General features: G+C 47.2%; 5 protein-coding genes and 2 long non-coding RNA genes across 9 annotated transcripts; 2 read left to right on the forward strand and 5 right to left on the reverse strand.

Annotated features, from left to right (window-relative positions):
• The first annotated feature begins 3,429 nt into the window (after positions 1-3,429).
• On the forward strand, positions 3,430-8,061 carry LOC115545030 (uncharacterized). The gene is made up of 2 exons (XR_003977051.1): positions 3,430-3,709; positions 7,529-8,061. It is a non-coding gene; the product is annotated as an uncharacterized LOC115545030 (long non-coding RNA).
• A 1,995-nt stretch (positions 8,062-10,056) lies between these two features.
• On the reverse strand, positions 10,057-13,185 carry LOC115545028 (uncharacterized). 2 transcript variants are annotated; one of them, XM_030357752.1, is made up of 2 exons: positions 13,094-13,185; positions 10,057-11,345 (listed from the first exon to the last, which is right to left on the reverse strand). In XM_030357752.1, exon 2 carries the CDS (start codon positions 11,269-11,271, stop codon positions 10,102-10,104), a length of 1,170 nt encoding a protein of 389 aa, XP_030213612.1. In that variant the 5' UTR covers positions 11,272-11,345; positions 13,094-13,185; the 3' UTR covers positions 10,057-10,101. The 2 variants fall into 2 exon arrangements, with proteins under 2 accessions (XP_030213612.1, XP_030213614.1); XM_030357754.1 differs by having other exon boundaries at positions 10,057-11,352; positions 13,094-13,164.
• A 3,127-nt stretch (positions 13,186-16,312) lies between these two features.
• On the reverse strand, positions 16,313-30,754 carry LOC115545029 (uncharacterized). Its single transcript, XM_030357755.1, has 2 exons — positions 30,653-30,754; positions 16,313-17,601 (listed from the first exon to the last, which is right to left on the reverse strand). Exon 2 carries the CDS (start codon positions 17,525-17,527, stop codon positions 16,358-16,360), a length of 1,170 nt encoding a protein of 389 aa, XP_030213615.1. The 5' UTR covers positions 17,528-17,601; positions 30,653-30,754; the 3' UTR covers positions 16,313-16,357.
• LOC115545031 (uncharacterized) lies at positions 21,570-30,046 on the forward strand. Its single transcript, XR_003977052.1, has 2 exons — positions 21,570-23,964; positions 29,532-30,046. It is a non-coding gene; the product is annotated as an uncharacterized LOC115545031 (long non-coding RNA).
• Positions 30,755-34,097: 3,343 nt separating the features above from the next.
• LOC115545705 (uncharacterized) lies at positions 34,098-43,421 on the reverse strand. Its single transcript, XM_030359110.1, has 9 exons — positions 42,683-43,421; positions 41,962-42,183; positions 40,977-41,076; positions 38,227-38,308; positions 37,442-37,658; positions 36,143-37,134; positions 35,984-36,053; positions 35,456-35,621; positions 34,098-35,245 (listed from the first exon to the last, which is right to left on the reverse strand). Exons 1-9 carry the CDS (start codon positions 43,140-43,142, stop codon positions 35,125-35,127), a joined length of 2,430 nt encoding a protein of 809 aa, XP_030214970.1. The 5' UTR covers positions 43,143-43,421; the 3' UTR covers positions 34,098-35,124.
• A 10,257-nt stretch (positions 43,422-53,678) lies between these two features.
• il21r.1 (interleukin 21 receptor, tandem duplicate 1) lies at positions 53,679-63,572 on the reverse strand. The gene is made up of 10 exons (XM_030359280.1): positions 63,432-63,572; positions 63,150-63,217; positions 62,518-62,620; positions 61,891-61,996; positions 60,694-60,956; positions 60,056-60,180; positions 58,769-58,928; positions 57,915-58,008; positions 55,627-55,720; positions 53,679-54,446 (listed from the first exon to the last, which is right to left on the reverse strand). Exons 3-10 carry the CDS (start codon positions 62,579-62,581, stop codon positions 53,766-53,768), a joined length of 1,587 nt encoding a protein of 528 aa, XP_030215140.1. The 5' UTR covers positions 62,582-62,620; positions 63,150-63,217; positions 63,432-63,572; the 3' UTR covers positions 53,679-53,765.
• Positions 63,339-67,754, reverse strand: LOC115545833 (serine/arginine repetitive matrix protein 1). Of its 2 annotated transcripts, none has more exons than XM_030359281.1 (4): positions 67,035-67,754; positions 66,022-66,402; positions 65,239-65,335; positions 63,339-64,308 (listed from the first exon to the last, which is right to left on the reverse strand). In XM_030359281.1, the coding sequence occupies exons 1-4, from the start codon at positions 67,588-67,590 to the stop codon at positions 64,050-64,052; spliced, it is 1,293 nt and encodes a 430-aa protein (XP_030215141.1). In that variant the 5' UTR covers positions 67,591-67,754; the 3' UTR covers positions 63,339-64,049. The 2 variants fall into 2 exon arrangements, with proteins under 2 accessions (XP_030215141.1, XP_030215142.1); XM_030359282.1 differs by having other exon boundaries at positions 63,742-64,308; positions 66,022-66,324; positions 67,035-67,739.
• Positions 67,755-70,000: the final 2,246 nt, after the last annotated feature.

Raw genomic sequence — 70,000 nt, forward strand, 5'->3', positions numbered from 1 at the left:
CACCCTCACCCTAAGACCACTAATGGACAAGGAAAACCTCTTCCTGAACCTTGAGAAGAAACACAGAGGAGGGATCCCTTCGCCCAGGGACAGTTAGCAGTTAGGACCACAAAAGATGGCCAAATGGGAAGACACAAAATGGCAGCACAAATAAAAGGAAAACTGAAGTTCAGTAATGAGTTCCTAGTTCAATGAATGAAGGTGACCAGTCTGTTTATCTGGCAAGCAAGCGCTGCGTCTCCAGAGCTGTCCCACTACAGTTCAGTGCTCAGCTGGTGTTGTCTGTTCATGACTCATCTGGAATGCCAAGGAGTTTCCACCCCCACCATACCCTCACACTCACACACACGACACAGACACAGACACAGACACACACACACACACACACACACACACACAGCACGGTGACAGACAGAGCTGTGCGTGAGGCTTTGGGGCCGACTGGGGGTACTCAGAGACGGGAAAGTACTTTCCCTAGGTGGGAAAGGGAAGTTGGGAATTTCCGTCATAGAAGTGTTGATGGTTAAGGAACCCAAAATAGGATGCGTCCTCTCACTGTGATCACATGTACCGTCTTACTGCCTTATCGACATATCATTAAAGCGGAAATGAAACACGAGATGTAGTAATCAGAATTTACACGATATTTCCCAACTCGATAACTCCTAAAAGTTGAAACACTGTCAGGGAAAAAGTATTCTAAACAATGTTTTCCAAACTAGTGTAGCGCCATCTTGTCCTAGCGTGGCGTGTGACACCTCAAGGCTGGTTGTCTTGGGGGTGATGCATGGGGGTTCAATTTAGTCTTGCCGCTGGATGCAGCAATGATTCATATGCAGAGTCCAAAAACCAAGATCGGTTTCCACTTTCACGCTTTGTCTCTCAAGCGGCAAATGGTTCTTTGGCGTTGGCCAGCGGCACTGAAACAGCAGAACCCTCCAGCTAGCTGTGAGGTGTAGTGAAGTGAGCACTACGTAAACGGCGCCTCTGTGGGGGAGAGGGGTTGTGAGGAGAGGAGGGTTCGCGGGACCAGCAAGCTGAAGTCTGCGGCTGCTCACTGTGTTATGGACTTTTCCTCGTACAAGGCTGGGTGTACCGACCTTCCATCCGTGTCTGCTAGCAGTTCAATAGGTGTGCGCCGGGAGGAAATTGCACAACGGCACGCCCATCTGACAGCCAGAGAGGTCGTTACCTACCGATGAGTCACCTATAATTAGTGACTCAATGAGAGATTCATACCGACGTTTTAAACATTGAAACGTTATTTAGCCTGCACAACACCGTCGTACAGGCTAAATAGCTATAGTTTCTGGGATAGCTAACCCAGAAACTAGGTTAGCTAAGGTAGCTAAACGACCGTTATTGGATGGGCCGCTCCAGGGTCTCTGCTCAGACTTCTCGAAGGGAGAGCAATGAGCATGGACACTGCCAATACATCCCTTTCATAGCAGGTCTGGTAAATACGGGCCGGGCCAACTACTGAAGCAAGTGGTCTACGCAAGCCTCCTGACAGCGGATCGAAGCGCGAGCGGTCGGTCTTTAAGTGCAGAGACCACACGAGCAGCAGGTGGTGTGGTCAACCCCATCCGCAACGAGGGGAACGGATGGCTCTGCTTTGTCCTCTGTACAAACGTGAGTCTGAGGCTCATCTTCCCCTCCTCACTGGCTCAACTGTGTAAGCCACTGGTTGTCTCCTCCAAATAACTTTGGAGGAGTCTTCGGCCATGTGCACTCTGAATGTGAGAGGTTGTAGCGTGAAGGTCTTCTTCCTGGGCTGACTTTCCAACTTACCAACCTCACGACTCAGTCAGTGACGCAGCTGCGGTGCGGCGGCAAGCCGGTGAGAGCATAAATTATCGACAACGGCAAATCTCTTCGAATTTAACGTGTAAACGTTTTACATCAAAAACATCCTCGGGAAATACTCCAACAGACTTAATTCTGTACAATACCCGTCAACACTAGGCCGTTTCATGCCCGCTTTTAGTGTGCACTTTACTCAATTACCGCTTAAAATGATAGTAAATGTAGCTATTAATGTGACTACATTTGTGTTGAGATGCGGACTCTGAGGTGCGTGGCTCCAAACACGAGGACGCTGGGTGTTGGTGTTGGAAGACAGTTTATCGTGCGGTTTGCAGCTAATGATACATGGCGCGAGTTAATGTGATTTCGATTGGTGTTTCTTAACGCTACTGCATTGTCTGAACACGTGGATGAGGAATCAGGGAAACATCTTGGTCAATTGCTCCCACTCCGCCCAAAAGCCATCTGGCACCACAACACTCGAACCAGGTCTAATGTCTCGCCACTACCACAAGTGAACCCTGACCCTTTTCCGTCCCAGGCCACACATCTGTATGCAGCGCAGCCCGACAGCGACAACGGGTCGATGCCCGCACAGCATCGGAGGATCTGAGGAAACAGATAAGGGTTTACAACCTCGGGGAGGGCAGCGTATTGATCGGAGATGCAGCTCAGAGTCAATCAATGCTCGTGCTACAAACCCAGCCAAACCTCAATGGAAGAGGGGACCGCTGCCCGGATTCAGGTTAATAAATAATACGTCATACTGTACGTCGTTATTATATTTCATCTTGTTTGACTCTGTTCCGTTTCTTCATAAAATGGGTTAGATAAAAATCGATTTCTTTAATTTGATGTACTATTGTCCTCCTCTACAGCTTTTAGTTATCCAACGCGGTTCATCAATATTCATGCAGTGGAAATGGGGACTTACCTTCCAAGTCATTGCTTGAGGTTCCTTCTTTATTTTCTCCAGACGAAGCAGCTGCGGACCACATGTTGGCCCTTGACCCGCTACCAACCTCACAGACACTCTTTTCCACGTGTATTCCACGTGGTCCATTTTCTTGATGACCTCATTGTGAGGCCAACATGATTTTCTTAGAGTTGAGTTTTACAAAACAAACTAAATCATTTTAAATTATTCAAACAAATCCAAGGAATAGAGAGGCCTCTAAAACCATCCAGATACAAGGTGGAGATTGCTTTGAAACAAATCAGCACAAGCTTTGTTAAATAAGAGGACATATAAGAAAAGAGAGAGGAATACAGGAGGAGAGAGAGAGCGGCAGAGAGATACAGAGAGAGAGAGAAAGGAAGAGTGGCCTGATAGATTGCATGTTCAGCAGATCAGACCAATACATTGATTACAAGTTCAATGCTTTAATGGTTTTATAGAGTGACTTTCTATTATTAGTCTGAGAGTAGACCAACCACTGGATTGGATTGACTGGTCGATTATGAACAGGCTCTAAATTTACTGTAAGCAGAGATGGCGTCTGTTTATCTGTACGACTCTGAGCGTAGTTTTTGATCCACCCCAAAAACTTAAGATATTTAATCGATTTAACAAAAGTATTCATACTCTCCTTCTTCTAGTTACAGACTCGTACAAGGACTCCGGGAGGAAGGGTGCTCTGAATGATGTGACTAGAGAGGGGGAGAGTCCTGAGAGCCTGACTGGCTGCCTCAGTTATGGGAGTGGTTCTCAAAGGGGCTGCATGGTATAACTGTTCAAACTTGTCCGATCCCCAAAGAAATGATTTGGGATTCAGCAAACACTGCAATCCAATGTTGAGACGGCTGAGAACCATCAAACCATGGAATCAATATTGGAGCAACTGGAATAGTATCCAACACAATCAGAGAATATGGGAATAGGATAACTGCAGGAATGAGATAGGTGAGTGTCTTCTACGTTTTTGCATTTTATTAGCCATGTGATTCATCTCGATCACATTCTGTTATTCTCAGGAGACTCTGTTGAAAGCCTTGACCCAAACGTTGACCAATCAGCATTCCGGGGAGGGGGTCTCAGTTCATGAAGAACAATTGGTATCACATAAAATTTCACAATGGCTGCACCCAAGGAATATGTAACAATCAAAGGAGTTTTATCCAAGTAACAATGATAAAAGATTGATAGAAATCTGAAGGGAAGGCTTTTCTCAGATAATATGTTTGTTGATTAACCTCCAACCGGATTCTTCAAGTTGATGAGCGTCAGTCAGTAGTAAAACCGAGGCCGTATTTCATAATCAATGGCTGCCCAGCTATAGCCAAACTGATATCATTGTTAAACGTAACTGTGATTATCAGGATGGTCACAGGAGGCTGGCATTATATCAATATTTTTTGTAAGTCCAAATTCTAAATATTAATACAACCCTAAATTGAACTAACCCTGACCATCATTTATAACTGTAAGCCATAACCCTTCCCCGTCCCTGACAACCAACAATTTACCCTGAATAAATTCACCTCTAACCTTACCCCAACATCTCATTCTCTAATCTCATCCTTACACCTAACCCTACCTGTACCCTGACATAACCATAGGACTACAATCTAATCATAACACCTAAACCTTTCCTTTGCTCTAGTCTAACCCCTGTACCAACAAGCTAACCTCCCCCTAAAACCCTCAAACCCAACCATAACATAGCACCTAAAGCTCACTCTAACCTATCACCCCTACCCCAACCCCTAACAACCTAGCTTTAGCATCGCGTCTCACTCTTACCCTATCACTCTTACTCCAACCCCTAACACTGCAGCTGTACCGTAGCGTCTCACTTTTACCCAATCACCCCTACCCAACCCCTCACACCGTAGCTGTAGCGTAGCGTCTCACTCTTACCCTATCACTCCTACCCAACCACTCACACCGTAGCTTTAGCGTAGCGTCTCACTCTTACCCTATCACCCCTACCCCAACCCCTCACACCGTAGCTGTAGCGTAGCGTGGGACCCCTCCCTCTCACACGTGCATCTCTCTGGGGGGCGTTCAGCTCAGAAGGAGAACGATGTCTTCCTTTGGGTGTGCTCGAGGCGACACCTCTCCCCGGGGACATCTCCTCTCATTACCCGCTCTCCTCATTTCCTCTTTCTCACGCTTTTTTCTCCCTCTAACTCGATCGCCCCTCCCTGCCCTCCCTCCCTAATGCTATCTGGACCCCTCCACGGTCGGGTTAAATAATGTCTCCCTCTCTCCCTCCCTCCCCCTCCCTCTCTCTCTTCTGCGCTAAACATCCTCGCACGCCCACATCTCTCTGCTCAGTTATCAGATCTTACAGAGGATTATCTCGACCAAAGACTCAGGAGCTAAAACCAGATCACACTTTCTAAGACTTTTCAAGATCGATGTGATACTGTTTTCTTGTTGTTGCATATTCCGGACCGTAGGATAGTTGACGTGTTTATGAAGATGTATATGCAAAATATAGATAATTATTATTGTGTGTGTGTGTGTGTGTGTGTTTGCATAGGTGTGTATGTGTGTGTGTGTGTGTGTGCGTGCGTGTGTGTGTTTATATATGATTATGTGTGTGTATGTTTGTTTGTGTCTTAGTCATCTTGGGATTGTGTGTTAGCCCAGTGACTTCGAGATGCTTCAGAAGGGGGTTATATCTGTTTTGTTTTCAGTACATAATTATACTTCCCCTCCAAACACAGAAGAGCTACGTGATGATGTCATGGCTTCATCTGTGGCCCCAGATGTATTTCTGCCGTCTCACTCTCTCCCCCTCACCACTCTCTCTCTCTCCCTCTCCATAAATGTCTCTCAATCTCTTCTTGTCTCAATCCGTCACCCACCCAACCGACTTTAAGATATGTTTAGCCAGCCAGTCATGAGGTAGATACAGTCACTATGAAGGAATCCTGACGACCTCTACATGGGAGAGAGCTCACCTCCCCTGAGATGAACCAGAGCAATGTGCAATAGATAGACACTCTCCTTCTTACCCTGTGCCACACATTTGCAACCCAATTAGAATCGTGCATTTTATCTCACACTTACTGCTCCTACCGCTTTGATTTGTTTGAGGGTTTGTTTTCTACCCGATTTCGACCTTTGACATATCTCTTTGTCATGTCGATCATACTCAGCTGCAAAGTGAGTTTGCCTTGCGGTAAAAATAAAATACGAACTGAACTGTCTGCCTCTCTCCCTCTCCCTCTGCCTCCTCCCCCTCTCTCCCTTCCTCCCGTCTGTCTCCCCCCCTCCCACTCTCTACCAGTAACTCAGGTTTATTAGTAACCTTTGATAGAGGGACAAGGTGACTGCTTTTCAGGACGACATGAGATAGAAGCATCATGCTGACCCACGCACACACGCACACACACTATGAGAAACACACCCACACACACGCACTCAAACACACACACACACTCAGATAGATAGACACACACACACGCACACGCACACACACACACAACACACTAACACACACCCACACCCATACACACTCTCACACACATTGTCGTCTTCAGTGATGGCGTCGTCCACTGTAGGGCTCCATGGATCAAATGAGTGTGTTCATGCAGGTGTGAGCGTGTGTGCTTCAGGCAAGGACATGACACCCGTTTATCACAGTTGTCCCGCCCTTGACCCTGAAAGGGCCCCCGAGTATAATGTAACGACGTGTGTGTGTGTGTGTGTGTGTGTGTGTGTGTGTGTGTGTGTGTGTGTGTGTGTGTGTGTGTGTGTGTGTGTGTGTGTGTGTAGGCCTATGTCTGGTGATGTTGTGTAATATGGTGTGGAGGTGGAGGAGGCATTGTTGGGTTGGTGGGGTCTGGTTATGGACGGAGGTGGTGATAGGTGTGTGTGGTGGGGTTGGCTGTGTGTGGTGGTGTTGTGTAGAGGTGGTGGTGTTGTGTAGAGGTGGTGGTGTTGTGTAGAGGTGCTGGTGTTGTGTAGAGGGGTGGTGTTGTGTAGAGGTGGTGGTGTTGTGTAGAGGTGGTGGTGTTGTGTAGAGGTGGTGGTGTTGTGTAGCGGTGGTGGTGTTGTGTAGAGGTGCTGGTGTTGTGTAGAGGTGGTGGTGTTGTGTAGCGGTGGTGGTGTTGTGTAGAGGTGCTGGTGTTGTGTAGAGGTGGTGGTGTTGTGTAGAGATGGTGGTGTTGTGTAGAGGTGGTGGTGTTGTGAAGCGGTGCTGGTGTTGTGTAGAGGTGCTGGTGTTGTGTAGAGGTGCTGGTGTTGTGTAGAGGTGGTGTTGTGTAGAGGTGGTGTTGTGTAGAGGGGGTGGTGTTGTGTAGAGGTGCTGGTGTTGTGTAGAGGTGGTGGTGTTGTGTAGAGGTGCTGGTGTTCTGTAGAGGTGCTGGTGTTGTGTAGAGGTGCTGGTGTTGTGTAGAGGTGGTGGTGTTGTGTAGAGGTGCTGTTGTGTAGAGGTGGTGGTGTTGTGTAGCGGTGCTGGTGTTGTGTAGAGGTGCTGGTGTTGTGTAGAGGCGGTGTTGTGTAGAGGTGGTGGTGTTGTGTAAAGGTGCTGGTGTTGTGTAGCGGTGCTGGTGTTGTGTAGAGGTGCTGGTGTTGTGTAGAGGCGGTGTTGTGTAGAGGTGGTGGTGTTGTGTAGCGGAGCTGGTGTTGTGTAGAGGTGGTGTTGTGTAGAGGGGGTGGTGTTGGGTGGTGTTAACACCCCAGGCGCTGTGAGGACCGAGGTGTCTCAGGGCTCTGCTGGACTGCAGCCGGTGTGTCGCTGAACAAATGTTTTCCTCTGTTCCTCAGATCCGTCCTCAGAGAGCAGCACAGGTCGATGGCCGCCCGATGCTAACAGCATTACCCTGGGCTGCGATTGGCCGACACCAGCGGAGGCTCTGATTGATCCGGCAGCTCTCTGCCACGCTGGATCAGCTCTCCTTCATTTGTGGAGGAAATATTGATATTGGCCGATATCTGCTGTCGGAAACCAGCTTTATAGTTTTATAATCGCGGGGTATTTTTAGTGCTTGCGTGCAGTTTTTTTTGGGGGGGTAGAGAATTGATACTTAATGACGTTTCCATATTTTTTTTTTGTTTGAGTCAGCACCAGAATTTCCAACAGGTCCTAATTTCCTCCCTTCCATCTGGAGATGAGAGTCGGAGGCAAACGGATCAATACACCGTTTGACTCTGCTATTAGGCCTATGAGTTGTCACAATGTAAACTACAGATAGCTGCATATATGCTTATACTTTGCGAATAATAAATAACACCAAATAAATAACCGTGTAAGCTTCATAATAAATCATGAAACATTAAAAATGGCTTTGATAAATTGATCTGTCAAGCCTGTCCACTATTACGTTTCATTTTCACACAGACATCTTGAAGCGCACGATCAAAATAAATTAGTGGGGAATAAAGCCAGAGACTCTCGTTACAATGTGAGGACAGCGACCTCTGGTGGTGAACACCCTGCAGTGCCTTCCCTTCTGGGACGTCAATTAAGAACGGAGACCACCTGATCTAATTTAGAGGTTATCGATTTACAAAGCACCTTAAAAGCAAAACAAAGTGTGGACTAAAGTGCTGTACAAGCAAAAATCGAACCAATTAACTGCCTGCCATTGTTGTGGAGTAACCAATAATACAAAAAAGAAAATGTAAAAGAACGAATAACCTATGGAAACAAACCGAAAAAGTAACAATAAACAAAAGTCAGGTATAAAATAATTCAAACAAAAAAACGAAAATATGGCAATCTCCGGTCCGGTACCATTTGATCACAGAATTATTTATCCAACTGTATAAGTCAGTCAGACAGAGAAACCGCATTAGATTCACGTTAAAGCAACAAAACCTCCTCCTACACCGACAGATGGAGACCAATGCGGAGGAAGGACTTGGATCAATACTGTTTACCTACCCAGTAGGGAAAGCACCTAACAGCCGCTTGGAGGTCCGCTGGTCTCCTCCTCAAGCCGCTTAGATGTCCACTGGTTTCCTCCACAAGCCGCTTAGAAGTCCACTGTCCACTACAAGCCTCAGAAGTCCACTGGTTCCAACCTCAAGCCTCCTGCCTGAGCGCCTCCGTCCACACACGATGGACGAGCCGACCCAACGATAGTCCTGTCTGCGTGTGGTCGCCATGGTTTCTTGGTACTTGGCAAACCCAAGAGAGCCCCACAACGTTAAAACTATTCCAGAAAACGCATTTATCACGATGACAATATTTTTTCAAGGCCCGACGGCTGAACTTCACCTGGCAATTTGTTGCTTTTAGCTACATAAAAATATGTATTTCGAAATATCATTTTCTGTAATCCAGCGATCTCTGTTGGATTCTTAGCGGAATGACACACCATCACCCCCAAGTTTGGCTTCAAATCCTCCATCATTGCATCGGAAGATCACAGCAGGTTATGATGAACATATAATCTTACATTCGGGGGGCACAGATCCCCCAGAGTCCAACTGGGGTACAACACTGCCACTTAACTAGAGTTATTACACGGGTCTTTTCAACGTTCCGTTCACTTGCATGGGCACTTCACAACTTCCGGCGGTCAATTATTTTTGGAAAATTGACCGTTGCCAATGAATAATGACCGCTGTCAAGGTGAACAAAATGACTTTTTGCCTTTGGTATCACTCCGCACGTAGTCCGGTAACTTGTCAATGTAATAAGTGGGATATCACTATCAACCCAAGCGCTGTCGGTTGCTAAGCGACGACGTCAACGTCTTGGGCGGACTATTTCTCTGCTGATCAACACCATGAATGTTGGTAACAAGTACATTGTTAATAAATTGTTTCGTTTTGGGAAGTAGCCGTGTAATAAGCGGGATAATGTATAGAACTTCGCCGGTCATTATCGAAATACAAGCCCTTCATGGCGAAGCAAGACACCTCCGCTGCGCGTCGGTGTCCTGTTCGCCCTGTCGGGGCTTATTTTCTCGATAATGACCGGCGTTCTATACATTATCCCTTACTTAAACCTTGAGCCAAAGAAAGATAATCACCGACACATTCAATGTTTTACATTTATTGCAATGAAAATAAAACAGATAGTTATATAGTATCTCTTGATTTTGGCAGATGAAATTGATCCCCCTTTATTCGTTATTTTGTTTATAGGTGCAAAGGACATATTGACAAAGAGTTGCATGTGTTCAAAGCTACATATTAATACCCCAAAGATTGGCCTACAAAAAAATAACTGACATAAATCTCCTATCCCAGAGAAGGCAAATTTTCCACACCATCGACGTTTGAATAAAGGCACCCATTGTACAAAAAAATAATGAATAATTGAATTTGAAGCTTTTCTTTTCTCAAGACAAATTGGCAGCGAGAGACCCCGCGGGCCAGGTGTGAAGCTACAGGGGGTGAATGCAGATGTAGGCACTTTTGTGTTTGACAAAGTAGTAGCACTCAGGCTTGAAGTTGTTGACCTCCTCCACATCCTTCCAAGGGTGGACGGCGTGCACCAGACAGTCCGGAACCTTCCCGCTCAGAGTGGCGGCCACGTCCACCATGTTTCTCTTCATCCTCCGGCCCTCGATGGCCTTCCGGATGTGGGTCTGGTCGAGGTCCACCGGCTCCACGCAGAAGGACACCTCCACCATGAACTTGTTCTTGGTCGACGCCTCGAAATAGTTCTCCCCTCCGGCCCAGCCGCTGAACTTCTTGCCCACCACCCAGCTGTACAGGAACCACTCCTCGGCCCGCAGCACGCGGACGGACCAGCTCACCCAGTCGTACTTCTTCACCAGGGACGCCAGGATGGGCTTGATGAAGTCCCCGCTCAGGCTGCCCGTCTTGTCCCGGAGCTCGCGCTCCGTGTCGGCTTTGGCCTGCTCGGCAAAGTTCTGGGTGCAGTCGTCCACGGCCGCCTTCATCAGGACCTCCACCCTCTCCATGCGGTCCTGCCACTTCTTCACCATCTCCTGGTCGATCTCGCCCTCCTTCAGGGCGGCGTGGCCCATGACGGCAAGGATCCCAACGACAAAGAGCTTCTTGAGGCTCGCGCAGAATCCCTCCACTGCCCGCCGGCCTCTGGCCTCGACGTAGACCACCTTCTCCAGCATGGGGATCTCCGTGTTGTCCTCGCCTATGACGGCGTTGTAGAGGGCGTCCAGGTGGAGGTCCCCGTTGCTGATCTTGTATTGGCTTAGGAACTTCTCCTTCTTCAACGCTTTGTACTCGGGCTTGGCTTTGATGAAGTCCTGGAACTTCTCGTACTGGCTGAGCATCTGGGCCTCGCGGTCGAAGCTCTGCTTGTTCATGGATGATCTCACGTGCTCGCGGGCGATCTGCTCCTCGGCCTGCAGCACCTTCAGCTTCAGGTTGAGCTGCTCAAACTGCTCCGTCAGGTAGCGGGCCTCCTTGCCCTCGGGGTTGCCAAGGATCTCGGCGGAGGTCATGAACACGGCCTCCAGGATGGGGTGGAGCTGGCCCACGGTGGAGGCCAGGACCTCACAACCCTTGCCCATCATCGCCACCGCTCGCTCAAACGCGTCCTTGTTCTTCAACAGCCAATCAGTCATCCTGGGAGCCTCAGTCGCAAGACAATCTACTCCTGAATCACACTGGTTCTTCTCCGCAGCAGCCAGAGACAACGCTGGAGCATACAGGGGGAGGGAACACACAATCAAATCAAATCTCAAAGCTCATCGTCATCATGTTGATTGATTGATGTCATTGTTGTTATGTGTCTGGGGTTCAGGTCAGAGTCCCGCCGTTCAAAACAACAACAACAACAACAACAACAACAGCAGCAGCAACAACAGCCCCGTGCCTCCAGTGCTTAGTGCCAGACATTTTCACATGACAGTTAACTCTCAAACACAACTCCCTGACAGATTGAGCCGTGTCTGAACTTGCACTTCTACAGTTACAGCGTCCCAGGGCCACACCCTGGGACGCTCATTGTCCGTGACACACAGACTCCCAGCCGAGTGTCCCTGCGCTCCTCCGACGCTCGCAGTCCGCCCCAGGTAGACGCACCCGCCGGCACGACCGACCTTTGCGTCAGGAACAATTAAAGCAAACATCAAACCGGCTTCGATGTGTGCGCTCTGGGCTTCGACAAACATGTTTAGGGGGATATGGGTCATTCACACTGATGATGTCTATTGTATCACACTCAAAAGGCCAAAACACACACCACAGTGATGATAGCACACGGATATCCTTCCATGAGGATCCGTCTGCCAGTTCAGGGAGAGGAGGAACGCCACACCCATATCTGGGTGGAGGCCACCGCCGCCGCCACCACCACCACCACCACCACCACCACCCCCTCCCCCAACACCACCACCAGCGCTACACTTGTTCTGGAATAGGAAACATACTCCCTCTGTCATTATAGGCACCAGCCCACCCGTCTATCATCAAATTCACGATGCGAGTTGGCAGACACAACTTGGTGTTTAGTTGTGCGTAGCGTAACAATACCGATGTGTTAGAAGGCCCCTTTTTTTGCTTCACTACTGGTATGTCTTAATGGGTGGACCAGTAATTGGTGCAGTGTGAGGAAATCAATGGTGTCGTTTTACATGACTGCATGAGGGCTGATCACTGATCAGATCCGGCTTGTTCGATCACAAAACTACTACACTGTATTTTCTTTCACAATCTTGCATAAGCCGGGCGATTGGAACGAGACGAGGCAAAGTGATCTTAAAATGGAGGATAGACTTTTACAGCAGAACACATTTTTGGCCGCTTTTGGAGGTTGGCATTGTAATTGGAAAAATGAAATAAAAACACAATAATACAAAATACAATACTTTAAAAATTATCTTGGTTTTGTCTTGGAAATATCTTCCCTGGGCCAAATAACGGTTGTTCTTCGCCGTTTGACCAGATTAAAGAGGTCCTCAAGTGAGAAAGATAAAGGCGAGTCCCTTCATGGCACTTGCTCAACTACGCATGTAAGAAAACCTGGACTTTGCTGTTCAAATTCCTCAAATTACAAATTCACAACTTTCACCAAAAGCAGCCGGCTTTACCGTGTACTCTAATGACTAATTATTGACCACATTAAAGTAGAAAACAACCTTTAGAGCACTCCCAGACAACAGCAGACAACCCTGAGCTACAGAACATCTACTCTCCATATCCCTGCTTTATGTTGGCCTCAAACAGTCCTCATTGTGCTATGTCACCAAGTTAACAGTAGATAGGCAACCATTATTCAAATGAGAGTCTCACATTTCCCCGAGCATAGGCAGTTCCCACGCAAGGCCATCAAAAAAACAGGAGAAAAGAACCCTCATAAATCCAAGAGAATCCTAGAAAAAAAAAATAATTGAATAATTTAGGGAAATTGACAAGCGTAAATAGTAGAATCAGGTACAAACTCACCGGCTTTCTGGCAATGGAGTTGAGTCCAGCAGCCAGTAGTCCAGCTGTGTGTTAGAGCACCAGGCTCTTTGGGATGTATATATACTCTCCCCCCCCCCCCCCCCCCCCCCCCCCTTTTCCCACACTCTCTCTAGCTCTCTCTCTCTCTGGTGCTGTCTCTCGCTCCCTCTGTCGTCACTCCCCCTTTTGGAACTCCTCCATCTTCGGGGAGCATTCCACTGAGCCCACTCCAGGGATGGGGGGGGTGGGGGGGGCACGAGACAGATAACATCCTACACCCCCCATACAGGGGCACCGGGCTTTCTCTCTCTCCCCCTCTCTCTCTACTTTAGTAAGACCTCTAGCTCTCTCTCTCTCCCTCCCTCCCTCCCTCTCACTCTCCTTCTTCTTACCTCTTCATCTCTCTCTCTCTTTGTTCCTCTGTCTCTCTTTATCTCTCTCTCCCTCTCTCCAGCTCTGTATCCCTCCCTCTCTCTCTCTGTTTTTCTCTCTCTCTCTCTCTCTCTCTCTCTCTCTCTCTCTCTCTCTCTCTCTCTCTCTCTCTCTCTCTCTCTCTCTCTCTCTCTCTCTCTCTCTCTCTGCAAGTGTGAGCCGATAAAGACAGACAGAGGAACATGATAGAGAGACAGAGGGATTGTCAGGGAAAGTGGAGAGAGAGAGAGAGAGAGAGAGAGAGAGAGAGAGAGAGAGAGAGAGAGAGAGAGAGAGAGAGAGAGAGTGAGAGAGAGACCACAGAGTGTCAGGAACAGAGTGAGAGAGAGAGAGAGAGAGAGAGAGAGAGAGAGAGAGAGAGAGAGAGAGAGAGAGAGAGAGAGAGAGAGAGTGAGTGAGAGAAAGACCACAGAGTGTCAGGAACAGAGAGAGAGAGAGAGAGAGAGGGAGGGAGAGAGAGAGAGAGAGAGAGAGAGAGAGAGAGAGAGAGAGAGAGAGAGAGAGAGAGAGAGAGAGAGAGAGAGAGTGAGTGAGAGAGAGACCACAGAGTGTCAGGAACAGAGAGAGAGAGAGAGAGAGAGAGACAGAGAGAGAGAGAGAGAGAGAGGGGATAATGGCACGCACTGACACTGAGGGCAGCGACCCCCGCTCAGTGGAACCGAAGTCTAAAGGAGAACCTGTGTTCTGGGATCATACCATGACAGTGAGGGCCTCGTAACACACACACACACACACACACACACACACACACACACACACACATGCACACGCACGTGGCACAAGCACGCACCGACAGACAGACAGAAAGACAGACACATGCACACATACATACACACACACGCGCGCTCGCACACACACACACACACACACACACACACACACACACACACAGACACAGACACACACACACACGCACACAGACACACACACACACACACATGCACACCTGCACACACACACCACACACAGACAGACACATGCACACACACACACACACAAACACACACGCACGCACACAGATACACACATACAAACACACACACACACGCACACACATAGAGACAAAAACACGCACACACACACACACACACACACACACACACACACACACACACACAAACTAACCATCTAACTAACTAGACATCTAACTTACTAGCTCATTCGGTAACTTGTTAACTTGCTAACTAACTAGCGAGCTCACATTCAGCAAGCCGCTCAGGGTCAGCTGATCCAAAGACGTAGAATGACCAGAGTGCTCCAACGTTACTCATTGTTACATCCTGGCTGCCCCATGGTGGGGTGGGTACACATCTTCTTATTCTTTAACCAAACCCTGGCAGGGAGGGGGGGGGGGGGGGGGGGGGTAGGTAACTGACTCAGCCGTTTCTTTTGCTTAGTCTCGTCTCTGGGATCTGAAGGCGCAGCATGGTAAAGCGGTGGTCTAACATCTGGAATAATCACCTCCAGCTGTGGAGGCTGTCTCCCTCTGCTCTCAGTCCTCAGACCCACTCACCATTACTGATTTCAGTTATTGTTAATGAATACTATTTTATGAAAGGTGGCCTGAGGTCTTATAATGTTGGATGTTTTGGTGGAGACCGAATATGAAACTAATCAGGCACGAATCAGGTAGAACTCACCTGTTCTCTGAGCAAATATCCATTGGAGTGGAGGTGGATGCCGTGTGATTTCATTACACATCATGCCGGGTTATCTTCCTCACACTGTGTTTTAAGAAAAAACATTGATGAACAGAAATATAACACTAAGTTGGACCAGTTTGAGCTGGCTTCAGTAGCTGTCATGGAGGGGTTTCCCTCAGTAACTGTCAGTGGTGACTCCCATCTGAGGATCCGGTCCTGAGGTCGGAATACCAGCTCAACTGCCGGTAAAGAAACATGCTTTGCTCAATGCATTGGAAACTGAAATGTGGTCATAAAAAATGAGAGTGCAAATTTTTATTGTGATTTCGAAATTGAGGTTGTTTTTGTCCTAATTGCCAAGTGCTATAAGTTTTATTGGAAACAGTTGCATTCGTCAAACTAAAGATACACTCTCAAGTCAAGAGGAGTCGATTTGAACACATGACTACGCCTTAAACAGTAAAAAAAAACATCCACTACTGACACCGAATCTAACACTGATTCAGACTCATCCTCTGGATACTTATGATTTGAATTTGACACCGGGCACCACACTGGCAGAGTGTGTTTGTTCAAGGAAAAACCTGTTCCAGAGGTAAACACGGCCGCACAACTAACAAGCACACGACAAAGTCAACACAACATCTTTCGGGTCTGATGGTTTTCAAACCAAACCGGATATTAAGTCTTCTAACAGCCTTCCCTTCTCCCTTCGGGCCTGAGGATTATCAAGGGCCTGTGTTACACAATACACCCTCACCCTAAGACCACTAATGGACAAGGAAAACCTCTTCCTGAACCCTGAGAAGAAACACAGAGGAGGGATCCCTTCACCCAGGGACAGTTAGCAGTTAGGACCACAAAAGATGGCCAAATGGGTAGACACAAAATGGCAGCACAAATAAAAGGAAAACTGAAGTTCAGTAATGAGTTCCAAGTTCAATGAATGAGGTGAACAAGTCTGTTTATCTGGCAAGCAAGCGCTGCGTCTCCAGAGCTGTCCCACTACAGTTCAGTGCTCAGCTGGTGTTGTCTGTTCATTACTCACCCAGAGAAGGCAAATTTTCCACACCATCGACGTTTGAATAAAGGCACCCATTGTACAAAAAAATAATGAATAATTGAATTTGAAGCTTTTCTTTTCTCAAGACAAATTGGCAGCGAGAGACCCCGCGGGCCTGGTGTGAAGCTACAGGGGGTGAATGCAGATATAGGCACTTTTGTGTTTGACAAAGTAGTAGCACTCAGGCTTGAAGTTGTTGACCTCCTCCACATCCTTCCAAGGGTGGACGGCGTGCACCAGACAGTCCGGAACGTTCCCGCTCAGAGTGGCGGCCACGTCCACCATGTTTCTCTTCATCCTCTGGCCCTCGATGGCCTTCCGGATGTGGGTCTGGTCGAGGACCACCGGCTCCACGCAGAAGGACACCTCCACCATGAACTTGTTCTTGGTCGACGCCTCGAAATAGTTCTCGCCTCCGGCCCAGCCGCTGAACTTCTTGCCCACCACCCAGCTGTACAGGAACCACTCCTCGGCCCGCAGCACGCGGACGGACCAGCTCACCCAGTCGTACTTCTTCACCAGGGACGCCAGGATGGGCTTGATGAAGTCCCCGCTCAGGCTGCCCGTCTTGTCCAGGAGCTCGTGCTCCGTGTCGGCTTTGGCCTGCTCGGCAAAGTTCTGGGTGCAGTCGTCCACGGCCGCCTTCATCAGGATCTCCACCGTCTCCATGCGGTCCTGCCACTTCTTCACCATCTCCTGGTCGATCTCGCCCTCCTTCAGGGCGGCGTGGCCCATGACGGCAAGGATCCCAACGACAAAGAGCTTCTTGAGGCTCGCGCAGAATCCCTCCACCGCCCACCGGCCTCTGGCCTCAACGGAGACCACGTTCTCCAGCATGGGGGTCCCCGTGATGTCCTTGCCTATGACGGCGTTGTAGAGGGCGTCCAGGTTGAGGTCCCCGTCGGTGTTCTCGTAGTGGCTTAGGAACTTCTCCTTCTTCTTGGCTTTGAACTTGGGCTTGGCGTTGATGAACTCCTGGAACTTCTCGTACTGGCTGAGCATCTGGGCCTCGCGATCGAAGCTCTGCTTGTTCATGGATGATCTCACGCGCTCGCGTGCGATCTGCTCCTCGGCCTGCAGCACCTCCAGCTTCAGGTTGAGCTGCTCAAACTGCTCCGTCAGGTAGCGGGCCTCCTTGCCCTCGGGGTTGCCAAGGATCTCGGCGGAGGTCATGAACACGGCCTCCAGGATGGGGTGGAGCTGGCCCACGGTGGAGGCCAGGACCTCACAACCCTTGCCCATCATCGCCACCGCTCGCTCAAACGCGTCCTTGTTCTTCAACAGCCAATCAGTCATCCTGGGAGCCTCAGTCGCAAGACAATCTACTCCTGAATCACACTGGTTCTTCTCCGCAGCAGCCAGAGACAACGCTGGAGCATACAGGGGGAGGGAACACACAATCAAATCAAATCTCAAAGCTCATCGTCATCATGTTGATTGATTGATGTCATTGTTGTTATGTGTCTGGGGTTCAGGTCAGAGTCCCGCCGTTCAAAACAACAACAACAACAACAACAACAACAGCGGCAGCAACAACAGCCCCGTGCCTCCAGTGCTTAGTGCCAGACATTTTCACATGACAGTTAACTCTCAAACACAACTCCCTGACAGATTGAGCCGTGTCTGAACTTGCACTTCTACAGTTACAGGCCACGCCCTGGGACGCTCATTGTCCGTGACACACAGACTCCCAGCCGAGTGTCCCTGCGCTCCTCCGACGCTCGCAGTCCGCCCCAGGTAGACGCACCCGCCGGCACGACCGACCTTTGCGTCAGGAACAATTAAAGCAAACATCAAACCGGCTTCGATGTGTGCGCTCTGGGCTTCGACAAACATGTTTAGGGGGATATGGGTCATTCACACTGATGATGTCTATTGTATCACACTCAAAAGGCCAAAACACACACCACAGTGATGATAGCACACGGATATCCTTCCATGAGGATCCGTCTGCCAGTTCAGGGAGAGGAGGAACGCCACACCCATATCTGGGTGGAGGCCACCACCGCCGCCACCACCACCACCACCACCACCACCACCCCCTCCCCCAACACCACCACCAGCGCTACACTTGTTCTGGAATAGGAAACATACTCCCTCTGTCATTATAGGCACCAGCCCACCCGTCTATCATCAAATTCACGATGCGAGTTGGCAGACACAACTTGGTGTTTAGTTGTGCGTAGCGTAACAATACCGATGTGTTAGAAGGCCCCTTTTTTTGCTTCACTACTGGTATGTCTTAATGGGTGGACCATTAATTGGTGCAGTGTGAGGAAATCAATGGTGTCGTTTTACATGACTGCATGAGGGCTGATCACTGATCAGATCCGGCTTGTTCGATCACAAAACTACTACACTGTATTTTCTTTCACAATCTTGCATAAGCCGGGTGATTGGAACGAGACGCGGCAGGTGATCTTAAAATGGAGGATAGACTTTTACAGCAGAACACATTTTTGGCCGCTTTTGGAGGTGGGCATTGTAATTGGAAAAATGAAATAAAAACACAATAATACAAAATACAATACTTTAAAAATTATCTTGGTTTTGTCTTGGAAATATCTTCCCTGGGCCAAATAACGGTTGTTCTTCGCCGTTTGACCAGATTAAAGAGGTCCTCAAGTGAGAAAGAAAAAGGCGAGTCCCTTCATGGCACTTGCTCAACTACGCATGTAAGAAAACCTGGACTTTGCTGTTCAAATTCCTCAAATTACAAATGCACAACTTTCACCAAAAGCAGCCGGCTTTACCGTGTACTCTAATGACTAATTATTGACCACATTAAAGTAGAAAACAACCTTTAGAGCACTCCCAGACAACAGCAGACAACCCTGAGCTACAGAACATCTACTCTCCATATCCCTGCTTTATGTTTGCCTCAAACAGTCCTCATTGTGCTATGTCACCAAGTTAACAGTAGATAGGCAACCATTATTCAAATGAGAGTCTCATATTTCCCCGAGCATAGGCAGTTCCCACGCAAGGCCATCAAAAAAACAGGGTAGGTAACTGACTCAGCCGTTTCTTTTGCTTAGTCTCGTCTCTGGGATCTGAAGGCGCAGCATGGTAAAGCGGTGGTCTAACATCTGGAATAATCACCTCCAGCTGTGGAGGCTGCCTCCCTCTGCTCTCAGTCCTCAGACCCACTCACCATTACTGATTTCAGTTATTGTTAATGAATACTATTTTATGAAAGGTGGCCTGAGGTCTTATAATGTTGGATGTTTTGGTGGAGACCGAATATGAAACTAATCAGGCACGAATCAGGTAGAACTCAACTGTTCTCTGAGCAAATATCCAATGGAGTGGAGGTGGATGCCGTGTGATTTCATAACACATCATGCCGGGTTATCTTCCTCACACTGTGTTTTAAGAAAAAACATTGATGAACAGAAATATAACACTAAGTTGGACCAGTTTGAGCTGGCTTCAGTAGCTGTCATGGAGGGGTTTCCCTCAGTAACTGTCAGTGGTGACTCCCATCTGAGGATCCGGTCCTGAGGTCGGAATACCAGCTCAACTGCCGGTAAAAAAACATGCTTTGCTCAATGCATTGGAAACTGAAATGTGGTCATAAAAAATGAGAGTGCAAATTTTTATTGTGATTTCGAAATTGAGGTTGTTTTTGTCCTAATTGCCAAGTGCTATAAGTTTAATTGGAAACAGTTGCATTCGTCAAACTAAAGATACACTCTCAAGTCAAGAGGAGTCGATTTGAACACATGACTACGCCTTAAACAGTAAAAAAAAACATCCACTACTGACACCGAATCTAACACTGATTCAGACTCATCCTCTGGATACTTATGATTTGAATTTGACACCGGGCACCACACTGGCAGAGTGTGTTTGTTCAAGGAAAAACCTGTTCCAGAGGTAAACACGGCCGCACAACTAACAAGCACACGACAAAGTCAACACAACATCGTTCGGGTCTAATGGTTTTCAAACCAAACCGGATATTAAGTCTTCTAACAGCCTTCCCTTCTCCCTTCGGGCCTGAGGATTATCAAGGGCCTGTGTTACACAATACACCATAACCCTAAGACCACTTATGGAAGGAAAACCTCTTCCTGAACCTTGAGAAGAAACACAGAGGAGGGATCCCTTCACCCAGGGACAGTTAGCAGTTAGGACCACAAAAGATGGCCAAATGGGAAGACACAAAATGGCAGCACAAATAAAAGGAAAACTGAAGTTCAGTAATGAGTTCCAAGTTCAATGAATGAAGGTGAACAAGTCTGTTTATCTGGCAAGCAAGCGCTGCGTCTCCAGAGCTGTCCCACTACAGTTCAGTGCTCAGCTGGTGTTGTCTGTTCATGACTCATCTGGAATGCCAAGGAGTTTCCACCCCCACCATACCCTCACACTCACACACACGACACAGACACACACACACACACACACACACACACAGCACGGTGACAGACAGAGCTGTGCGTGAGGCTTTGGGGCCGACTGGGGGTACTCAGAGACGGAAAAGTACTTTCCCTAGGTGGGACAGGGAAGTTGGGAATTTCCGTCATAGAAGTGTTGATGGTTAAGGAACCCAAAATAGGATGCGTCCTCTCACTGTGATCACATGTACCGTCTTACTGCCTTATCGACATATCATTAAAGCGGAAATGAAACACGAGATGTAGTAATCAGAATTTACACGATATTTCCCAACTCGATAACTCCTAAAAGTTGAAACACTGTCAGGGAAAAAGTATTCTAAACAATGTTTTCCAAACTAGTGTAGCGCCATCTTGTCCTAGCGTGGCGTGTGACACCTCAAGGCTGGTTGTCTTGGGGGTGATGCATGGGGGTTCAATTTAGTTTTTCCGCTGGATGCAGCAATGATTCATATGCAGAGTCCAAAAACCAAGATCGGTTTCCACTTTCACGCTTTGTCTCTCAAGCGGCAAATGAATCTTCGACGTTGGCCAGCGGCACTGAAACAGCAGAACCCTCCAGCTAGCTGTGAGGTGTAGTGAAGTGAGCACTACGTAAAGGGCGCCTCTGTGGGGGAGAGGGGTTGTGAGGAGAGGAGGGTTCGCGGGACCAGCAAGCTGAAGTCTGCGGCTGCTCACTGTGTTATGGACTTTTCCTCGTACAAGGCTGGGTGTACCGACCTTCCATCCGTGTCTGCTAGCAGTTCAATAGGTGTGCACCGGGAGGAAATTGCACAACGGCACGCCCATCTGACAGCCAGAGAGGTCGTTACCTACCGATGAGTCACCTATAATTAGTGACTCAATGAGAGATTCATACCGACGTTTTAAACATTGAAACGTTATTTAGCCTGTACAACACCGTCGTACAGGCTAAATAGCTATAGTTTCTGGGATAGCTAACCCAGAAACTAGGTTAGCTAAGGTAGCTAAACGACCGTTATTGGATGGGCCGCTCCAGGGTCTCTGCTCAGACTTCTCGAAGGGAGAGCAATGAGCATGGACACTGCCAATACATCCCTTTCATAGCAGGTCTGGTAAATACGGGCCGGGCCAACTACTGAAGCAAGTGGTCTACGCAAGCCTCCTGACAGCGGATCGAAGCGCGAGCGGTCGGTCTTTAAGTGCAGAGACCACACGAGCAGCAGGTGGTGTGGTCAACCCCATCCGCAACGAGGGGAACGGATGGCTCTGCTTTGTCCTCTGTACAAACGTGAGTTTGAGGCTCATCTTCCCCTCCTCACTGGCTCAACTGTGTAAGCCACTGGTTGTCTCCTCCAAATAACTTTGGAGGAGTCTTCGGCCATGTGCACTCTGAATGTGAGAGGTTGTAGCGTGAAGGTCTTCTTCCTGGGCTGACTTTCCAACTTACCAACCTCACGACTCAGTCAGTGACGCAGCAGCGGTGCGGCGGCAAGCCGGCGAGAGCATAAATTATCGACAACGGCAAATCTCTTCGAATTTAACGTGCAAACGTTTTACATCAAAAACATCCTCGGGAAATACTCCAACAGACTTAATTCTGTACAATACCCGTCAACACTAGGCCGTTTCATGCCCGCTTTAAGTGTGCACTGTACTCAATTACCGCTTAAAATGAACTGATAGTAAATGTAGCTATTAATGTGACTACATTTGTGTTGAGATGCGGACTCTGAGGTGCGTGGCTCGAAACACGAGGACGCTGGGTGTTGGTGTTGGAAGACAGTTTATTGTACGGTTTGCAGCTAATGATACATGGCGCGAGTTAATGTGATTTCGATTGGTGTTTCTTAACGCTACTGCATTGTCTGAACACGTGGATGAGGAATCAGGGAAACATCTTGGTCAATTGCTCCCACTCCGCCCAAAAGCCATCTGGCACCACAACACTCGAACCAGGTCTAATGTCTCGCCACTACCACAAGTGAACCCTGACCCTTTTCCGTCCCAGGCCACACATCTGTATGCAGCGCAGCCCGACAGCGACAACGGGTCAATGCCCGCACAGCATCGGAGGATCTGAGGAAACAGATAAGGGTTTACAACCTCGGGGAGGGCAGCGTATTGATCGGAGATGCAGCTCAGAGTCAATCATTGCTGGTACTACAAACCCAGCCAAACCTCAATGGAAGAGGGGACCGCTGCCCGGATTCAGGTTAATAAATAATACGTCATACTGTACGTCGTTATTATGTTTCATCTTGTTTGACTCTGTTCCGTTTCTTCATAAAATGGGTTAGATAAAAATCGATTTCTTTAATTTGATGTACTATTGTCCTCCTCTACAGCTTTTAGTTATCCAACGCGGTTCATCAATATTCATGCAGTGGAAATGGGGACTTACCTTCCAAGTCATTGCTTGAGGTTCCTTCTTTATTTTCTCCAGACGAAGCAGCTGCGGACCACATGTTGGCCCTTGACCCGCTACCAACCTCACAGACACTCTTTTCCACGTGTATTCCACGTGGTCCATTTTCTTGATGACCTCATTGTGAGGCCAACATGATTTTCTTAGAGTTGAGTTTTACAAAACAAACTAAATCATTTTAAATTATTCAAACAAATCCAAGGAATAGAGAGGCCTCTAAAACCATCCAGATACAAGGTGGAGATTGCTTTGAAACAAATCAGCACAAGCTTTGTTAAATAAGAGGACATATAAGAAAAGAGAGAGGAATACAGGAGGAGAGAGAGAGCGGCAGAGAGATACAGAGAGAGAGAAAGGAAGAGTGGCCTGATAGATTGCATGTTCAGCAGATCAGACCAATACATTGATTACAAGTTCAATGCTTTAATGGTTTTACAGAGTGACTTTCTATTATTAGTCTGAGAGTAGACCAACCACTGGATTGGATTGACTGGTCGATTATGAACAGGCTCTAAATTTACTGTAAGCAGTGATGGCATCTGTTTATCTGTACGACTCTGAGCGTAGTTTTTGATCCACCCCAAAAACTTAAGATAGTTAATCGTTTTTAACAAAAGTATTCATACTCTCCTTCTTCTAGTTACAGACTCGTACAAGGACTCCGGGAGGAAGGGTGCTCTGAATGATGTGACTAGAGAGGGGGAGAGTCCTGAGAGCCTGACTGGCTGCCTCAGTTATGGGAGTGGTTCTCAAAGGGGCTGCATGGTATAACTGTTCAAACTTGTCCGATCCCCAAAGAAATGATTTGGGATTCAGCAAACACTGTAATCCAATGTTGAGACGGCTGAGAACCATCAAACCATGGAATCAATATTGGAGCAACTGGAATAGTATCCAACACAATCAGAGAATATGGGAATAGGATAACTGCAGGAATGAGATAGGTGAGTGTCTTCTACGTTTTTGCATTTTATTAGCCATGTGATTCATCTCGATCACATTCTGTTATTCTCAGGAGACTCTGTTGAAAGCCTTGACCCAAACGTTGACCAATCAGCATTCCGGGGAGGGGGTCTCAGTTCATGAAGAACAATTGGTATCACATAAAATTTCACAATGGCTGCACCCAAGGAATATGTAACAATCAAAGGAGTTTTATCCGAGTAACAATGATAAAAGATTGATAGAAATCTGAAGGGAAGGCTTTTCTCAGATAATATGTTTGTTGATTAACCTCCAACCGGATTCTTCAAGTTGATGAGCGTCAGTCAGTAGTAAAACCGAGGCCGTATTTCATAATCAATGGCTGCCCAGCTGTAGCCAAACTGATATCATTGTTAAACGTAACTGTGATTATCAGGATGGTCACAGGAGGCTGGCATTATATCAATATTTTTTGTAAGTCCAAATTCTAAATATTAATACAACCCTAAATTGAACTAACCCTGACCATCATTTATAACTGTAAGCCATAACCCTTCCCCGTCCCTGACAACCAACAATTTACCCTGAATAAATTCACCTCTAACCTTACCCCAACATCTCAATCTCTAATCTCATCCTTACACCTAACCCTACCTGTACCCTGACATAACCATAGGACTACAATCTAATCATAACACCTAAACCTTTCCTTTGCTCTAGTCTAACCCCTGTACCAACAAGCTAACCTCCCCCTAAAACCCTCAAACCCAACCATAACATAGCACCTAAAGCTCACTCTAACCTATCACCCCTACCCCAACCCCTAACAACCTAGCTTTAGCATCGCGTCTCACTCTTACCCTATCACCCCTAACACCCTAGCTTTAGCATCACGTCTCACTCTTACCCTATCACCCCTAACACCCTAGCTTTAGCATCGCGTCTCACTCTTACCCTATCACTCTTACTCCAACCCCTAACACTGTAGCTGTACCGTAGCGTCTCACTTTTACCCAATCACCCCTACCCAACCACTCACACCGTAGCTTTAGCGTAGCGTCTCACTCTTACCCTATCACCCCTACCCCAACCCCTCACACCGTAGCTGTAGCGTAGCGTGGGACCCCTCCCTCCCACACCTGCATCTCTCTGGGGGGCGTTCAGCTCAGAAGGAGAACGATGTCTTCCTGCGTGTGTGCTCGAGGCGACACCTCTCCCCGGGGACATCTCCTCTCATTACCCGCTCTCCTCATTTCCTCTTTCTCACGCTTTTTTCTCCCTCTAACTCGATCGCCCCTCCCTGCCCTCCCTCCCTAATGCTATCTGGACCCCTCCCCGGTCGGGTTAAATAATGTCTCCCTCTCTCCCTCCCTCCCCCTCCCTCTCTCTCTTCTGCGCTAAACATCCTCGCACGCCCACATCTCTCTGCTCAGTTATCAGATCTTACAGAGGATTATCTCGACCAAAGACTCAGGAGCTAAAACCAGATCACACTTTTTAAGACTTTTCAAGATCGATGTGATACTGTTTTCTAGTTGTTGCATATTCCGGACCGTAGGATAGTTGACGCGTTTATGAAGATGTATATGCAAAATATAGATAATTATTATTGTGTGTGTGTGTGTGTTTGCATAGGTGTGTATGTGTGTGTGTGTGTGTGTGCGTGCGTGTGTGTGTTTATACATGATTATGTGTGTGTATGTTTGTTTGTGTGTTAGTCATCTTGGGATTGTGTGTTAGTCCAGTGACTTCGAGATGCTTAAGAAGGGGGTTATATCTGTTTTGTTTTCAGTACATAATTATACTTCCCCTCCAAACACAGAAGAGCTACATGATGATGTCAGGGCTTCATCTGTGGCCCCAGATGTATTTCTGCCGTCTCACTCTCTCCCCCTCACCACTCTCTCTCTCCCTCTCCATAAATGTCTCTCAATCTCTTCTTGTCTCAATCCGTCACCCACCCAACCGACTTTAAGATAGGTTTAGCCAGCCAGTCATGAGGTAGATACAGTCACTATGAAGGAATCCTGACGACCTCTACATGGGAGAGAGCTCACCTCCCCTGAGATGAACCAGAGCAATGTGCAATAGATAGACACTCTCCTTCCTACCCTGTGCCACACATTTGCAACCCAATTAGAATCGTGCATTTTATCTCACACTTACCCTGCGTTCACACCAAAAGATGCATTTGCTGCCCGAACGCGTTGACGCCTGAGTTTTGCGGCGCGTCAAATCAAGTTTTGCGGCGCGTCAAACTTTTGACGTGCGTCAAAAGTTTAAATATTTCAACTCGAGCAGCATTTGACGCGCCGCAAAATACGTGAACGCGCCCTTCGCCCGTGCCCGGCAGCGGGCACGGGCATGCCGCGCCGCAAATCAGATTTTGACGCGCCGCAAATCAAGTTTTGCTGCCCGTTTTCTAGGCAGCAAATGCTGCGGCAGCAAAGCAGCAACGCGTCTCTACATTCACTTTGAATGGGATCACGACGCGCGTCAACTTTTTGCATCTTTTGGTGTGAACGCAGGGTTACTCCTACCGCTTTGATTTGTTTGAGCATTTGTTTTTTACCCGATTTCGACCTTTGACATATGTCTTTGTCATGTCGATCATACTCAGCTGCAAAGTGAGTTTGCCTTGCAGTAAAAATAAAATACGAACTGAACTGTCTGCCTCTCTCCCTCTGTCTCTGCCTCCTCCCCCCTCTCTCCCTTCCTCCCGTCTGTCTCCCCCCTCCCACTCTCTACCAGTAACTCAGGTTTATTAGTAACCTTTGATAGAGGGACAAGGTGACTGCTTTTCAGGACGACATGAGACAGAAGCATCATGCTGACCCACGCACACACACTATGATAAACACACCCACACACACTCACTCAAACACACACACACCCACACACTCAGATAGATAGACACACACACACGCACACGCACACACAACACACTAACACACACCCACACCCACACAGCCATACACACTCTCACACATATTGTCGTCTTCAGTGATGGCGTCGTCCACTGTAGGGCTCCATGGATCAAATGAGTGTGTTCATGCAGGTGTGAGCGTGTGTGCTTCAGGCAAGGACATGACACCCGTTTATCACAGGTGTCCTGCCCTTGACCCTGGAAGGGCCCCCGAGTATAATGTAACGACGTGTGTGTGTGTGTGTGTGTGTGTGTGTGTGTGTGTGTGTGTGTGTGTGTGTAGGCCTATGTCTGGTGATGTTGTGTAAGTTGGTGTGGAGGTGGAGGAGGCATTGTTGGGTTGGTGGGGTCTGGTTATGGACGGAGGTGGTGATAGGTGTGTGGTTGGTTGGAGGTGGTGTTTGGTGTGTATGGTGGGGTTGGCTGTGTGTGGTGGTGTTGTGTAGAGGTGCTGGTGTTGTGTAGAGGGGGTGGTGTTGTGTAGAGGTGCTGGTGTTGTGTAGAGGGGGTGTTGTTGTGTAGAGGGGGTGGTGTTGTGTAGAGGGGGTGGTGTTGTGTAGAGGTGCTGGTGTTGTGTAGAGGTGGTGGTGTTGTGTAGAGGTGCTGGTGTTGTGTAGAGGGGGTGTTGTTGTGTAGAGGGGGTGGTGTTGTGTAGAGGGGGTGGTGTTGTGTAGAGGTGCTGGTGTTGTGTAGAGGTGGTGGTGTTGTGTAGAGGGGGTGGGGTTGTGTAGAGGGGGTGGTGTTGTGTAGAGGTGGTGGTGTTATGTAGAGGTGCTGGTGTTGTGTAGAGGTGCTGGTGTTGTGTAGAGGGGGTGGTGTTGTGTAGAGGTGCTGGTGTTGTGTAGAGGGGGTGGTGTTGTGTAGAGGTGCTGGTGTTGTGTAGAGGTGCTGGTGTTGTGTAGAGGTGCTGGTGTTGTGTAGAGGGGGTGGTGTTGTGTAGAGGTGCTGGTGTTGTGTAGAGGGGTGGTGTTGTGTAGAGGGGGTGGTGTTGTGTAGAGGTGGTGGTGTTGTGTAGAGGTGCTGGTGTTGTGTAGAGGTGCTGGTGTTGTGTAGAGGTGCTGGTGTTGTGTAGAGGTGGTGGTGTTGTGTAGAGGGGGTGGTGTTGTGTAGAGGTGCTGGTGTTGTGTAGAGGGGTGGTGTTGTGTAGAGGGGGTGGTGTTGTGTAGAGGTGGTGGTGTTGTGTAGAGGGGTGGTGTTGTGTAGAGGGGGTGGTGTTGTGTAGAGGGGGTGGTGTTGTGTAGAGGTGGTGGTGTTGTGTAGAGGTGCTGGTGTTGTGTAGAGGGGTGGTGTTGTGTAGAGGTGGTGGTGTTGTGTAGAGGTGCTGGTGTTGTGTAGAGGTGGTGTTGTGTAGAGGTGGTGGTGTTGTGTAGAGGTGCTGGTGTTGTGTAGAGGGGGTGGTGTTGTGTAGAGGGGGTGGTGTTGTGTAGAGGGGGTGGTGTTGTGTAGAGGTGCTGGTGTTGTGTAGAGGTGCTGGTGTTGTGTAGAGGGGGTGGTGTTGTGTAGAGGTGGTGGTGTTGTGTAGAGGGGGTGGTGTTGTGTAGCGGTGCTGGTGTTGTGTAGAGGGGTGGTGTTGTGTAGAGGGTAGGGCTGTCAACGAATATTCGAAGTTCGAATATTCGTTCGAAATGTATCCAAAAACGCGAATTCGAACGTGAAAATTAATATTCGAATGTGAAAAAACACTCCCGCGGTACAAGCACCTCTATCTGCTTTGTGAATGAGCCTCTGTCTGTTCGCGATGTCCCCCATAATATTCGAATGTGAAAAAACACTCCCGCGGTACAAGTGTAACAGACTAGTATTGTGAAGAGCGAATGTATTTTATCCCCTCGGGGTTTCCGTACTTGGATATAGGTATTCCAGCTCGGCTATGCCATTCAATAAGCATCCGAAGTAGAGCTCAGGGAGCTAGTAGTCTGGCTGGTGAAAGCTGCTATAACGCAATGTTCTCGGCAAAGTCCGAGACAGCTTTTTTTTCATGAATCCGAACGGTGCGTAGTGCTGGCCCTTTCGCTGGCATGGTGGAAGACGTAGGCGACATGCATATTTTTCTTTATCGATTTTAATAGGCCTTCTCGATAAATGGTAACTTGGTAAGCAAAGCAAGGAACGTTACCACTAGCATACTTTGTAACATTCAGAAGCGGGCGTCTTCTTCAGATTACTATAGTTTGCGCGCTTGCAGGTGTGGTGGTGAAATGCAAGCGATACAAAGTTGTGGCTTTTCATGATTAGGCCTCCACGTTACTGGGCTGTTTATAGGATATATATATATCCCGCTAATTTGAACCATGGTTTTGTCGAATTATTGACATATTGACGGCAACTGCGTAAAATAGGCAACCAGATATTCGAATAGTTCGAATTCGTGATTTTTTTCCAAACGAACATTCGAATGTCATTTTTGAGCAATTTTGACAGCCCTAGTAGAGGGGGTGGTGTTGTGTAGAGGGGGTGGTGTTGTGTAGCGGTGCTGGTGTTGTGTAGCGGTGCTGGTGTTGTGTAGAGGGGGTGGTGTTGTGTAGCGGTGCTGGTGTTGTGTAGAGGGGGTGGTGTTGGGTGGTGTTAACACCCCAGGCGCTGTGAGGACCGAGGTGTCTCAGGGCTCTGCTGGACTGCAGCCGGTGTGTCGCTGAACAAATGTTTTCCTCTGTTCCTCAGATCCGTCCTCAGAGAGCAGCACCGGTCGATGGCCGCCCGATGCTAACAGCATTACCCTGGGCTGCGATTGGCCGACACCAGCGGAGGCTCCGATTGATCCAGCAGCTCTCTGCCACGCTGGATCAGCTCTCCTTCATTGGTCGAGGAAATATTGATATTGGCCGATATCTGCTGTCGGAAACCAGCTTTATATTTTTATAATCGCGGGGTATTTTTAGTGCTTGCGTGCAGTTTTTTTTGGGGGGTAGAGAATTGATACTTAATGACGTTTCCAGATTTTTTTTTTGTTTGAGTCAGCACCAGAATTTCCAACAGATCCTAATTTCCTCCCTTCCATCTGGAGATGAGAGTCGGAGGCAAACGGATCAATACACCGTTTGACTCTGCTATTAGGCCTATGAGTTGTCACAATGTAAACTACAGATAGCTGCATATATGCTTATACTTTGCGAATAATAAATAACACCAATTAAATAACCGTGTAAGCTTCATAATAAATCATGAAACATTAAAAATGGCTTTGATAAATTGATCTGTCAAGCCTGTCCACTATTACGTTTCATTTTCACACAGACATCTTGAAGCGCACGATCAAAATAAATTAGTGGGGAATAAAGCCAGAGACTCTCGTTACAATGTGAGGACAGCGACCTCTGGTGGTGAACACCCTGCAGTGCCCTCCCTTCTGGGACGTCAATTAAGAACGGAGCCCACCTGATCTAATTTAGAGGTTATCGATTTACAAAGCATCTTAAAAGCAAAACAAAGTGTGGACTAAAGTGCTGTACAAGCAAAAATCGAACCAATTAACTGCCTGCCATTGTTGTGGAGTAACCAATAATACAAAAAAGAAAATGTAAAAGAACCAATAACCTATGGAAACGAACCGAAAAAGTAACAATAAACAAAAGTCAGGTATAAAATAATTCAAACAAAAAAAAACGAAAATATGGCAATCTCCGGTCCGGTACCATTCGATCACAGAATTATTTATCCAACTGTATAAATCAGTCAAACAGAGAAACCGCATTAGATTCACGTTAAAGCAACAAAACCTCCTCCTACACCGACAGATGGAGACCAATGCGGAGGAAGGACTTGGATCAATACTGTTTACCTACCCAGTAGGGAAAGCACCTAACAGCCGCTTGGAGGTCCCCTGGTCTCCTCCTCAAGCCGCTTAGATGTCCACTGGTTTCCTCCACAAGCCGCTTAGAAGTCCACTGGTTCCAACCTCAAGCCTCCTGCCTGAGCGCCTCCGTCCACATACGATGGAGTAGCCGACTCTACGATAGTCCTGTCTGCGTGTGGTCGCCATGGTTTCTTGGTACTTGGCAAACCCATGAGAGCACCACAACGTTAAAACTATTCCAGAAAACGCATTTAACACGATGACAATATTTTTTCAAGGCCCGACGGCTGAACTTCACCTGGCAATTTGTTGCTTTTTACCACATAAAAATATGTATTTCGAAATATCATTTTCTGTATTCCAGCGATCTCTGTTGGATTCTTAGCGGAATGACACACCATCACCCCCAAGTTTGGCTTCAAATCCTCCATCATTGCATCGGAAGATCACAGCAGGTTATGATGAACATATAATCTTACATTCGGGGGGCACAGATCCCCCAGAGTCCAACTGGGATACAACACTGCCACTTAACAAGAGTTATTTATTGCACGGGTCTTTTCAACGTTCCGTTCACTTGCATGGGCACTTCACAACTTCCGGCGGACCGTTGCCATTGCCAATGAATAATGACCGCTGTCAAGGTAAACAAAATGACTTTTGGCCTTTGGTATCACTCCGCAAGTGGTCCGGTAACTTGTCAATGTAATAAGCGGGATATCACTATCAACCCAAGCGCTGTCGGTTGCTAAGCGACGACGTCAACGTCTTGGGCGGACTATTTCTCTGCTGATCAACACTATGAATGCTGGTAACAAGTACATTGTAAATAAATGATTTCGTTTTGGGAAGTAGCCGTGTAATAAGCGGGATAATGTATAGAACTTCGCCGGTCATTATCGAAAAATAAGCCCCTTCATGGCGAAGCAAGACACCTCCGCTGCGCATCGGTGTCCTGTTCGCCCTGTCGGGGCTTATTTTCTCGATAATGACCGGCGTTCTATACATTATCCCTATATCCATATTTTACTTAAACCTTTAGGGAACTTTCAAATAAAACCAAAGCGCTATATTTTTAAAGATAAATGGAATATATATTTATTAACGAATAGTAGTATTTAATTTCATTGGTTGTATATGCTCAAGTGGTTTTGTCGCATGTCTTTTTATGTGTTGTATTTGTGTCTTTACCAATGCTGGGAAGCAAATGTCCCTTTAGGGACAAATAAAGTACTGAAATGAACAGAAATTAACCGAAATGAACTGAATACAAGATGGCTGTTCCAGATAGAGGAATAACAACCACCTCAGTGGAAATTAGTCAGTATTTCTGCATTTATTTTGAAAAGAAAGAAAACCACAGCACATGATTAAATATATTTAGAGAATCAACATAGCAAAGTTAGAAAAAAACCTTTTTTTAAATGTACAAGATATTAACAACGGCAGGCCTTTCACACAGCTGTAGGTAAGATGGGAGCGTCTCAGAGAGAAAATTTAAAAAAACGTCAACAACCCAAAAATATGTCCCCTGAGAATTGTGGCGTTCACGCATGGGATCGATTCGCTGGTCCAATCACAGAAGAGTCTCCCTGAACGGTTGGGCATCATTGGTTGTCTCGTACAGAGGTCAGGGCGCAGTCAACCAGAACCGATTTTCCCTCGATTTCACTCGAACCGATAGCTTACGGGTGGCTACAGGTCAGATGCTAACTCTTAAATCGTACCTACAGCACCTCATACAGTTCCCATATTATACCACCAGGTGTGAGCGTGATAAACCGTTTTGAAAATCTGCCTCTTCCTGTGTTTCAGTGACATCACAAGTGGGCGTGTCCACCTAGATGTGTGCCGGATAGATGAGCAACGTTTGCTACAGTCCACTGGGTAGGCTGGTAGACTGATCTATCCAGCACACATCCAGGTGGACACGCCCGCTTGTGATGTCACGAAATCACACAAAGAGACAGATTTTCAAAACGGCGTGCAGCGGCTAACCCCACTCACTACAAAACACCCCAGGATTAGTGTAAAACCCCCCGTGAGCCCGCATCCACACCAAGTGTGCGTCAGCGGGGAAAAAAACAAAAAAACACTCCCATCTATTAAATTAACCCCTTCTACGCCTACCCCCAGACCCCACGGCCCCATGGTGGGGCCTCAGGACTGGGGCCCGCTCATGCCCGAAGGCTGGGTGTCCTGGAGGAAGTGGGCCAGGTCCAGGTGGTCGGGGGGGTTCTGCCCCGTGGCTCTGCGGGCGTGGTAGCGCTTGGACGCCGCCCGCCACGCCTCCCGCTGGGCACTCTGCGTCTCCTCGGGGAGCTCCAGGATCAGCTTCCGTCGCTTCCTGCTGCTGCTGTTCATGTGGTGGTGGTGCATGCTGTTGCTGCTGCTGTTGTTGTTGTTGCTGTTGTTGTTGTTGTGGGTGGTGGTGGTTATGGAGGCGGGCATGAAGCAGGCGGAGGCGGAGGCGCCCAGTGGGTGGAGTTGCCCCTGGGGGGGTCTGTGGGCGCGGAGGCGGGCCATCTTGCGGGCGTAGTAGCGCCGCGATGCCGCGCGCCAGGCCTCGCGCTTCAGCCGCTGCGCCTCGTCGGGCTCCAGCCGCTGCCTGCTGGGGGGGGGGGGGGGGGGCGGGGAGCACACGTTAAGTTAAGTTATCCTTCATTGTCCCTTTTTGGGGGGGAATTCTTTTCTCTGCTTTTAACCCATCCGGTAGCCGGTGAACATATGGGGGCCCACCAGAACACCCGGAGCAGCCGCAGTGCGCCGGGGTTGTTTTCAATGAAAATAGTTAAACGCGGTTCATGTTGCCATTTCAAAAAGGGATATTTCTCTAGCGCAAGAGAGGAAAATGTAAATGTCTTGGCAACACTGCCGCCTGCTGGATGCGTTTCGTGCTGGAGGCAGCGCTCTTCCTCCGACCAATTCGTTTTGACTCGATCTCGCGCTGGTTTGACTGCTGGCCTCTGCTACCGAGCCGACCGCATGAGAACCATGAGACTCAATCAAAATAAAAGTTGGGGGAGCAGAAATTGCGGATCGCAATTTAAAATGAACATTTCATCGATATGTAATATGAGAGTAATTACTAAGAAAACTTGAAAATAATCATTATTTACTAAACATAGAGAAATTATATATAATATAATTATCACCATCTTGCCTATATTATATATTAATTTAATATGGGTGGAAAACACTGAGTTCCCAAAGGACTGCAACATCAACAGCAAGTAGTCGACTAAAGAGGACAGCAAAACCCTTTACAAATAATTACAGTATTTTGCTGGTATCATTTATTTGTTAATGCCGTAACTCAAGTTACTGGCATAATGCTGTAAAGTAAATGAATACATTCTGTAAATAATGCTGGATGTAGCTCTAATACTTTTACACTGAGATTCTACAGCAAATATAAATGACAGGAGCCTTACGATGTAAACATTATTTTACTGGATGCTGTAAACAGTTCGTTACTATGATATACACCACAGAATTCTGTAAACAGACGCACAACAAAACCAATTAGGATAATCTCACAAACCATAAAACAGAGGTTCTATTGGGCAAGGCATTTATTAAGGCAGTATTACTCACATGCGTCAAAGGCAAACTTGTTGTTCATGTATTTTAAACATTACAATTACACATAAAATCTTGCAGAGATCCCAACAGTTAGTATCTTAAAATGGACGTAACATAACAAAAAAAAAGATTTACGTGATGTTGAAATGATTAAAAAAAGTTTTTTTTTCAAAATAATCTATGTGCAAGGTGGGTTTATTTCTGAATAATTACATGAAAGTGTTGAAAATGTTGAAAATAATTGCCATGTGCCTTTGCAAGGCAGGCGTCTGGCCGATGTTACTCTGAGTATGTTACGGACGGGGCTAGCCGTTGAAGGGGGGCAAAGAGGCCAAAACTCACTTCTGTGATAAAAAAAAAATAGGGTTAGGAAGGGCGGCCAGCCGCATCTACTCCTTGCAACCAATCACAAATCGGCTATTTCTTTTAACGTCCTAAGCAAATGAGCCTTCAGCTGACTAGAAGGCTAATTTGTATCACATTTAAGCAGCACGCACCATGAATGAACGTTACTTTATAAAGTTGAACTTTGTCTGCACGTTTGATAAAAAGTTTAGAAGCATTGCACTCTGCTGACACACTGTTAAGTGTCTAGTTTTTAGTTTTGTGATCCTCTCTAATGTGCCTCCACACGACGCGTCACTCTCGTCGTATGTTGTGTAGGCCTACGCTTTAGAAAAGACATGCATGTGCGGGTGCATTGCGCGCGTTTATGAATGCGCGTTCATGTTTGCCTCCCTGGTGAGCTCAGCCAGGAAACGCTACTGCACGCAACAGCAGTGCGTCTGTGTTTTTAACAAGAGGAACATTTTCCTTTTGTTTTCTAATCTGGCCGTGGAGGGCACAACATAAAGACTGAAATGAACAGTGAACGAATCACATAAACAGCCAGTCAAAGTCCCTCAGGCGTCTCAGCAAGGCGGACACATGCACATCCTTTTTTTTCTTTCTGGAGGGAACCTTGGTCCCATGGGTGGGGTTCAGTCCAAGGAAACATCTGAAATCACAACAAAACGTTCATTTCTTTGTCCCACATGTAAAACTAGAAAAAAAAAACTCAGAAAGGGAGAACGCCTTCATTATGGAGATATTCTACCAAAGTGAAATAAACTTGCGTCTGAATAAGTTGTTATTTAAACATATGCAATATGATTCACGTGAGTTGTAGATAATGTTCCTAACGTCTGTACCGTGAGAAGGCGCTCACCTCTGGATGAACTCCAGCGTGCACGACGCCCCCTCCTGGAACGCTAGGTTAAAGGCATAGTACGCCGTCAACAAGGCCGCCACCCCGGCCACGAAGCCTGGGTGGGGCGACACCACCACCTTGCCCTCCATGCTCAGCATCCACTTCCGCGACGTCAGCATGTCACCTGGAACAACGCGGTTAGATGAAAACCTGATCTCAATGAACTTTATTGGTTTTTAATACCAGTGCCATACATTAAGGGTGGGAAAGGGTAGCTGAATTAACAATACTCATCAAGCAAACCTTAAACAGTAAATACAATTGAAAAGTGAAAAACGCTGCAGACAACTTGTGCAGTCTTGCAACGTTTTTGAAAGACAGGTTTTCTCGCCAGGTTTGCTTGACAATGCGATATACTCCTGCACAAGTACTCGCTGTGATTTGGCCCGTGTATTCGGTTTTCAGACTCTTAGTGTGGTGTCCAGGATTCCGACCAAACATAGATGGGATCACGCAAACAGCCATCAGCCTGACCGGTGTAGCTACCTAACACGATGAGCCGTGGGGAGTCTGGGAGCCTCAAGGCCTGTTCCACCTCCTCCGCCGTCGCCAAGACCTAGACGGCGGAACAAAAGAGTAAACCGTGAGCAGACGGTGGATCAAAACACATTATGACATCCAAAAGTGAATAAACGTCCCGCTTACATCAGCCTCAAGAATGAGTCCCTCCACCTCCTCGTCCAAGTACGCCATGAGGAGCAGGATGGCACACGGGCCGAAAGCCGACTCCTCGCTGCTCTCGAACCTCCTCAGGATGTCCTGTATCCGGACTGTGTCCGCGCCGTCCGGCTTATTCTGGAAGAAACTAATGATCAGCTTCCCCTTCTCAGCCACCGCCTGCTCCATCTTCTCCAGGACACCGACGCCGGTGAGCAGCTGGAAGTGTTTGTACAGTCCTATGGGCGTGAATAGGTAGGGCCAGTCTGCCCTCAGGTCCACGACGGGTGGGGGTGGGCAGGCGTCGACGGCCTGCCGTTGGAGAGGGTACGTCGCCTCCATGAGGGGCCCGATTTGTCCCCGCCCCGCCGCGGCCGGGCCCTCGGCGGCAAACAGCTCCTTCATCTCCCGCTGTTTCCTCCTGAGCAGGGCGTCCGTTTCTGGCGCGCGGACCGCCGCTTCCTCCGCCGGCGGTTCTGGCGTGCGGGCCGCCGCGTCCTCCACCGGCGCCGTGGGGGGTCTCTTGGGCCTCCGGTGCCTCACCAGGGTGTTGCCTCGGTTGACGTGCTCGACCCGGGTCTTGATCTGCGTGACGAGGGACACGTAGCCGCTGCCGATTCTCGTGCCGTCTCTCAGCACGTCGGCGAAGCTGTTGGGGTACTCGCGCACGATCTTCTTGGCGACGGCGATGCAGTTGGCCCTGGTGGGGTTCAAGTCCTTCAGCCGCATTTGGTCCACGAGGATTCGGACCATCTCCCTGCGGCTTTTCGGAGACGGACGGTCGTTGAGCGCAATGGCGGTTGTGATGCAAGCAGGCATCCTGGTCCAAGGAACCACAAAGTTGTCGGGCCAGGAGCTTAGATCGAGAGTGGACCCGTTGGGGCTCCCCCCGCCTGGGGGGCTGCTGGCCGTGACCGAGGGGCTGGAGGGGTGGAACTCCTCGTTGGTCTGGTCGGCAGCAGTGATGGCCACATACTCACCTAGAACAAGTGAAACAAGTCTTTACGTTTGACTTGTTTGTGTGCTTTATAAGTATGAGGTAAATGGGAAATGGATTTGTAAAGAGTTTTTCTAACCAGTGGCCACTCAAAGCACTTTACAATATTTCTTAACATTCACCCATTCCCACACCGATCGTCGGGAGCAGTCAGGGTGAGGCGTCTCGCTCAGGGACACCTCGACACTCAGCTCGGAGGAGCCGGGGATCGAACTAGCAACCTTCCGGCTACCAGCCAAACCCGCTCTACCCCATGAGCCACATGCCTCCTGGTGAATCCCGGGACATACCTTCAACACGCCAGGTTCGGAGCAGCTTGCGACACTGCAAAGGGGTGAGGATGTCGTGCAGATCCACCATTCGGACAAAGCGCAGGTCCTCTTCAGACTCAACTCCTATATCTAACAGCTTGTTCAGAAGGGTCTGCAGCTTCTTCTCCGGGAGGGACGGCAACGCTGCCAACACGGCGGGAGTCATGTCCTCCGCCGTCTCGGACACGTCACCAATCTGGGAAAGTGAGGTGAAATATGATCAAAGCTGTGCCGTAAATCAAGGAGGAGCTCGATGCAAAGATGAAACTACACATTGGCTTTGACTTAACAAGAAATCGTTCTTGTGACCGTTTAAAAAATTAAAGTTGTCTGATTAGATTTACATAACTGTTGCATGCAAGGTTACGAGAAACATGCAGTTCTCGAGACACCGGACTAGCTTAGTGGGCTAACATAACGTTACAGGTGAAGGATGGTTTAGCTCATGGCTAAATTAGTCATCTGCTTCTAACTTATATTTCTCCTGGGAGACCCCGTGTGTGCTGCCGACTGTTCTTAGAACACACCTCCATTAACACAATGACCAAAGAATCAAGCAAGGTTTTCTACCAACTTATTTATCACTGCAATGAAAAACGCTCGCATGCATTATCTGAATACGAGTAATTTCGAAACCAAAGTTAGTGGTTCAGTCATTTCGCTATGCTCTGCGTTTCACTACGCTCATGGACTTAACCTGGTACATATATAAAGCAACTTCATAATTCATCTAAATACTATGGAAAGGAGCACACATCTCTCACCCTGTGAGGAGGACGTCCGTCTGTCATCCGTCTCGCTCTCGGTGTGTCCGGTGTCGTCGCGGATCGTGGTGGGTTTCGTCGCCTGTGTTGAATGGCGTTCAACACTTACAAATGCTCCCAACTTTATAGACAATTGTATATATTTTAGCATTGAATAAACGCATTTAATTGAGTAATGTACCAATATTTGAATATTAGCTTCACCATTAGAGAACAAAAATGTGTGTCGTTGCATTTATTTGTTTTCACCGGTAGGGGACCGTCTTCAAATGTGACTTTCGGGTAAAAAGAAAACTGTTTCACTTCGTGCTCAATTCCTCATCAAAATCACAACATCTAACTGTAAAATGGTTTGTTGGTTACACTTTTAACCACCGAACCTGTAAATTCAACCTAAAAAAATACCAGCAAATATTGCCTTTAAATCTAAACTGTAACGCACTGCAGGAAGCAAGACAATTATAGTATGAAAAGTATTGTATTATTGAATAATAAGTTACTGTTGGATTTGACTGTAGAAAACCCAGCCATTTGTTACAGTGTACAATAGAGGCTTTGTTCAACTATTGTGGTTGAACTCTCATTATTCTCAAGAGTCTCAGACTATAAGCCATGAACTGTCCATGGCTCGGACGGGAAAGAGCAGCATGTGTGTAAGGGGGGAGGGCGTGGGATGAGGGAACTACGTATGGGTGATGGAGCAACAGAAAGGAGCATGGAGGCTGTAGTCTGAGAGAAATAGAGCACCTCTTTTTTTGCAAACCAACCCAGGCTTTGTTTATACTTGTTTACGAGTGATAATAAAGGGGTTTATCTTTCAAACTTCGGCTTTCTCCATCTTTCTTGTTTTGTTAAAATGTTGTTTTTTCCACAACAGTATGTTTCTAGGTTTAGGAAAGATTAAAAAAGGTATAGGTAAAAATATAACTATATATTTGATGGACAATCCCTTCACAAAAGTATCAAAAACGATTTTTTGACCGTCAAGTCAAAAAAATTTAAAAAATGTATCTTTATAATATTTATAAAAAACAAATCTTTTCTTATTTGCATGTTGCACACCTCACAACTCTTCTTAACCAAGCCAGGGCCAACAGTAGAAATAGGATTTCATATTTTGCATTTGCTCAAAACAAATCTAAAATATGGAATCCTTGTTCCACATTGCAGCAGAACGGGGAGGAATAGTTAAACAGACCAATCTGTTATCAGGTATTTACAGTCTCTCTTATTAACTGAAAATAGAGGCTCCTCCCTATTCCATTGCATTTCAAACAACCACATCCAATAAGGTAGCCGAATACAACCATATCATAGTAGGCAAAATGTGCATCTCTACAAAATGTGTATTAACAGAAATAGATTATCGTGATAGATGGACATTTGTTTGTTTGGGTTAGGGATGTTAACCGATGACCGTTTGACCGTATCAACGTTGTCGTTAACCAATCAATCTTGTCGCTTAAAAAAAATGTTGGGGAATGTGTGGACAGGGGAATGTGTGTTGGTTTCACTTCACACAAAAAGATGATTGGATGAGGTGACTTATTGGAAGGACACGCGTCTCTAGCCCACTGTTTAATTTCTCCTCAAGTCTTAATTATTCCCGCATGCGAACGGCGGAAAATATGATCTCTAAACGCTATAAGACTACAGTTAGCCATCTCATTCCAAGATCTTTTTGTGTGAAGTGAAAAAAAGTATCCCTCAAACTCAATTTTTTCGTCTCCTCCAAACTAAACAAGCGGCGTCTCTTCGGAGCGGTCATTTTCCTAACTGAGCCGGGTCAATGTTTCAAATGAGCTCTTATCGCAGAGTGGGGGTCAAACTCCATGCTCAAAGTCATACAAAAGCCTCAAGACTCTTGTTCAGAGTTCACTTATGCCGCTTTTCCACTGCATGGTACCAGCTCGACACGACTCGACTCAGCTCGCCTTTTTTGCGTTTCCACCGCGAAAACATGGTATCTGGTACCTGAAGTGGCTGCTTTTTCTAGTACCGCCTCGCTCTAGGTTCCAAGCGGCTGAGCCGATGCTAAAAGGTGACGTCGGCAGACGGCCGGCCACTGATTGGCCAGAGTGTGACGAAGTCACGAGAGCGACATGGCAACCATGCTGGTAACAGCCATAGCAGCGCCGCAGCCGACATATTCCACTTCTTCAACATGCCAGCTAATAATACGAACACGAATACCATCGCATCGATGTTCTCCATTGCTGTTATGTGGGTTCTGTCCATGTGTGGGTTACGTAGGTGTTGTTTGCGTCGCGTACAAAAATATGTCACGGCCCTTTCGCGCAGCCGACCCCGCCCACGTCCCGGAGGTACTATTTGCGGTGGAAAAGGACCCGCGCTGCTACCGTGTCGAGTCGTGTCGAGTCGAGCTACATGTGCGGTGGAAAAGCGGCAATAGACTCTGCATAGCCAACCGCTCCTACACACTTATTGTATGTTGGACGTCCTGGCACTTAATGCGCGCCCTTATTGTATGTCGCACTTAGTTATAGGGGTTAGGTGTGTGGCATCTTAACCGAGCTGTCTTTGTTGCGTACAGGGAATGGGTTAACCTAGTGCTTGGCACTTGGTTCTATGACCATCGTTGCTGCAGCAAAGCAGCAAAGCAAAGAAACAAACAGCCTGACAGATGCTTTCTGCTGGAGCTTGGGCACCATGTTGGGGGTGTTTTCATTTTGAAACGGGGTGCATCGTGCCGGAGGAAGAAGCAGGCGTGAGTACAGTGGGCAGCTCACCTCATCATGTGCTGCTCCGAGCCCCCAAGTCCCAGTCGCTCAGGCCCTGGGTAAAGGCTTCCTCTGAAGTCCCCCACCATCTCCCCCTGGCCCAGGATCCCTGGAGAAGGTCAATGACATTTGATTAACAGTTCGGTTTCAGATTTATGTCGTTACCCCGATGGAATAATTTTGGACACGACACGGTGTGTTTAAGATCTTCATATAACGGACTGTGTGTTTTCACATGTGAAGATCTTCATACGACATGTTAAGAGCTTCACATAACGACTGCGTGCTTTCACATGTCAAGACCTTCTTATAACGACTGTGTTTTCACATGTTAAGATCTTCATATAACGACTGCGTGTTTTCTAGATGCTACATTTTAAGATCTTCGTACTACTGTGTGTTTTCTTTATACAACATGTTAAGGTCTTCATACAACTACTGTGTGTTTACTACATACGACATGTTAAGATCTTCATACAACTACTGCGTGTTTACTACATACGACATGTTAAGATCTTCATACAACTACTGCGTGTTTACTACATACGACATGTTAAGATCTTCATACAACTACTGCGTGTTTACTACATACGACATGTTAAGATCTTCATACGACACGTTAAGATCTTAATTTAACTACTGCGTGTTTTCTACGTACGACATGTTATGATCTTCAGACGACATGTTGAGATCCTCAAATAACGACTGCGCGTTTTCACACGTCAAGATCTTCATACGACATGTTATCATCATACAACTACTGCACGTTTTCACACGTTAAGATCTTCATACGACATGTTATCATCATACAACTACTGCACGTTTTCACACGTTAAGATCTTCATACGACATGTTATCATCATACAACTACTGCACGTTTTCACACGTTAAGATCTTCATACGACATGTTATCATCATACAACTACTGCGTGACTTCACACGTTAAGATCTTCACACGACACGTTGAGGTCTCCAGGAGTGCGTTTTGTCCCACCGTGGAGGTCAGTGCTCTCACAGATGGCGTCCATGTCCGAGGGCTCCTCCTTTATCACGGGGCCGTTGGACAGGGCCGGCGTCTCGTCCAGCGGGTCGACGGCCTCTGGGGGGGGCTGGTCCGGGGTCGGCTGAAAGGAGGGCCTGATCGCGGGCGGAGGGGCGGCCCCCAAGTCCTGGCTCTGGGCGGAGACCTGGGAAGGCGAGGCGTCGAAGAGACCCACTGGGAAGACACGCAGAAGCACAAAGGGTTAGCAAACTGGCAACAAGTAATCAAGCTCATTGACATTTTGGGTGTTTAGCAGACGCGTTTATCCGAAGCAACTTACAATAAGTACATGTGTCAGAAGAAAGAGAAACAATAATATATCTGTCGGTACAATAAGGATGTTCATAGAACCAATTGCAAAGCAATAACAATCACTAGGTTAACCCATTCCCCGTACAAAAACCGGTAGGATAAGATGCTACACACTACTAAGCACTATTTTCAAGTGGCAGGACGTACAACATACAATAAGTTTGTACATTAAGTGCCATATTCATGTTGCCGACGTACAACATAAATAAGTACACCCCACACCCGTGTGGGGTGTAAGGGGGGTTGAGTCTAGGTGAACTCTGAACCATTACCCAGTAGCATTGATTAACCCTGCCCAGTATGGTCATGTTTTTACACCAGCCTCTCTGACTTGGTGTTAGTTTGACCGAGTACTACTCACGAGAGAACGTCATCTCGCACTGCCCGTGTACTGCTGCCATCTCATCCCCGGCATCGTCGCACCCGGGCCTTGGGTCACCGAACCCGGGCCTGGGGTCATGGAGGTCACCGCACCCGGGCCTGGGATCACCACTGGGGTCCCCGCAGTCCGGGTTCTGGAGGAGCGGGTCGGGGAACCCCGAGCCGCAGTGGTCATCGGTGGCGTCGTACAGCCCACAGGAGCAGCCCTGTCGACGCAGGAGTTGCAGCTCCCGTTCGAAGTCCTTCTCCCGGCCGGACAGCCGTCTGATCTCCTTGTCTCGGACCCCCAGCATCCGCTCGTACTCCCGCGTGCGCGCGCCGTTCACGCTGTATAGCACGTTGATGATGGAGTCGATCGCGAGCCTAATTGCGTTTTCGATGACCAGGGCCTCCTCGTCGCGGAGCTGAGGGTGCATGGTCCTGTTCTGTAGGAGGTTCATCTGGACGGAGGAAGCTCTCTCTACAAAGAGGAACCTCAGGTCGCTGGCTGCTGGAGGGTCAGGAGTTACCGAATACCGAATCCTTAACCCCCTAAAGAGCGGAACGATTCAGAACATGTGATCCGAGGGTGCCAGGCAACCGAGCCATGCAAAAAAAACGACGAACAGCGAAACAAATGGCTTAATGCTGTCCTTTTCACCGGATGATAATAATGATGATTGGCTTTCTTCCTCCCGTGTCCTTCTCTGTTGTTTTCCTAGTAGTTCCTGGTGTACATTGTAATCCACAGCGCCCCCGGTGGCCGGAAAAGATGTACACAGCAGTAGGCTCGACAGCGACGCCTGGTTGTCGGAGTGGTTTACAAAGCAGCAGGCTCAAAGGGAACCTGTGGTTTCATACTAGTAAATATTACCCTCCGAGTAGGCAAAGCAAGGAAAGGCCAGGCAACGTTATTTATGTAGCACTTTTCATACACAAGGCAGACTCAAAGTGCTTCACGTTTAAACATAGACGTACACTAAAATAAAATAATAGATAAGTAAAAGAAAAAATATATGCAAAGAGATCAGCATTTTAGAAAGTGCACGTTGGGACTCCAACCTGACCTAGAGGAACTTGGTCCTTTCTCTGGGACTCCAACCCGGATTCTAGGACTCTAACCCAGACAGAACTCGAGTCTCAAACCCTTCAAAGTTACCCACGTCAGGAATCCAACCCGACCTAGTAGGAAATATATGAATAATCGTACTACTATAATAGCAGGCCTGTCGCACCAGTAACTCAAGTTATTCATGTGCGCATGTGCCAACCAGCTCACACAGACACACACACAGCACACACGAACGCATGCATACACCGCAAGCACGCACATACACACACCGCAGACAAACGCACAATGCCATGAACATACATGGAAACGCACACACGTGCACGCACGCGCACACACTGCACGTCAAGAAAAAGGCAGCGACGCATACATGGAAGCGCACACACACACACACACACACACACACACACACACACACACACACACACACACACACACACACACACACACACACACACACACACACACACGCGTACACACCAAACGTCAAGACAAAGACACACTCGCCGAGCTAAAATTGTATATATATAGCCTATATAATTTTCTTTTTTTTTTCAATAAATAGCCTACTTTTTTTAAAACAATTACTAGACATATCAGGCGACGACCCCATTTAAATTCCAGGCGACCCCACATGGGGTCGGGACCCCAAGGTTGAAAAACCCTGGATGCTATGTGTGACTGTAGGCTACTGCTGCCCGTCTTGGCCAAAACAATGGAAGGGACAATGGAACAATGGAAATCTTAATCTCAATGATGATTATTATTTTCAACTAACCAATAGCAGTTGCCTTGCATTTTAAAATGTCAATGCACTTTTCAGCCCTGAATAACACTAAAAGCTATTGAATAATTGATTTGCATGCATAGTATACTATACACTTTCCATTGACATTTTACCCCTGTTACCATAAATGTACTAATTTTATAATGTAATCAAATGCTCAAACATTAGCTGCTTTCAGACACACGTGTAAGACCTAAAATTCTCCTGATGGGCCGTATGTGTGAACAACATATTCTGACATTTGTACCCTGAAAATCTCCTGAATAATACTACCCCTGAGTAAGTATTTTCTCCGTATTGTAAATTACCTTAGATGTGAATGAGGAGTAGAAAGTCTGGATTTCTCACACCACTTCAGTAGGCGTGTTGATGACGCTTCTGCATGCCATTGGCCCAATCCCAATATCCGGACTCACAGACTTTATTGCGCGTTATCGCGAAATTATTAAGGCTTTAGGGCTGTCCCAATGTCGAATTCCAAAGGGCGTGAGGGTTTGAGTCCACATTTATCGAGCCCTTTCCGTGAGACCGCATCATTGCGGACTTCACCTATAAGGGAATTACCCACAGTTCAAAGCGTTCTGACGTTTACTGCGTAGACCGGGAAATCCGGCATTAGGAAGGTAATCAACAAGACGACGCTACTGCAATGCGCGATCAGATGGGAATTTCGGCCTTATTTTAGTGAGCCGGATCATTTGGATCAGCTCACCAACAAGAGCCGACTTTTTTGCTCCCAAACGGCTATTCATATTAGGCTACTACTTTATTAGGCTATACCTTTTATAATTTAACCAAATGTAGCCCGTTCTGATTAATGTTTAAAAGGCCGAGTGTAGGCCAATAATCACCTAAATTATACAATACGTCATTTATACTGAAGTATTAAAAAGTAAAAATTATATTTTCTAATATCAATAAATTGCTGTAGCCGATTGTTTTCATTGCATTTATAAAAGTACAAAAAATAACGAAAAATTAAAATTCCCAAACCGGTCAGCAACATCTTTGTCTTTAACCGTTGCCAAGGTCACATGTGCTCTCGTTAAGTTCTGTCCCAATCCCATATCTCAGCCCACGTGGCCTCACACACTCGCTCACTTAGCACCTGAGATCACTTAGTCCGTGAGTCCTCAGGGCTCACTTTGGGATTGGGCCAATGAGTGGCCCCCTAAATGATACTCAGCCCGTTGCCTTTTGTTTGCTGAATGGTTAAAACACATGACCCCTATGACTGAGGGGTCAAGCCTTGGAATTATATAACTAACGTAACAATAGAGAAGTTCAACTTAACGTAAAAATAATTTAATACGTTTTCATTTCCAGAACGCCTGGCTGGGAAGTCAAACTCCCTTGGCTGGCAGGGCTCTTCACCAACAGAGTTAGTTAGTGGTGCCGCAGGTGAGGGATTAATCCAACATAGGATCGACCGGAGGGGGTTTAGCATTGCTGCAGTTTTTTTCTCCGCCACATAGCTGATCTGAACCATCCAATTGGATTACAGTATAGCTCTATCGTTCTTTCGCGCATGTGCTTCGTTGTGCGTCATACGTCAGCCTACACAATGTTCTAAAATGAAATAATAATATAATAAATATAAATGGGGTGGATTTCAATAATTTAATGATAACCATGTTGTATGATAAAGTTTTACTCCAAAAGAAAAGTATAGATTTGTTCAGAAAACGTTCTTCGCTTGTAGTTACAGCCCCCGCCGAGGGGGGAGTTGCTGCAGCACAGTCAGCACCCCCCCTTCCCGCGTCCCTGGTTTAACTACAACTAGAGGTTGAGCGCACGCAACGCACGCGCGAAAACTCTAGTAACGATTATAATACACAGTTTGTATTGCACCTTTCAAACAAAATGCAACTTACAGTGCTTTACAGTGTGGCATTCAAGATCCCATATGATCGTAAGCATAATATTCCATTCCATTTACTAACTGAAATAAGTCGCCGTGGGAAAGCTGCACCATATGGCACTTCTGGCGGACCATGCAAATGGCAGGATTCGGAGGGAGAGGGTATTTAGGGACCATAACGATTTATTGGTAGGCTAGATAAAAATATGTAACTATGTCAGACCACTTCTTTTTTTAATTCTGGGACAGTGCGCTCCGTGCTACTGACAGAGTTCACTGCTGCGGCAACATGTTGCCACTCACTCTGCTTTTTGTTGTTGGCGATCCCAATCCCGTGACCGCCGAACAAAACTACCTTTCGGGCCTCCATCTCACCCACAAGTGTCTCCACTTCAACCTCCGTGAAATTTCGCTTTTTTGATTTTCTCAGTACTTCTGCCATTGTTTCCAACAAGACATAATACCGGCATCTGAGTCTGTTTTATATGCAGATCGCATTCATGAGGTCATTTGCATTGACCATTTATGGTTAAAAAGGGGCGTGTAGAGGGCGGAACGTGAAGCTGATTCAGCTGCGCACAATTGTAGTCAGTATGTGATTTATAAAGCAAAGATTGCGTACAGGTGTGCGTACGCAGTGTTTTATAAATCTGAATATTTTTTGGCGCACGCAAAACTTGGCTTCTGGGCGTACGCACATTTTTAGTAACGATCCTACGCACAGTTTTATAAATGAGACCTCAGAGCTTTTCGACACATTCAGTGAAACGCCACGGTGTGTGGAGGGTCAGAGTCACGGTTAAGCTTTCCAGACACCTATCTGAATCAGTGGGCTTACTGGCTCTTTAAACAAAAAGCACAATAGAAAGAAGAAGTAGAACAAAAACGATTAAAATGTACGACTTAAAATTGGCCTGAATAAGCACAATGAAGTCACTAGAGGGCGCCATAATTCAACCTGATCCATTTCACCACGAGTCGTCAACCACAACGTAGAAAACTATTGACCTTTCTCCTGATTCACCCTGGTCCATTTCACCATGGATCAACCGCAATGTTTTCAACTTTATTGAACTTTCTCCTGATTCACCCTGGAACATTTCACCATGGATCAACCGCAATGTTTTGAACTTTATTGAACTTTCTCCTGATTCACCCTGGTCCATTTCACCACTGAGCTGCCTGCTTGAGGGTGCAGTAATCCCCGAAGCAAGGGACAGAGCTCGGGAGGGGAGGGTGTGAACCTTGGTTCTGACGTTCCTCCTCCCCCTCCTCCTCCCCCTCCTCCTCCCCCTCCTCCTCCTCCTCCCCCTCCTCCCCCTCCTCCTCCCCCTCGCACCCACTTCCGGACTCCGACTGGCTCGTGTCCATGGAGGCCGCCTCCGAAGCCTCTTCCGCGCGGCAGAGCGGTGCGGTGGCGCCCGGAAACGCCACGTAGGACATGTCGGCGACCAAGGCGATGGTGGTGGGGTGCGGGGGGGCGTGGGGGACGAAGGCCGCGGCGCCTGGAGCCATGATGTAGGACAGCGGGTCCTGGGGGGGTGATGGGGGCTGGGGGCTCAGCTTGGAGTTCTCCTCCTCCAGCCCATACTGGGCGGCCCTAGGCGCCATGGTGATGTGTCGGGCGTTCACCCGGCTGTCCGGGTCAAAGGTCACCATGTAGGCTCCCGGTGACGACAGCCACTCCTGAGGAACACGACAGAGGTCAGAGGTCAGACAACAGGCAACAGGAGGTCAGACTGGGTCAGGTGTGTGTGTGGCTCATTTGTGATCTGTAGAAATACCCGTACACTCACAATGCTAATACCAACAAGACACACACACACACACACACACACACACACACACACACGCACGCACGCACACACACACACACACACACACACACACACACACACACGCACACACACACGCACACACACACACACACACGCACACACACACGCACACACACACACACACACACACACACACACATACACACACAAACACAGGATTTGTATTCTGTATTTACATGGAGGTTGCCTTCATAGTGGAGGAACAATGGTTGAAAGTAGGGCGCGGGTGAAGGCACTTGGAGCAGAGATCTCACCTTCAGCCTATGGGGGACATTGGTTCAAATCAAAGGGAAATCACATTTGACTGCATTTGCAATTTGAACGTCCTCTGCCTCATTTGTGTGTCACTTCAGGCAACAGTGTAGTCTGCAGTGACTTTCTAATGCGGATGCATGTTGAGTAATGTGTGTGACATCATCCTGTATCTAGATCTGTTACCTCGTGGATGGGACGGAGAGCCACAGCAGGAAGCCAGCGATCACACACACGGCGGTCAAGACGCCGGCGGTCAATAGATACACAGCCATCTGTGATTGGTCTTCATACAGAGAGAGACAGACAGTTGGTTGGTCGGTAACGTGTTATGGACACAAACAGGCCGACAGACATTTGTTATTCTGGGCCACCACTACTGTCGGTCTCACCTTCTCCCCGTTGCCAACACACCGACTCGCTCCACTCACTCCACCGGACTGCGTTCTTATATTTTGATTTTACTTGGACACAATATTCACTACTCAGTTCCAACGGAGAGTAATCAAGAGTTATCGAATGTTCTCCGTCCTGAATCTGTTTAGACTAAAATTGTAAGAAATTGAAAATGGTTCAGTTGAGGTCAGTTCATAGAAACGCTTGGAGACATAATCAGCACATATGTTATGAACTAATAGGGGTCTCACTATGGAGGTTAACCTCACTCTAGGAATCTCACTCCATTGTAAGTGGAGTCAGAATTCCTGTATTTTATTAAAAATAAAAAACGTATTTATAGTTGTGCTTCAGATTTCTGAACTTGATATTCAGAAATCTTGATATTTCCAGGGTATTATATGTTTATATGATATGATATTATGATATATTTCTGTAACGTGATGCTGAAGTTCACAAATCTGGAGCAGAACCACAACTATGTTAGTACAACAATGTAGACTTTGAACACCTAGAATACATTACTGTGAAATTAAACTCCATATTCAACAGGCTTTTATGGAAACAAAAGTGTCTGAGCCTTACCTCATTGCGCCAATGAAGCAAGACCTTGTAGGTTAATGTTTCGGGTGGGACATAGTTGTGGTTTTTATATCCGCTCTTCCAGGTGATGATGAAGCTATCCAAAGAGCTGTTGACACTGACGTCACTTGGAGACGTAGTTTGAACTGTAGATAGACATCAATATTTTCTTGGGTCTAACGGAAACTATCACACAAGGCTAATTTCTAATAAAAGCGAGCAAAGCCTCATTGTGAGTGAAAATGGTGACGGCCTCTCCCTCTCTGGGGATCATCAGGTGATATAGGGGCCCTGTGCAGAAGTCTATAAGTTCTGTTGGTTTTTCAGTTGCTCTCTCTCTGATGCTCTCCTCCTTGTGCCACTCTTTGTTCCAATGTTTTCGGTTATCTCCAACTGCTGGTAGTTTAACTTAATCTCAGCGTGGTAATAAATCTCACCGTCATAAACCACACCCTCTACAAACCCACACGATGCATCATGATGGAGGACCCTCATACGTTGCTAAATGTTATAAATGCAAAGGAAAACATTGGACATTTGACATCATTCTCTCTCAATCCAACATTAGCGATTCCACCAGATGGAGTACCATCTACTATGGCCACACACACACGCACGCACGCGCACACACACGCACACACACATACACACACTCACGCCGACACACACACACACACACACGCACACATACACGCGCACACACACACACAGACGGTTCCTCCTTCCTACATACCGCAATCGACTGGCTTAAAGTGGGATATTTCATAGCAGCCAGATGAATTGCAGGATTGAACACGGAATTCGTGGTACGACTTGAGAAGCATTCCTGTGTCGAATTGACAGCGGGACGGGTTCCTCTCAAACCGGCACTCAAATCGTGCCATATCGTCAGGCCTACAATAAAAAAAAGGAATTAATTAATATAAAGTTTAGAATCATCTAAAGATTTGGTAGTGCTACATTAACTGCAATTACGCTATTCTTGTGAAATTTAACCAGCGGTCTGTGTTTTTGGCTTCTCCTGGTTTGTCCGGAACACAGCTTACGTTCTGCCAGTAATTAGAGACGCAGAAAAGCCCATCTGAGGAGGAGGAAGAGAAAGAGCATCTTTAGCCATCATCCTTCGTTTGATGAGCATCACGTTGCATAGCAACTCAAGCAGAAAGCCTAAGGACCTTAAAGTATCAATAAGGGCACCTTGCATGGTGCAGCTGTTTGCCGTGACACTGCCTGTTGTCAAGCACAGCAGAAGGAGGGGGAACAACGCCATCTGTGAACACACAATATGTCTTCTGCCTGCGCATTCTGATTGGCGGCCTATGCTTTCAGGAGGTCCAGGTCGAGAACATTCCCAAAATGTCTGAAACATTTCCAAACAATGTATCAAGGTAAAATAACATAATGGTAGAAGACAAAACAAATATCACAGTATAAATGTATGTCCTTTAAATTGTACGATGTTTGGGACATACGCTCCCGTAACGCACAAACCATGACATGTAATCACTGGAGTGAACAAAACATGAACAATTATCGCAAAATTAAAAGAATGAAATGGTGCTGCCGAGGCTACAGCTGAATAACTTACCAGGGAGAGTGGTGCTACTACTAATTCATTTTGATGAAAAAGTGAATGAGGCATACATTGTCCTTTTATCATGATGACAACGTCACGGTTATCCAGTCAGAAGTAGAGGATTACTATCTAAAACAAACGTCATCTGTAGGTTGTGGTTGTGGTTGAATCATACTCATGAAGATGTGTTAACGTTTCCTGGGAAACTTTGATTGATAAAAATGGCTTTTACTGTGAAGGGTAGAACCTCTGATTAAATACATGAATCATATAAACCGACTCAGAGCTGCTGATCAAAACACGTAATGTTCCCTTATTCACCACAGAAGGCAAAAACAAAACACACTTGTAGTGTAGTACTACTATTGTACAATTGATCTCACATTGTATCAACAGTATGTAGGCCTACTTATACTACAGCAGTCAGGTAACTACTTAAAGCTCTAATAAACTGCACATTTTGTTTATTTAGGTAAAGCAATATGAAAAAATGTGCACCCACAATAGAGCATTACATTTTTTTTTAATAAATTGCTGCACGCTTCGCACATATTTTTTTTTCCCTCTAGGTTAAGCCCCTGATGTTTCAGAAACCTAGAAACACCCCTGCAGGAGAGAGCCCAGAATAGGGACCCCAGAAGAGAGAAGAGATGGAGGTGGAGGAGAGAGTGATGCAAGCTAGAGAGAGATGGAGGTGGAAATTAGGGTGAAGACAGAGAGGAGATGGAGGTGGAAATTAGGGTGAAGACAAGAGAGGAGATGGAGGTGGAGTTTAGGGTGAAGACAAGAGAGGAGATGGAGGTGGAGATTAGGGTGAAGACAGAGAGGAGATGGAGGTGGAGTTTAGGGTGAAGACAGAGAAGAGATGGAGGTGGAGATTAGGGTGGTGGACAGAGAGGAGATGGAGGTGGAGATTAGGGTGGTGGACAGAGAGGAGATGGAGGTGGAAATTAGGGTGAAGACAGAGAGGAGATGGAGGTGGAGATTAGGGTGAAGACAAGAGAGGAGATGGAGGTGGAGATTAGGGTGAAGACAGAGAGGAGATGGAGGTGGAGTTTAGGGTGAAGACAAGAGAGGAGATGGAGGTGGAGATTAGGGTGAAGACAAGAGAGGAGATGGAGGTGGAGATTAGGGTGAAGACAGAGAGGAGATGGAGGTGGAGATGAACGTGCGGGAGGAGATGGAGTGGGAGTTGAGGTAAAAAAAAAAAGGTGCCACATCATCTTGGTCTCACGTTATCATTTTATTTATAAAGGCCATGTATGGGGCTTTACAAAGGAAAAATCACAGGTAAAAAAACATTAAAGGACAAACATTGATAGAGTAGAAACAAGAAAAAGAGGAATGTAAATTACAAAATTACGATTTAATGAAAACTGGAGACTTAAACACTGCTTCACCCTGATTGGGTCAACCATGGGATCAGACTCTTATGCCCCACAAACCACAGGCAGTTCACTGATGTACGTCAGTCTGCACCAGTTCAGGGCCCCTTGCATCGCTGCGGATGTGATGCACGCTAATAAAAACCCCACAGGAAGCCAGCGCAGGGATCTCAGCCCTCGAGTAATGTGGTCAGCCCGCCTCGTCTTCATTTAAACTCCACCGGCGGCCTCCTACGTGTGAGAGGGTGCTGTCTACCCAGTGCTTAATTTGTCCAGTGGGAGCTCCCGGAGCGCTGAGGACGGGGGGGGGGGCGATTGTTGGCGGAGCAGTATACAGCTCCGCCATATACTGCTCATGGCGGAGCTGGCGGAGCGCACGTCGGAGCTGGCGGAGCGCACGTCGGAGCTTCCGGAGCGCGCGTCAGAGCTTCCGGAGCGCGCTCCCCCTTGCTCCCCCTCAAATTAAGCACTGTGTCTACCTCTATTTCAGAGCGAGAGCTGTTTAAATGGCAGCAGATGCTTTGCCCTGCTTAGAAATGAAGCATGGATCCGTTTTTTAAAGGTCTTGTCTGGACACCAACCCGTTAATTCTTGCCATTTTTTTGAAGGTGATAGAAGGCAGATTTTTGGTTCACAACTTATCATACAAAATAGGGTACACGTTTACGTTTTTAAGTTCCCTGTGGACTGTGGCTGTTCCTTAATTACATCTAGTGAAGACTTGTCAGCGCGCGCGCACACGCGCGCACACACACACACACACACACACACACACACACACGCACACGCAGGGCCGGATTAACAATTTTCTGTGCCCTGGGCAACAAGGCTCTAGGGCCAAATCCTGGGCCCCTATACTATAGGTACTGATGGGCCCCCCTGCGCCAGGTTGTTGACGGGGGGGGGGGGGGGGGGGGGGATAAAGTAAAAGAAATTTTTTTTGGTCGTGTTATGTGGTGTCTGAAGATGTATGTTTGCACTTTGAAAAAAAAAAAAAAAAAAAACGTTATCAAGGGCCCCTTTCATGTCACGGGCCCTGGGCAAGTGCCCAGTTGCCCTAATGGTTAATCCGGCCTTGCGCACACGCACACGCACACACACACACACACACACACACACACACACACACACACACACACACACACACACACACACACACACACACACACACAAACACACACACACCCAATCACCCACCCCCAAACTCATCCACACTCACACCCCCCCCCCCCCACCCACGAACACCCCCACACCCACACTAATCCACACCCCCCCCACCCCCACATTCAACCCCTCCCTCCCACACTGCATGCGTGTGGAGGTCCGGGGGGCGCCCAACTAGGCCTCGTAGTTCTGGTTCTGGTTAGCAGGAGGCGGTGCGCGATGGTGCTGCTCTGCGGGCGGAGGCGGCTGCTGCCGGTCCATCCACTGCCGGATGTAGTTGGACTTGCCGCGTTCGTCGGGGGGGAAGAAGCCCGCCTCGGCCTCGGCCGCGGCGGCGGCCTGCTCCGAGGAGACGGGGCTGCTGCAGGCCGACTCGCCAAAGCCGCTGTCCACCGTGTCCAGGTCCACGCGGGGGTAGTCGTCATCCCAGGGGTCCAGCGGCCCCCCCAGCGGGGACGGCCGCGGGGCCGGGCTCGACGCCTCGGCGGGACCGTCGCCTCCCTCCTCCTCCTCCGCCGCGCTCGGCGCCGGCGGAGGCCCCGCCCCTCCGGCGCCGCCGCGCCCGCGGATCTCGGGGGGCCCCCCGTCGCCCCCGAACCCCGACAGGACCACCGTGCGGAGGGAGAGGAGACGGGGGACGGCGCCGGCCCGTTCCCCCGGCTGGCGCGCCTGGGCGTCGAACTCGCCGCCGCCGCCTTCCTCCTCCTCCTCCTCCTCCTCCTCCTCCTCCTCCTCCTCCCCGTCTCTCCTAATGTGGTTGCCGTGGTGACTAAGCGGGAGCAGCTTCTGGTCGCTGGCTGGGACGGCCGCTACCCTCAGGACCTCCTCCTCGCTGAACGCCGGATGAACCCATTCCTGCAGCAGAGGACGACCGGCAACATGAACACGGGCCCGACAACGCTAACCCAAAGGTTCCTGGTTCGATCCCCGACCCGGAGGGTCGAGGTGTCCCTGAGCGAGACGCCTCACCCTGACTGCTCCCGACGAGCTGGCTGTCGCCTGGCGTGGTCGACTCCGCCGTCGGTGTGTGAATGTGTGCACGAACGGCTGAATGTTAGGCCCGATTGTGAAGCGCTTTGAGTAGCCACTGGTTAGAAAAGCGCTGTATAAATGCAGTCCATTTACAATTCTGTTCCGAAAGTTCATGGTGATGGTTTCCTTCGACTGCACCTCTGAACCAATCGTTTGCCCCTGTTTGAGTAGCAGAACAGAATGGTACCACTGGGCTGCAGCCTCAGACACCCACGTCTGGTAACCTAGGAGATAACCGCTAATAATCCAAACGCTGGATTACCGTAAGAGCGGAAGCGTGATCGAGGACATAACGCATCCTGTCGGTTCAGTATCTCAAGACAGAGGGTCAGCCCACTCAGAGATTCAACGATAGCTCCGCTCAACAAAATGTTTTTTTTTTTCTTTTTTTTTAAGTAAAAAGCATGTCATTAGTCTCTTGATCAGTTGATAAGCGATGACTTAAGAACTATTCAGATGAGTTACATTGAATGGAATTAGAAACAATATGTTAATTATGAGATTTCTTGTCAAGATACTGAGATAGTAAGAGAATGCAAATGAGCATTGAACAATAGCAATGGATAATAATGGACAATAAATACATTCATAAATTACTTTGGGCTTTATGCAGTCAGTTATAATAGGAAACCCTGTAACAACATAGAAATTATACTATCATAAAATATAAACATAATAGAATGAATATCATAAAATGGATGAAGGTATTATTGTGTGGGATCAAATGAAATGTCTGTGAAAAATATGTTCGATTTAGAATTTTGTATTTTCCCTAATAGCAACCATCAAACCTTATGACTCACAGACCCACACGTCACATTAAAGGTCTTGTTACGAAATTACAGATAACCGACCGCAAATAAAAGCCCCTGTCGTAGGCTACTGGAACATCTCATATCCTGCGGAAATCCCAAGTTCAACATCATTCAACTCATTGACGCCCCCTGCCGGAGAAGTACAGATGCTGAACCTCGGCGATTTAATAGACTGCGTTTGCGCTTACCTTGAAGTTCCCGTCATATTTGTCGCGGAGGGGCTTGAAAAACGGGCCTGGGTCAGGGACGAACATTAGGAACTGGACTTTCTTCGTAAAAAATCTAAAGGAGAGCACACAAATATTTGTCAATCCTTTGCACTTGGCCTACATAGGCTACATTAACAGGAATCAGGTCATAATAAAAATACATCAACAAAATTGATTGGCTTACTTTTAATAACAGAGACCCACATTGGCTTGATTCCTCAAAACAGCTATCATAAGCTTTAATATCTAAAGTAATTTCCAGGAGGCATGGTGTGTAATAAAACTTTATGAACCTAAAGCTTAAACCCAGTGCCCAGATAAGGTTTCAAAGAGCCTTTACATATGAGCTTTTTTAGGGTTGAACCAGGAGACAAAGCTAAAATACATTTATATTATATCAGTAACATTTAAATGGAGGGAAGGCCATTTGGAGAGAAGCCAGAGTAGGATAGATTTCAAAGTTATCCAACTTTAAAACTGTCTCGCTCAGTGACCTGCAGAGAGATCCTGCAGGTAGTCCGACAGACAGCTAGGTACACAGACAGATAGCTAGGTAGACAGACAGGTAAGCCACCAAACCACTTTAGTCAGGCTACATTGAGCTATTGGATTATACAGGACTGCGAAAGCCACAGATGCCGGAAATATTTATTTTCTAGCAGCGCATTCTCGCGGGATCTTGGGGGGCGGCGGGATTTCCCCTTTTGCGGTTAGTCAGAAGCCGCGGGGGCTTCGGCACCCGACCACCCGACGCCACCGCTGGAAACTTCTGAACCACACTTCAAATAAAGGTTTAGGCACCCTGCTGAGCGGAAATCCGCGAGAAGAGAAAGTAAACGGGCAACGTTTATTGGAACAGGCTGAGGTGGCACTGAGATATGAGTTTAACTTCAGCTGATTTCACCTTTGTGTTTGATCTATGTAATAATCTGCCATAATGATTTCATTTAATGTCTTACAGTTCTCCTATATATATATATATATATAAGGTATATATATATATATATATATATATATATATATATATATATATATATATATATATATATATATATATATATATATATATATATATATATATATATATATATTCATGTTATTAACAATACCTTGTATACACTGTGCCTGTAGTAACATGGAGCTCTATACATGACATGCCCTACTTTGACCCATTTAAGCTAACCACACACCAACCAAAGGGGTGAGGTCTTTTCAGCTGTGTCGCGGTAGGATGTGCGCCGATCAAACCGTCACCGTGCAGGAGTGTGTGGTAGACTAGAGACACAGTGTGCAGAGAGGGTCTGCATGGCAGGGAGCAGAACCTGGTCTGTGCGTGTGTGTGTGTGTGTGTGTGTGTGTGTGTGTGTGTGTGTGTGTGTGTGTGTGTGTGTGTGTGTGTGTGTGTGCGTATGTGTGTGAGTGTGTGAGTGTGTGTGTGTGTGTGTGCGTGTGCGTTTGTGTGTCTATGTGTCTATACGTATGTCTGTGTGTCTAGCTGTCCATGGTCAGCGTGTCAGAACCCAGGTTGTCTATGTGTCCGTGTGTGTGGTCAGTGTGTCACTGGGTCTGTAGGTCAGTGTGTCAGGTTGTCAATGTCTCACTGCTCTTATGGATCAGTGTGTCACTGTGTGTCGATTTGTCTGTGTTTCCGTGGTCAATGTGTCACTGTGACTGTGGTTGCAGTCGGCCCTGCTTGCTTGGAAGTCTTGATTAGCGTGAGAACTAAGTCATCAACCGGAAAAGAAAAAAAAGTGTTTTTCTTTACTTAACAAGGAGTCTGATAACTGACGCCACTCAATAATCAAATGATTGATCAAGAAGCGATGGCGATGGTTAAACCTTGTTGCTCTAAGCCGCTCCCATTCCCTGGTTCATTACGTGATCATCAAACTTTAAATGAAATGATCTTCACAGATATTTATTTTGGTCTTTAGGCAGAAGAGCGCTCTTAAAGGTCCCATATTATACCACCAGGTGTGAATGTGATTGATGGTAGACTGATCTATCCAGCATAAATCTAGGTGGAGACGCCCACTTGTGATGTCACTAAGGCACAGGAAAAGGCATATTATATCAACAGCTTGAAATGGCTAATCACACTCATCTGGTGGGTAGAGTATGGGACCTTTAAGGAAGAAGCCAGAAGGACATCCTAAACACATGCGTGTGAAATCAAGCATCAGCGAATCACGATAAAGCATCGGCTAGAATCAGCTCTAACACCAGCGCAGTGAACACACGTTACGCTGACATGGTTGAGTACTCACGGCTTTGAGACGTAACAGAGGGCAATGACACAGAGGAGGGCGGGCACGGCGACACAGAGGACCAACCGGATCTCTCCTCCTACCGGCACAAGGACTGCACCACAACACAAACAGTTACCTACTTTGTTATGTGCAAACATCGCACCGACATGTTCCATATTCAGTGTTTCATGTGGCCCCCATACCTGCCACCCCTCAGTGACGTGTACTTGTACGTGAATATCGCGGTGTGTATATGGGTGTGTTTGGCACTGTTTGGTGGTTGGAGGCCAAAACATTAGTTAGAAGACAGCGATATCTTCCAGAGTTGTCCCGATTACCGATACCAGCATCAGGAATGCCTCCGATACTGCCCTTAAATTCAGTTTTGAGAATCGGCGAGTTAGCAAGTCTCAACCCCGATCCCATACCATCACATGACTAGCTTATCTACTACACATGCAAAGAACATCACAAAAACTTCGTAGTTATGCCACGTAGTTCGTAGTTATGGAAAGTCGGAATGGGAAACGCGTCGTCTTCGACCTACGTGCGTTCGAGCTACTAAGTTGGAACATCGGGAACATCTAGTTCTTCAAAAATATTTGTTAGACAGTAAGTGAACCGACTATCCATCGCTCTCACCGTAAGAGAACCCTTCAATTATAAGAAGTGCTACATATAGTTACAATGCTAGATGCTCTATCGGTATATGCTCGGTATCGGCTGATACACAAGTTCAGAAATCGGAATCGGTATCGGGGTGGGAAAAAACATTATCGGAACATCGGTACGGCTTCATCTTTGTGTATGTGCTTGCGTTCTGCACTGTTTAGTGGCTGGAGGGCGAAGCGCGAGTCGGACCACAGCGGTACCTTCCGTGAGGTCCACTGCAGGGCTCCAGGCACTCCAGGGCCCGTTCAGGAAGTACTCCGGGCAGAGGCAGGCCTGGACGTCGGCCTGGGAGCGGACGGAGGGGAGCAGGCTGGAGGCGTCCATCGCCAGGTACTGCTGGGGCAACTCGAAGCTGCGGACCTACGGGGAGACGGAGGAGAGACGAAGAAACAAACAGACAGACAAACAGACAGACAATCAGACAAACAGACAAACCATCAGACAAACAGACAGACAGACAGACAAACAGACAAACCATCAGACAAACAGACAGACAAACAGACAAACCATCAGACAAACAGACAAACCATCAGACAAACAGACAGACAAACAGACAAACCATCAGACAAACAGACAGACAAACAGACAAACCATCAGACAAACAGACAAACCATCAGACAAACAGACAGACAAACAGACAAACCATCAGACAAACAGACAGACAAACAGACAAACCATCAGACAAACAGACAAACCATCAGACAAACAGACAAACCATCAGACAAACAGACAGACAAACAGACAAACCATCGGACAAGCAGACAGGCAAACAGACAAACCATCAGACAAACAGACAGACAAACACACAAACCATCAGACAAACAGACAGACAAACACACAAACCACCAGACAAACATACAGACAAACAGACAAACCATCAGACAAACAGACAGACAAACACACAAACAATCAGACAAACAGACAGACAAACACACAAACCATCAGACAAACACACAAACCATCAGATGAACAGACAGACAAACACACAAACCATCAGACAAACAGACAGACAAACACACAAACCATCAGACAAACAGACAGACAAACACACAAACCATCAGACAAACAGACAGACAAACACACAAACCATCAGACAAACAGACAGACAAACACACAAACCATCAGACAAACACACAAACCATTAGACAAACAGACAGACAAACACACAAACAATCAGACAAACAGACAGACAAACACACGAACCGAGACAGGAGCAAACGAACAAGATCGACGTACAGAAACGAAGTAGGAGAAAAAAAAAAGAAAGAAAGAAAGAAATGGATTCAAACAATATTCACACACTCATTTTGGAAGACACTTGGTTTCCAGAACAGCAGACAACGTGTGTGAGTGAGTAATGGGTGATTTGGTCAGTCCGTGCGTGTGTGAGCGCGTGTGTGCGTGTTTGTGTGTCTGTATGTATGTGTGTTGTTTTGTGTGTTGGTTTATGTGTGTGCTTGCGCGTGCGTGCTTGAGTGCGTGCGTACCTGGGTGGGGTCTCTGATCCGAACCCTGTAACTCAGACAGTGCTTGTAGCTGTCCACCTCCCAGGTGAGGTTCACTCTCCCCCCGTGGTGCGTCACACGCAGGTTCGACGGCGGCAGCGACTTCACTGGGGACGCAAAGTGGAGACACTCAGCCCGCTGGCCAGTACCGCGATCTTAATGGGAAAGTTAAGAGCCACTGGATCTTGACCCGCCCAAACCAAAAGGTTCTTGGTTTCGAACCCCATTGACTCCATGCCTAACCTAAAGACGTCCTTGGGCATAACGCCCCTACGTCAAGAAGTGCTAATTGGTAATTGGACTGCATTTATACAGCTCTTTTCCAACCAGTGGCCACACAAAGCACTTTATAATATTGCCCAACCAACATTCACCCGTTCATGGACACATTTACACACCGACGGCGTTGTCAGCCACGCAAGGCGACAGCCAGCTGGTCAGGAGCAGTCAGGGTGAAGAGTCTCGCTCGGAGACACCTCGACACTCAGCTAGGAGGAGCCGGGGATGGAACTAGCAACCTTCTGGTTACCAGCCAACCCGCTCCACCTCCTGAGACACATGGCTCCCACGTGCTCAATCGTGACGTTCCTCAGAGTTCGATAAGGTTCACCGATGCTCACCTATGTCGCCCAGAACCCAGGAGTTCGATTCCACCACTCCAGCCGTGGGGGGCCCCAGTAGGTCGGTGGAGGGCCCCAGAGGGTCCTTTGTGGGCCCCAGTGGGTCGGTGGAGGGCCCCAGCGGGTAAATGACTCTCACAGTGCAATTTGTATCCGCGGAGACGATTTTGATGAAGTCCTCAGGGTGCATCTTGCAGCTGGACTGAGGAGGCCGGAGCTCGCAGCTGCTGAGGGCCGCTATTACTTTGCCGTCATACTCGCCACTACACACAAATACACATGCACACGCACACACACACACGCATGCATTCACGCGCACACACAAACACACGCAGGCACGCACACACATGTACACGCACACACACCAACACACACAACATCACCTTTATCGTCATCATCACGTGTGAGTTAGACGTGTCACTTTCATTATCATCATAATTTCACATGAACCGTCTCTCTGAAGGCCTCTCTGTGCCGGGGGGAAGATTTTACCCCAGACGTTTTCACACCTCGGTTATTTTATCCGCCTCCTTTTCACAGATACATTCAGGTGTCCTGTGATGATCAACCTTTGCTCTTTCTTCAGAAAGAGAAAGAAACTGCCTGAGCAATTGTACGCGTTTCCTGTTAAACATTATCTTATTACGTCTGTGTATTTTTAATGTTCAATCTTCTCAAACAGTTCTTTGAGAAGAACTGTTCGGCAGTATCCTAGCTTCTTCTGGATTTCCCATAAACGATGGTGACAAAGTCCCGTGGAGAAGTGAGACAGGAGCTTCTGCTTTAAGGAGCTATTACTGAAACCTCTGGCTGCTTACATCACTCTATGACTGGGGCTGGCATAACCTCTCAGAGGCCGAACAAGAAGTGAACTCTCTAATCATCTGACGGCGCACCACACCACATCACATTTAGATGCATCATAGTCTGGTTCTATTTTTATACATTCTTTTTATTCAATATGTATTACTTAGTCATTCGCAATAATTCCACTGTCCAGAATGACTGTGTGTTTTTTATTGTGCACTTGAGGCGTAAAAAAAAACCCCACTTGAACTTGGATTCTCTTTGACGGAACAATTAATAATCAAACACACCTGCCTGCAATTCCCAGGCACCTCATTTGGGTAACTAACTGAAGAGAATACATCCTTCTTCCATCGCCCACTGATTGGCCGAACTCTACAGTTGACTTACCTGCAATTTGCTTCCAGCCCAATAGAACTCGGAGGTACGTTGGCGCATTGGCACTCCAGGTATCGCTCATAGTCGGTGGTGCAGGTGATGTTACAGAGACACGTGACTGAAACACCAAAAAAGGACATCTGTTGAACGCCCTTCATGTGCAGAATTCAAACCACAGGACACTGGTTGTGAGTTGACTGCTCAACCAAGGCCGTGAGAAACGGGTGTTTCAGTGTTGTCGGTGTTGTCTAAGGCAAGCCAATTTGACTGATATCTGTAATTCAGTTCTGCCTATAGTCAAAGCTGAACTACAGATATCTCTATCTGTCATTTCGACTAGTCACAATTACGTTAGAGATATCTTGAATGAGAATTCCAACTATTCAAAATGAAATTACGACTAGTCAGAATGACGTTGTTGATATCTACAATGTTAATTCCGGATAGTCAAACTTAGTTAATAAATGACAATTCGGCCTGCATAGTTGTCAGTGGACTAGGCATAGTTGCCTAGTCAAATCTAGCATATTGGATAGAGAATCCACAATCATGTGGACTTAAACCTGGTTAAAAGGGTATTGGTTTCTCATCCTTTTTTAGGATAGCGACACAAAATGAGTTGAATGATGAAAGTCCTACCGTCTCTGATGCAGAAACACAACAGATCCCAGAACAGAACCCAGTAGAGTAATTGGACTGCCATTCCAACAGTTAAGGCGACTTGTCATCCATACGTAAACAGCTGAAAATACAACAAAGGCTTTATACTTAAATATATGACAAAATATATTGAATTATATATATATATATATATAGTGAGAGAGAATAATATTATACAATATATTTTTCTAATATTATTCTTGACAAAATATATTGTGTATACTATTCATTTTTATTATATATATATTATCCTCTCTCTCACTATATATATATATATATATATATATATATATATATATATATATATATATATATATATATATATATATATATATAGTGAACTCTCTAATCTACTATATATAGATATATATATAGTGAGAGAGGGAATAATATTATGCATATATATATATATATATATATATTATACATATATATATATATATATATATATATATAGAGAGAGAGAGAGAGAGAGAGAGAGAGAGAGAGAGAGAGAGAGAGAGAGAGAGAGAGAGAGAGAGAGACATACAAATTGTAGGCCTCTTAAAAAAAGAACACACAGGCTATCACTATGGGAAAATCACTTGAAACAGTACGAAAAAGCATCTTACAATGTTATCTCAGATATCTCGTTATCATGTTGTCGTTTGGTGTGTCCGCGCATCGAACCCTTTAACTCCTGCAGCGATCAGAAGGATGTGGTGAGATGGAAGCGAGGCGCACAAAGTAACATCCTCTCTCTCTAAAGTCTCTCACATTATGCAACATCAGTACATCAGACACAAAGCAGGGAGTCAGACTGAAGTATAAAGGCATTTGTTTTATTCACTTCGGCAGACGATAGTTAAGCGTTCATAACAAACAGTGGCAGATCGTAAGTCAGTAGACCTTACCTGAGGTCCTTCCGGCTTGGACGTACAAGAAACACTTGGCAAAACCTGCTCCGAGTCATCGCATCAGGGGGCCCCGACCGCCCACAGTGCTACGAAACACCAACTCTCTTCCTCTAGCCTCATGCACGCCGTGTGGAGCCAGGGGCTTATGAGAGTTGGTGGGCTATGGTCTGGTTCACACGTTCACACGCACACAGGCTAAGCTCCACCTCGTTTCACGTGGCGCCTGTCAATACAAATACGGGGTCCAAAAATATATGTAGTAGGCCTATCCCGTTTGATATTTTCTATACCGTTTACGTGCAAATTATTCCACTTTTGCAAACGTTTTTAATTTATGATTTGCCTCCACATCCAGTGTAGAAAACAGAATAGGCAAAGTCATATAGATAGGCATACACTAACTCAATGCTGCGGGATGATTGGGGGCCCATCACAAAAAAATTTTAAATAAAAAGGTAGCTAAAAATTACGAAGCTAAATATTGATATCTTGTCAGCGATTCCATTGCGGGGGCAGAAATTAGTCAACGTTTCTAAGTAAACTTTTTTGCTGACTTCTACACAAAGCTTTACTGAAGCAGCATGACTCAGACGCCCCTCGTCTCATCATCAGACATCAGGGTTGCTGGGATGCTGTCGGTGATCCATGCGCGTGAAGTGGTCCAGCTCCTCTCGCGTCGGACTCTCCGCGTCGCCCAGCGCCGGCCAGTCGTCGAAGCGGTCGTCGTTGTCGCCCCCTGCTGGCGGGCAGTGGGGCGGCAGGCCGCATGGTATTGCGGTCGCGGTGCCTTCTGGCTGCCGCTCTCCACATCTCCCTCTTTCTCCTCCGGGCTTCCTCCGACATCTCTGCCACCAGTACCCTCCTCTTCAGGTAGCTGGGGGTAATGTGAGTGACAGTGAGTACAGGTAGGCCTAAAGCTCGCCAGCTCTTACATCAGAATCATGTTTTCAGGTGTAAGTGAACCCCCTGTTTCAGCTGCAGTTTTCAGCTTTACAATATGTAAAATAAAAAGATTGGATTAAAAGAGATTTAAAATAGATGTATTTTAGGCTGAGATTTCAAAATTGAAACTGGAATTTGTTCTTTTGTAAACTTTGTCAAAGCAAAGGAGTCCCAACAAAAAAAAAGGTGAACTGGTGACTGCAATTGTTCTTTAGTTCAGCTTAATCACTCACACTACTAGTACTGTAGACAATTATAAGCGGTAGTTTTAACTAACTGAAACCAAACTCTGCGTCAGGAGTTGGGTCTTTCAGACCAATTCACTGAAACGAAACCTGGTGTCATGAGACTGTAGTTCTGTTTAGCGTTAACCTTTGGACGACAACCGAAGGTCTACCGTGCTGCAGTCTACATGAAGTGAAACTGAACTTGGTCTGGATAGCAATTTGATAACGAGAACATTAAAGTTAACGTTGTGCACACAGTATATGGTGATGATAGACTTTAAATGTAATGGTGAAACAACGCTTTTCTAACCAGTGTCCACTTAAATCGTGTTACAATATTACCTAATATTCACCCATTCGTGCACACATTCAGGGCACCGACAGCCAGCTCGTCGGTAGCAGTCAGGGTGTCTTGCTCGGGGACACCTCGACACTCAGCTAGGAGGAGCCGGGGATCGAACTAGCAACCTTCCGGTTACCAGCCGACCCGCTCTACCTCCCGAGCCACATGCCGCCGACGCGCACATTTCATTTAAACTTTTAAAGATAGACGTTGTTCCAGCGAGCGTTACTCCCCCCTGCAGCCCGGGGACCAGCGCTGACTTTGGTGTCGGTGACGGTGTTGTGTTGTTTACCGTATCCTCTCCTTCTCCCTGCAGGCCCGAAGGCCCTCGGGGGTGGAGCGACATCGCTGGCGGTACCGCTTGTTCCTCTGAGCGTCCGTCAGCCGTCCTGACACACACATACACACACACACACACACACACACACACACACACACACACACACACACACACACACACACACACACACACACACACACACACACACACACACACACACACACGAACGAACGCAGAAGCAGACACACACACAATTTTTATTCAGTATTTGCATAGAGATTGCCTTCACAACGGAGGAACAAAGTTTGAAGGTAGGATGCTGTAGCTATGTGGTGGTAGGCCTACGGCTCTGGAGTAGGGCTGCTTGATTAAGGGACAAATCATAATCGCGATTATTTTGATCAATATTAAAATCACGATTATTCAAACGATTATTTTCGAGTTTGAAGACATGATGTATTTTTTCGGCCTGTTTCTTCCAAACAAAACACTTCGTAACTGAGAACGTTGAAATTTTCTAAAACTTACTGCATAGGCCTACATAATACACTAAATGGTCAAAAAGAAAATGTTCAAATCTAAAATAATGTACAGATACGTATCCAGCTGTTCTGTTATAAGACATTTAATAATAATAATAATAATAATAATAATAATAATAATAAACTACAATCGCTTGACGCTAATAATCGAAATCAAGATCGAAATTCGATGAATCGCCCAGCCCTACTCTGGAGGTATAGGCCTACGCAGTGACAGCCTGACTAGGCCGGGCTCTGACGGAGGCTCCCTCACTGCTGTGGTCGGGGCTGTGGTCGGGGCCGTCCGGCTGCTGCCTGTCGTCCTGTTGGCCACTCCCACAGCTCTGCTCACACATCTCCAGCTTGATGAAGAACGCCTCGCAGCCCGACGGCTCCTCCTCCTCCTCGTCTTTGCCCCGAGCGCCGGGGGGGCGGGGCGAGTGGCGGCGCCCGGGGGAGAGGGGGGGGCAGGAGGAGGCGTCCCGGGGGACTCTGTGTCGGTGGTGCGGCGAGGGCTGGCCGGTGTGGTGGGGGTCGTCACCACTGGAGAGCGACGGAGGTCTCTCTGCTGAACCACCTGGAGGGGGGGGGGGGGGAGACGCTGGGGGGTCAGACTCAGACGTCGGGAAGGTCTCGTATAGGCAGGGCCGACGGACTGCGGGGACAAGGGGGACAGTTGTGGGGGGGCCCAAGGCAGAGGGGGGGCCCATGAAAAAAATAAATAAAAATTACCTATCGGCCACGTCTTCCCCCCCCCAACAATCGCTCCATCCCCCCCCCCCCCCCGTCAACAATCGCTCCATACCCCCCCCCCCCCCCCGTCAACAACTTAGCGCAGGGGGGTCCATCAGTACCTATAGTATAGGGGCCCAGCATTTGGTGCAACGGCCCTGCGTATAGGTAATGTATGATCTACTCGTTTGTGACACACACACACACACACACACACACACACACACACACACACACACACACACACACACACACACACACACACACACACACAGTGTTGAAAATGCCAGCATGCATAACGAATATTTAACCACGATACAGACAGTTTCTGTTTTCAGGATGACAGGGCACTTTGTCTGGTTTCAGTTATACGTTTCTATTTTTAGATTAAATATACAGACAGTTTCTGTTTAATTTAGATGTGGTTTATATTTTTAGACAGACATAGTTGGCTGCCTGGACATACAGTTTCGGTTTGCGGGTGACGACCCAGTAGGCTGTCTAGGAATGAAACGTCGCCCAGGCGAGGGGACTTGAACCCTTCCTTTGACTTACTAGGGAAATCCTTCTGCACGGTAAAGCCATTCGTCATCGCATCCTCTCCAGCAGGGACCTCGTAGCCCGCGAGGACCTCATCATGTTCTTCATCACTGGGACCCTGCCCTTCGAGAGCCCGCCTCCGGTACCCATCCCTCTGTCCCCGCACGACCCTCAGTTCCAGCTCATTCTGTCTCAATTTGTACTCCAGCCGACTGATCTCCTTGTCCCTCTCCTCCACGACACTCTGGTACTTGACTATTTTATCGCTGTTGACGCGGTGCATGGCGTCCAGCAGGGCGCGTATCGCAGCGTTGACCGCCTCCTCTATGACGCGCCTCTCGTCCTGGGTGTACATCTGGACGCGTCTGGCGGAGGTCTCCATGAGGTGCGCTGGGAGCCGTCCGCAGCTGACCCGGCGAGAGGAAAACCCGAGGGAGAGCAATGTTTGGACGATGGATAGTTCGGGAATTTGAGGTTTTCCCAGAGCAAAACAAACGCTAGTTGGTGGGAATATCACATGAGATTGTTTGGGTCTCCAGGTGCGTCTTCTTCTGCGCGTTTCCTGTTTCATTTTGGCCCCACAGCTCCGCCGTGTGGTGGTGATGTCTTAACACATGATTAAGACAAAAAAACAATAAACAAAAAACTGTTTTATAGCGAAAGAAATCTATGGAAGCATATATGTAGCAAAATCCAAATGGCAATGCAACTTGCAATTTGCAATTCAATAAGTCACTACATTATGCAATTGACAATTCATTATGCAATTTTTTAATGTAATTTGTAAATACGTTATTCAAAGTGTATTTTAATATGCAAAGTGACAATGCAATCCTCAATTAAATTTGCAAAAGTTATAACAATAAAAATAGAATAACATTTGGTCAAATTCTTTGAGTTCCTTAAAGGTTGGATAGGTGATTTGCTTTTTTGGCCATTTTTGCAAAATTACTTGAAATCCTTATCATAACCCGCTTACAGCCACTGAGTTAGAAGTACTGACATGAAAATTAAACAAGTCAATCATCTGTGGAACGGGCAGGGCTCGAAAAACTCCAGCCAATCATTTCCATTGCCACCGAGTTGCATTGGACAGTAAGTACGTCAATCAAACGGTCGTACTGCACTCCCCCTCCCCCGCGCCCCGCGCGCGACCCCTTCGTGCAGTACTCGTGACCCAGAGCTCGTGACCCAGAGCAAGCTCCTGTTTGTTGTTATCCTGCGGTAGCTACTGGAACTAGTTAATCCACATTTGGACCTAGCAGTAGAAGACAATTTCCATGGCAGACAAGACGCCACCATCCCCACCACCACCACCAGCAAAGAGAAGGAAAACTCTTTTTCAGAGAGTAATTGATAATAAAAACGCTGAAAGAGAAAAACTGAAATCAAGAATAATCCTAGGCGCTGCTTTCGAACGTTGGCGGCAACTGAAGGACGAGAAGGGTCTAAAAACCGATGCTTGTGTGGCGGTTGACCTAGTTTCAAAGTTTATACCGTTTATACTCGGTAATACCGGTGTGGAGACGAGTGTATTACTCGGTGTGAAAATGTCCACACCGCGGCAACCCTAGTGAAAACCAGGACTTCCAATACAATTATATGAAACAAACATACATTTTCTAAAAATAGTAATGATTTATGTGACCGTTTAATGTTTATAACATCTGGTCCAACCATAGCAGCGAGAACGTATTCTCAGCAGGGGGTGCTGGGAAAAAAAAAAACTCAACCTGCACTAGACTCGCAACTCGTTACATTGATAAAAAAAGATGTATAGCAGCGCAGCTCAATTACACCAGTGCATGCGCGCACAGTTGAAAATCGATCGTTCACATCCAGCTGCTCACAGAACAAGTTTAGCGCACCACCGCTACCCTCACACTTTTTCATATAACCTTTTTTCAGCACTAGGTCATATGAGCATTAAATAAATGCTGCGTCTCAAAATGCCTTGGACAGCAGCGAGGATGACTCGCTTTGCCACGGGCCGAAACAGTTCGGAGCGACCACAGCCAGAGCGAACACAGCGGGGCAGAGGAGTGTCAGGAATAGTCTTTGGTGTACACATCAGTACGGCCTATTTGCACTACTGTTTAGTGGCAATGCAGTGTTATATTCGATGCCTTTTTATTTTCGTATATTATTTCAATGAATACAATTTATTTATTCATAAAAAACGGATCTGGTCTTCAAATCTTTTTTCCAAATATAGGTCGCCTTACAATGGGGTTTGTGTTTATATTCGGACCAATACGGTACAGCGGGCGCTCACATGACGTTAAGCATTTCCTGGTGCATAATGTGACGCTTCAGAACCTAAAATCCCGTTTCTCCCCGTTGACACGACAACACATAACCGGCGTTTTCAACACATAACCAGAAATCTCGACTTTGGCCGGAGTTTTTAGAAATGATCGTTTTCTGTGATAAGACAGGGCCTCGGACAGGGGGTGTTGCAACACCCCCAGCACTCCTACTGCCCGCGGTACTGGGTGCAACTTACAGCTGAATGTAGTGCCATGTTGTTAAACGAAAACCTACGCTAGCCTGGCTCGCTCTCGCGCATCTCTGTTCGCGCTCGTGCATGATTGCGCGTCCAGGTACTTGGAATGGGTGGAGTCAGAGTCAGCGTTGAAGGAGAGGGGGTAGGACCATTTGAGTTGTGTATTTTCAAAATCTGCTGGCGTTTCGCAAATCACCTACCCAACCTTTAATTCAAATTGAAAAGCTATAGCGTCCCCGTGATTGCAATCCACTTCGCCACGCTACGTGTGTTGCGATAATCAAATTATATTTCAATTCGCAAAACGCTTTGCAAAAGATTTGGCAAAACGTTTTCCAAAACGGAATCCAAAACGTTTTCCAAAAAGTCAATATGCAAAGTGGCAAACGTATCAGCCAATCAGCGTCTGGGCGGGAACTACGTCACTTGCTCGTAATTTCCTTGTTCACGTTCGTATGTGTCTTGTATAGAGCTC

Source organism: Gadus morhua, chromosome 6, assembly GCF_902167405.1.
Source record: "Gadus morhua chromosome 6, gadMor3.0, whole genome shotgun sequence".
NCBI classification, from domain to species: domain Eukaryota; kingdom Metazoa; phylum Chordata; class Actinopteri; order Gadiformes; family Gadidae; genus Gadus; species Gadus morhua.

What these genes read in the sequence shown, in the direction of transcription:
- LOC115545028 (XM_030357752.1), bottom strand. Translation starts at nt 11,271, where the DNA reads ATGACTGATTGGCTGTTGAAGAACAAGGACGCGTTTGAGCGAGCGGTG.
- LOC115545029 (XM_030357755.1), bottom strand. Translation starts at nt 17,527, where the DNA reads ATGACTGATTGGCTGTTGAAGAACAAGGACGCGTTTGAGCGAGCGGTG.
- LOC115545705 (XM_030359110.1), bottom strand. Translation starts at nt 43,142, where the DNA reads ATGAACCTCCTACAGAACAGGACCATGCACCCTCAGCTCCGCGACGAG. An exon ending in TGAGAGCACTGACCTCCACG is followed by an intron (nt 41,077 to 41,961) that starts GTGGGACAAAAC and finishes GACCTTCTCCAG; the next exon opens with GGATCCTGGGCCAGGGGGAG. An exon ending in CCCACGGCTCATCGTGTTAG is followed by an intron (nt 35,622 to 35,983) that starts GTAGCTACACCG and finishes GCGTTGTTCCAG; the next exon opens with GTGACATGCTGACGTCGCGG.
- il21r.1 (XM_030359280.1), bottom strand. Translation starts at nt 62,581, where the DNA reads ATGGCAGTCCAATTACTCTACTGGGTTCTGTTCTGGGATCTGTTGTGT. An exon ending in GGGCTGGAAGCAAATTGCAG is followed by an intron (nt 60,957 to 61,890) that starts GTAAGTCAACTG and finishes ATTTGTGTGTAG; the next exon opens with TGGCGAGTATGACGGCAAAG. An exon ending in GGATCAGAGACCCCACCCAG is followed by an intron (nt 58,929 to 60,055) that starts GTACGCACGCAC and finishes GTCTCCCCGTAG; the next exon opens with GTCCGCAGCTTCGAGTTGCC.
- LOC115545833 (XM_030359281.1), bottom strand. Translation starts at nt 67,590, where the DNA reads ATGAAACAGGAAACGCGCAGAAGAAGACGCACCTGGAGACCCAAACAA. An exon ending in CGTGCAGAAGGATTTCCCTA is followed by an intron (nt 66,403 to 67,034) that starts GTAAGTCAAAGG and finishes TTGTCCCCGCAG; the next exon opens with TCCGTCGGCCCTGCCTATAC. An exon ending in AGGGAGAAGGAGAGGATACG is followed by an intron (nt 64,309 to 65,238) that starts GTAAACAACACA and finishes CATTACCCCCAG; the next exon opens with CTACCTGAAGAGGAGGGTAC.